This window comes from Diadema antillarum, unplaced genomic scaffold (assembly GCF_040938485.1).
Source record: "Diadema antillarum isolate AM-2024a unplaced genomic scaffold, OU_Dant_1.0 seq00000498_RagTag, whole genome shotgun sequence".
Lineage (NCBI taxonomy): Eukaryota > Metazoa > Echinodermata > Echinoidea > Diadematoida > Diadematidae > Diadema > Diadema antillarum.
Genome location: NW_027271457.1, coordinates 61,524 through 129,766, shown reverse-complemented (window position 1 = coordinate 129,766; position 68,243 = coordinate 61,524). Strand labels below are relative to the sequence as shown.

The 68,243-nt window shown below is 37.9% G+C and overlaps 2 protein-coding genes across 2 annotated transcripts in view; both read right to left on the bottom strand.

Moving 5' to 3' along the window:
* Positions 1-9,571: 9,571 nt before the first annotated feature.
* LOC139733835 (b(0,+)-type amino acid transporter 1-like) lies at positions 9,572-23,851 on the bottom strand. Its single transcript, XM_071644641.1, has 11 exons — positions 23,632-23,851; positions 22,801-23,046; positions 19,577-19,702; positions 17,367-17,472; positions 16,884-16,928; positions 15,975-16,098; positions 15,300-15,403; positions 13,303-13,399; positions 12,271-12,420; positions 10,589-10,757; positions 9,572-9,867 (listed from the first exon to the last, which is right to left on the bottom strand). The coding sequence occupies exons 1-11, from the start codon at positions 23,849-23,851 to the stop codon at positions 9,779-9,781; spliced, it is 1,476 nt and encodes a 491-aa protein (XP_071500742.1). The 3' UTR covers positions 9,572-9,778.
* Positions 23,852-63,132: 39,281 nt separating this feature from the next.
* The window catches only part of LOC139733830 (lipoxygenase homology domain-containing protein 1-like), a 61,576-nt gene continuing 56,465 nt past the window's right edge, over positions 63,133-68,243 (bottom strand). The window contains exons 44-48 of the mRNA XM_071644636.1: positions 67,970-68,108; positions 66,813-66,980; positions 66,081-66,187; positions 65,284-65,436; positions 63,133-63,356 (exon numbers count right to left, since the gene is read on the bottom strand). Coding sequence (XP_071500737.1) covers positions 63,133-63,356; positions 65,284-65,436; positions 66,081-66,187; positions 66,813-66,980; positions 67,970-68,108 — 791 coding nt within the window. The remainder of the gene's footprint in view (positions 63,357-65,283; positions 65,437-66,080; positions 66,188-66,812; positions 66,981-67,969; positions 68,109-68,243) is intronic.

The window sequence follows — 68,243 nt, the reverse complement described above, 5'->3', positions numbered from 1 at the left end:
TTTCTGTGAAAACTCAATTTTCTATGATTCATCTCAATTTCTGATTAACTGGCCCACTGTCTTTTAGTTTCTTCATTCACTTGTTCTCTGTAACCACTGGTAAAGACTTTATTGTTTCTTGGATATCAAAATGATAAACCAAATGAATATTAGTGTCCTTATGGCAACCAACGTCATCATTGTTCTGGGTCATTTTCCCTGAATTTGTCTTTGGAGTTCCTGTTTGACCCACTCCACTAAACAATAAATGCTAAAATAGAGGGATAAATTCTGGCAGGAGGGCCACCTTCTAGCTCAGAGGGTCATTTATGTTTGGGGATCAGAGGGCAAAAACACGTCATCACGTCATTCCACGTAATTTGGCGCGGGACTTTGGGGGTGGAGAGTGCTGACCACTAGCGGGGAAAGTAGCCAACATCAAACTCATAAATTCGTATGACCATAGACTTTTCTTGGAAGAGGTGGTTTTGACCAAAAAAGAAAAAGAAGAAAGGAAATAGCTGCAAGGAAGATAAACGGTTTCATAAACACCAAGAAGGGGAAAAGACTGAGCATATATTGACCTCACAGGGTGTCTAGGAAAACGACTGCTGTGTTCTGTTTCTTTTACTCTCTATCCTATTCTATTCTATTCTATTTTGTTCTTTATTATAAACATGTGCTAGTAGCCATCTGGGCTACAATTGTGTTTGTTTTGTACATCCTCTAAGGGTCACCAAAGGTCAAAGGTAGAGCCCTATCTGTGCTCTTTGGAATATGAAGACAATTTCTTGTAAAACAGGTATGCTTGTTTTGTACATTTTAACCATGTTTATCATTAACTAATGACACTACAGATCAATATCATATTTTGAGGTCATTGACCTCTAAAAGGTCACCAGAGGTCAGAGTTAGAAACCTGTCTTTGCTCTTTGGAATATGAAGACAGTTTCATTGCAAAACAGATATGCTTGTTTTGCACATCTTAACCATGTTTATCAATAACTAATAACATCACAGATCAATATTATGGTATTTTGAGGTAATTGACCTCTAAAGGTCATCATAGGTCAAAGGTAAAAACCTGTCAATGTCCTGTGGAATCAGAAGATTTGTGGTACAAATGCATATTTAGTGCAGCGTAACCAAGATCTAAGCCTATCATTTACAAATGCCTCCAAACATCAATATTCTGATATTCAAAGTGCATTGACCTCTGGAGGTCATCAGAGGTCAAATCAGACTTACCTCCCGATCTTAAAATGAATCTTATGGTATGTACTAACACTGGTGAAAGTTTCATACTTAAGTCAAATTTTGCACAATTTTCATGATTTTGAGGGCTTAACCGCTCTACTAAAAATCAATTAACTTGTTTTGCGATAAAACTCTTCATATTATATGCACACATACATATATATATATATATATATATATATGCATTTTTACATACAATGGGATATGTAATCACAGAAAAAGGGATATATACATATATATAAAGATATATATATATATATATAGAAAAAGAGAGAGAGAGCGATAAGGGGTCCCGACCATTTACAGCACCAGTGTGGCTCATTCGTTATTTATATTCAGTGCGAGAAGAAGAGCATTTGTGGACTTAGCTATATAGCTACGTCCACAAATGCTTTTCTTCTCGCACTGTAGACATATCTATAGATATAGATATAGATATGATGAAATATATGTACATATATTGTATATACTATCATTTTGAGGGCTTAACCGCTCTACTAAAAATCAATTAACTTGTTTTGCGATAAAACTCTTCATATTATATGCACATATATATATATATATATATGCATTTTTACATACAATGGGATATGTAATCACAGAAAAAGGGATATATACATATATATAAACATATATATATATATATATATATATATATATATATAGAAAAAGAGAGAGAGAGCGATAAGGGGTCCCGACCATTTACAGCACCAGTGTGGCTCATTCGTTATTTATATTCAGTGCGAGAAGAAGAGCATTTGTGGACTTAGCTATATAGCTACGTCCACAAATGCTTTTCTTCTCGCACTGTAGACATATTTATAGATATAGATATAGATATGATGAAATATACATGTACATATATTGTATATACTATCATATCATATCTCCCTGTCTGTGATAACGCATCCCTTCTTTAACTCCTTTCTGCTATTTTTTTATGTTTTGGGGAATTTCCCTCTTGACTTATGCACAAACAACCATTCAAAAAGTAAGCTTTGTGAAATCACAAAAAGACACTTCAGCACAATTCAAGCAAAGAAATTACCTTCGACATACACAAATCCACAGGTTCTCAATGAATAAAACTTACCTTGGCGTAAATGTGAGGTAAGTTGTGTACAACAATGGGTCCTTGGTGTAGCAGTGCTTTTTACTTGACGCAGGACATTCAATGAACAACGCAATATACGACGAGCGAACCACTCCTTTGGACGAGCAGAGTGCTAATAACGTCCTAGATCAGGATCGGGCGAGGTGCAGTCATACCTCTTTAGGACCAATTAACCGTGGATTTCTGGTGAATTGCGCCAAGACTCAATTGTAGTCTATTTTTCTTTCGAATTGAAGCTTCTTTTTAAGTCACTTTAGACATTGTAAATTAGTGCATAATTACAACCATGCGTAAAAACTGTGAACCCAGTTTGTGCATCCATGCCTGTCTTTATCTCTTGATATGTTTGTTTGTGTGTAAGTGTGTGTGTGTGTATGTGTGTGTATGACGAGACTGTCTTGTACAATACCCATGATACCCATGAGATCGTTTCACTCCAGGCTATCTATTGGTTTCCCCCTGTGGAACCTTTCCTAACACCAATGCACGATAACCACCTCACGGAGTAAACTTACAAAAAGAAAATCCACTGTAAATCTACTGAAGTGTAAGGAAGTTAAAGAAAATGACAGAGAGAGAGAGAGAGAGAGAGAGAGTGTGTGTGTGTGTGTGTGTGTGTGTGTGTTTCTGTGTGTGTGTGAAAGAGAGAGAGAGAGATACAAAGAGAGGGGAATGAATAAAGTAAGGAATAATACTAAAAAAGAGTGTTTCCGTAATACCTTCCTAAAGAGGGTACAGGGCTAAATCAGTATGAGGAGAGAATTGTATATACTCGTCTAGCGTACACTCTTTTATCAGGCATTCTTAAGGGCGTGGTGAAAAGTAAAGCTGTATCAATGGAATGCGCAACCACCTTATACTAGTAGGTTTAACCTCGGAAGACCGTGGAAACTTTCATGGTTGATGCATGAATTTAAAATAAACAGGAGGGAGAATGAAGAACAGTTCATGGCATTTTTCAGTTATTTATTTATTTATTTATTTATTTATTTGTTTGTTTGTTTATTTATTCATTTATGTATTTATCTATTTATGTATTTATGTATTTATTTATTTATTCTTATTCTTATTCTTATTTTCAATTTTTGATTTTCAATTTTTTATCTTTATTCATTTCTTCCCTTTTTTTTGGGGGGGGGGGGTTCTGGATTTTACAGGCAATCTCTCTCTCAAGAGCATTTCCCACTGAGCTAGAAGGGTACACCACATTAAACGGAGATCTCAATATTCAGCTAGAGTAAGGGAGAAAGAAAGAAAGAAAGAAAATAACGAGAAATATCGCTATGGTGATTGGTATTCCTGCAATTAGTTGCATTGTATGGCTCTCCAGGTAGGTATATAGTACGTCTTGACATGACAGCTCCACATGATTGCTATAAATTTATTCAGATGACATGTTTGAAAGTTTTGAACAACAATAAATGCGTTGACAACCAAAACAGAATGTGTTGACAGTTTACATTCGTCTGGATGGATAAATTGTTTCAGAGAGCGAATTTGGCAATCAGGCAATACATGCATACCGGTACTAAGGTTCATGAAGATATACCTTAAGTCATTTCCGAGACATTTAAAGAAGAAAGTGGAATTTTCGCTTGACCTTTAACCTTTAACCTTTGACCCCACACTTACACTTGATAATCTCTATCTGGTGACATGTACACCTAAGTTTCACTTTAAGTAGATACATTCAGACATTGCATACGGGGAAAATAGTGATAATTAAAGAATAATTCTAAACTTTCAGTCTATAATGATTTCACCGTGACCTTTGACATTGACATGTTCACGAACAAAGAAAAAGTTGATAGGCACCACTTTGTCCATCCATACGGTCAAACACATGTCACATTCATTGGATATTTTCGACGATTTCACCTTAAAGGGATCGTATACTTTTGATTGAGACCTAATTTCATGTTTCTAACATCTTTTGGGGAGGTAATGAGAACCCTCTTATGAAATGTGAAAGAGCATGTAATTCCATGAGGAATTCAACGTTTATTTAAGTGGTTTTGAAATGGATGAGATATCCAAAACAGAGCGATTCAAGTGTGGACCCACCTTTTATTACGATCGCTTTGTTTTACTTTGTTTTTGGATGTTTCAGTCATTCCAAACCCGATTTTCATCAAATAAACTTTGAATTCCTCTTAAAATGGTATGCTCTGTACTATTTCATAAGTGATTTCTTGGTATCTCGCAAAAAGTTGAAAAAGCCCAACTCTCATCTCCACCAGTACTGTACCATTCCTTTAAGTTGTCCGCAAACATGGCAAAGTCGATTACGTGCGGAGGACGGAGGGAAGGACAACCCCAAAACATAATGCCTTCGGCGACACTTCGTGGTGGAAGCATAAAACATTATTAATGGCAAAATACACGCACACACATACACACATCCATTAACATAACACATTATCAAAAAATGCAAGCAACATCATATTTTCGCTCTCTCCTCTATCTCTCTGAGCATACAATTTCATTCATTTCTACTATACATAATTATATGGACACACACTGATAAATTTTCTTGCTATGTATATACTTTAAGCATGTATTAAGTGTGTGTGTGCGTGTGTGTGTGTGTGTGTGTGTGTGTGTGTGTGTGTGTGATTTTAGGACTACTGTATTAACGATATGATTATATCACGACGTCGAGTAGACAAAAAATGCGTTCATATTTGAAACTTCCACTTTCAATTCATAACTCTTCCAACATTTTGCAATTCTACTTTACCAACTCATACTACCACATGCCAATAAACGCAATCAACAGACTGAACTGTTGCAAAGGCAAAGAATATCTCTTTAATGCCCTTCGTAACATATTTCACCACAATTATAATACATCTCAGAAAATATATAAGGTGATAATCCATCTGTATTTAACACATTCACACAGAATAAAACGAAGATGTTATTGCTCTTCATGATATAATTCATCATTCGATTAATACACCAATTTCACGAGTTAATAGAAAGTGCACACTACTATCTACATTAGACATAATTATGCTGTGAACCATCCTCGATGGAAACATTAAGAGGTAAGGTTAAAGACCAGACGCACAAAGTGTGCGTTTCGTTTGTACATACTTTGGATCTGCTCTACCACTGTAAAGTGATCTCATCAAGATCTCTGTTTTTATTCCTTGTCTTTTTAAAAAAACACATTTTACCTCGTATAGTTACCGACGTCTTTACAATGTGGTTTTCAGCAAGTAGTCGTTTTTTAACATATAGACATGAACACATGCAACAGGAAAAAAAGAAAACATTATAAGTATATTGCAAATATTGCAAATTTGAAGCAAGAAAAAAAAAACATTAGTAATGCATAGTACACAAAATGCACACTGACACACACACACTCACTACTTTTTTCCCCCTCAAAACTAGCCCATAGCCCGAGTGACTTGAATAATAAATGCTTTGGTAACGGCGTGATACACTGTGTATTCACGTAAATATACTCTCAACATTTTTTTTTTTTTTTGCAAATGGTGTCACCTCTAGCATGATATCATAGACACCGATAGATATTTCCCAGGAACGATATTATCTGCTCTCTTTTTTTTTTCACAGAACCGTTCAAAATTTCAGTAAATTGTGATGGAATACGAATCATAATTATCGTACGCGGCGACTTTCAAGGAAAACACAAATTCAATTTCAGAAGTTAACAAGGCATATCATACTCACGATGACAAACAGGGTGAAATTGCAAATGGTGACAGGATATTTCTCTATGTATATATATTTTCAGTTTAGGACATTGCCGAAACGGGTTTTGGTAAGACTCGAAATTAGAGTAATATCGACATTTCAGACTGTCTCTTACAACTACTAACCGTCACAACACGGCAAAAAATCCATTCATGACAAATTGACAGATTGAGGCCATGACTGAAATACATTCTTATTTACATTGTTTTCAGAATAGATGAAATAACAACCAATGAGGAAATTCATAAGGAATGTTATCAGCAGTATCGCCGAGAAAAAGCTAAGAAGCAGAGACCACTGATCAGTGAAAAAATCCCCAGTGGTTATTGTCCACTTATATCGGAAGAAGCGTCCTACACAATTATGCAGAGACAAAACTAGAGCATGGGACTCATTTTGTATAGTTCCTATCTCAAATCAGTTAATAGGTAAACCATCAACACTCCTCTAACACTAAATGCTGTTGCCCAGAACAAGGGTATAGCTATTTTATACTGCTCAGACAGTCCCTGATCGGGATTTAAAAGAAAAAAAAATAGTCCAGGTGGGATCAATAACACTCAAACACTTGGCCGTGATTCAAAAATGAAAGACTGCATCCGGTTTCACTGGTACTATAATATCTTATGCATAACCATGTAGATCCGGATGACATTAAAGGGGATGGCTATTACCTGATCAGTGGGAATCAGTGGGAATGCTGGGGGATGATTGTTCCAATCCTTGTGGTATTCATTTAAGAGTACATTATATATCTATTATTGTTGTGTGAAAATTATTTGCCTGTACAGTGTCGAGGCGATCGTTAACGGGCCGTTAACGATCACCCCGTCACTGTACAGGCATGCTAACCTGGAGACATTAAACTGCACATTACGTGAATATGAGACCATTCTGAAGCAAATAATTTTCACACAACCTTAGATATATAATGTACTCTTAAAGGATTGGAACAATCATTCCCCGCATTCCAAATGATTCCCACTGATCAGTTTCTCGCCATCCCCTTTAAACAGGTGTGTGCAATACACATTGAACATTTCGGTTACTGTAAGAACCTTTTTTTTTTCTATCAGACATGTAACTCTGTAAGTGGTGAGTTTGAATATTTGCTGGGAGGCAAACTGGATTGATGGATCGACGCAGTTGATTAATTTTACGAAGTGGATAGGAACGACATCTTTGCCAATATTTGATAGGAGATACAAATGCACCGACATGATTATAACTCAAGGTACTTCCACATATCTTATTCAGCTTGTACATTTCTGAACATGAATATGATAATGTTGCAATAATACCCCGCACAACAACAACAACATCAGAGACATCTTTACAAACATTTCATAGACATCATTTCTTTGTGCCCAGGTTTACATAAGTTCTTTAGAATCTTGCATAAATTTACATATAAATCTTGATTAGCTTTATTCTCCATAAAACGCAATTCACTTCTGCGATAAGCCCCTAATTTCTCAGCAGCATGTAGGAACCTATAAACAGATAAGGGAATAATGATAATAAAAACACTACACGCACAACACGCATGCCTATCGGGAATCAGGTAGGAACAAAACATAGATAAAATCATATCTAATGCTAAAAGAAGGCAAGTAAAGAGTTCAGACGTGCAAAGAAGAGAATGGATAAGAACAAGAATAACAACCTCGACTAGTTTCCCCATAACAAATATTTCAAATACGTCAAATACCCTGTTTACATCTGAATGATATTGTCATTGAGCAAACGCACGTTCGTCCATCACATTGCGCTCGAGGCTTAGCAGTTCCGAACTCCATCTCCAAGACACATCAAAAACAGCAGCAGCAGCAACAGCAACAACAACAACAACAACACATACTATGCAGACATAGGTACCAACAAACACGCGGAATCAGGCAATAACAGAACGCTTTAGGTTGGCCCCGGGGGATTTGAGGATGAGATAACATGAAACAAAATGGCGTCGACCCTGTACAATGACTACGCAGTAGATGCCATACCATTTCAACAAACTGACTGAACTGGACGGTATGTTCATTGGTCAGTCGTCGTGCCTTATCAGTATTGCCACAATGTCACATGCATAGAAAGTTCTCCCATGTGTAAACTGAACCCCACAGAGGCCATAATTGTGTGGTAGCGTTATTCCATTTCACACATCAGCTGTGAGGATGCTCGACTTTACATTCCACTTCGCACAGCTACTGGCGAACTATGATGAAGATTTCTCCTGCCGACACGTGCACCTCTGACGTACTGCAGTCACGCCCATGCAGTATAATGCACCATCTTGAGTTCCAACACCTGACATGCTTTAGAGTCATCTGGGACGGACATCACCTGCAAAGACGTCATTATTTTGTTGTTCTGTGTCTTAGCATAATTGTATTATGAACGGTAAAAGCTCTTTCCAACGGGAAACCATCGTCCACAAGACATGCTCATTCTCGAAATTTAAGTTCCAATGATATCATGATGCGCTGCCGATGAGTTTTATGGTTGTGCGCAGTTGACTTCGTTGTTTACGAGGATCACTAGGAGATGTACTTTCTTCTGATTGTTTCGAGTTATTGTCATTTTCTTTTGAGTCTCCTTATCACCCCTGCGAGAATAAAAGCCCTGTGTGACTGTAGGCCTATATCTCAGAGGCAAGAGGCAGTATCTTTGTCCGAACGATTCTCTATAAGAAAGACAACATACATCGAAAGGAGCGTGTTCTATTCTATAAACTGAAACAAGATCCCTTCCGACTTGTCCGACCTATAATGTACGCTTGTTCCATTTCGTTACGTATTATTCTTTCCTCATGTCTCACTGTTCATTTTTCTTACAGGCTAACTCTTCAGGCACACTCTCGCGGGAATGATTACATTCGGTATGTTGACCTTTGCGTCTTGGGAAGGTCAAAACGGCCATCAGTCTCGCAGACGGACGGAGATCAATGCAAGACAAATACAGAAATGAAGTAATAATGTACAAATTGAACTCTCGATTAGAGAGATACAGAATTCCTCTACAGCAACTCTTAAGATCAATGACGACATTAACATTATGGAAGCGCTTGGGAGAATGGAATGCACAAACACAAGCAAAATAATAAATGGCACCGTCACGTGACCTATCAGCTCATGAGTCACTTTCCAATCTCTTTATGGTATTTCGTCTTCTATCATATCTCGGAGAGATTTGTGAATCCGAGGGTTTTTAATAAATGACGACCACAGACGTGGAGGGAAGATCAAAATATTTTTGTTCACCATCAAATCCACAGGGGGGAGGAGACTGCAGCTTGAGTCAGACCTCTTCCTTGTATCACCAGCCGCAGTAATGGATGTGGCAAACAAAACCAAAGATAAACTCTTCAACCGTAAGTTTCCATCACCACACGCTGGTAGGCGAAGAATTTACAAGTCTTCTCAGCAGGCATCTTTCCACCATCAGCGCCACATGCATACGTCAGCAGCTGCATCCGAAGCTGACGGGATGATGCGCTCCTGGACCCCTGTTCCTTCTCAGAGGTGATACCACTGCTCTTCATGAGGGACGTGGTCTTGATTGCGATGGTTATCCGGATTGGGAGGAGCACGAAGATATCGAAGAAGATTATCATGGTAAAGATGATGATGGCGACGATGATGTTAATGATGATGATGATGATGATGATTTTCACACATGAAGTGATCCCTGTCGGTGACCCTATAACTGGATCTTCTCCTCCTCGTCCTTTTTGTTGTAGGAGGTGGGGACTACGAAAAGGAGCACCTGGAAGAACCGTGTGATGGGATCTGGGAGAGTAGTGGAAGAAGAAGACAACCAAACTATCAATCATCAAAGACGAACTTTGAGAGATATGTGTTGAGTTCGCTCCTATCAATTTGCCTACTTTACGAGGCCACCTGTACCTCCCCTTTCAAAAAACAGAGGGAGTGAGAAAAATATGAGTCTTGTTTTAGGGCATTCAAGGAAAAACGAGTCTTATTTAAGAGTATTCAAGAAAAATTAGTCTTGTACGGGCAGTTCGGCTGCTGTGAGCAAAATCTGGCGTTTGGGTCCGTAGCGAGGTTGAGGACGAGCCGATTTTGTTGTAACACGCCTTTCTCATAGGCACCTCCAAAAGCATATTGATCAGGAATGATCTTCAACAGACAATTAAGATTGGTAGTATCTGGCTTCATCCGTCGATCCACGGTACAACACCCCTCATGATTCGTTTAAGATGAATGGATACTACTACAACAGATATCTGGCACGTGACTATATTGAGGCAAACACAACAACAGTTTGTGCTCGGCGATAAAATCTTGTTTTAATTATTTCAGTGATGAAATAACAACAAAACAAAACAAAAATCTTTCAGCATAACGTCCACTTCCTCGTTATAAGCTCCAGTTGTTCGGAAGCTATGATTTCTCTTAATTCACTATATTCATCGCGAGGACATCGCGAGGAAAACGTAGGGATAAATCAAATGAGGGAAATGAAAAAAAAAAGTGGGTATATACTTACTCATGCACCTCAAGGAGACCTTGTGCCGGACTAATACGAAGTAGACGACGACGCCGGAGAGAATAAAGAGGAAGGCGTAGAGGAACTCGAACACCGGGTCGCTGACGATGGGAGCGAGGATGAGATACAGCGATGCGATGAAGACGAGAATGGGGACGAAGATAGGAACCTGAATGATGGAAGAACGCGGGCACGTTATGACACTGGTATCACTAAGGCTTATACAGTGGAATTCCCGTTATAATGAAGTCCTCGGAACCGGCAGTTTTCTTTCGTTATAACCGAACAAATAAACAATAGAATAATTCGAATGGATGATGTTGTGGCCTGAGTTTTTACTTCGTTGCAACTGGAATTTCGTTATAACCATGTTCGTTATAATGGGAGTGCACTGTACCCTCGTTCAACAGAGATTTCTTCCCATCGGTCACTAATCGGAAGCAAAGTTTGTTGCTTCAGGCCACCACCCGAAGTGTACCGGATCACAGTCTGATGAATCCGACTTGTGGTGGTCGACTATCAGGTCAGTGTCAAGGTCCTCACCGGACCTTGCCTCATCGGATCTTGCCCGGCGTGTTTGACACTGACCCGAGTGGTCGACCAACACGAGTCGGATTTATCAGACTGCCATCCGATACATTTCGGTGGGTGGCCTGAAGCAACAAACTTTGCTTCAGACTAGTGCGACTACTCCGACTATGATTGCGGGTGCGGACGAAACTCAACATTCACGGGAATTTCAACTGCTCAATCAAGTACAATATTGTTTGCTCTGGCGTAGAGCAGGGATTTCGAAAGAGTGTGAACCTTGCTATAGTCGTTCGACGTATGTTAATCTACCCCAAATCATTATTATCATTTTCCTTTTTACGTTCTGTTGTAGCGTATAATCCCATGATCATAAGGGTGGGGAAGTTGGTGTTTGTTTGGGGCTTTTTTGTATCAAATTGGTGCGCAGGCATTACGACGATGTAAGAACATGTAGGCCTATGTGTTGTTTATATGTTCATAATGCGTGTTTGTCTATATCATGTATTTTGGTATATAATCGTGTAATATTTGTATATTTGGGGTTTTTTTTTAATGATTGTTTTATGTGTATATGTGTATGTAGACAAATCTGGAATCTTATACCTATTGACGTCAAATTTAATGATACAGTAAATGTTTTTTTTTTTTTAAAGAGGCTATATATCACTTGCGAAGTGTTCCCAAACTGCCATTCAAAACTGAATTCATATGAGATTATCACAACGGGGGCGTGCTTATTGATGTAAGCATCTTGCGTTGTAAAATGCATATGTCCGTGTGCGCTTGGGTGTGTACCAATATGTATAATATGTAGGTTATAGAAAGAAAAGACGAACCAGTGCATTTACTATCGCGGGGTAAGTTTCAATAACGCCACATTGCCTTCTCGTTAACCCTTTTTTGTCACGTGTATAACTTTGCATTATCTGCCCCATTGTTATGTCAAATCATTTAGTTTTATTTCTGTTCCATTTCTTTGTTTCATTTTCCATCTGAGAAGATGGCTGGATAGCCCATATCCAGCTGCGCGTGTATCTGTTAATATATTATCCTCACATTTCTATTGTAGGCATGTTATACTGAGTGAAAGTGATAAATCAATAAATGAATTATTGCATAGTGTGTGTGTCTTTATTTTAGTCCATACAAACCTTAATGGGTCGTTCCCAATCCTTGTGTGTATATCGCATGAGAAGTAGGGAGAATACGGTGAGACCGTAGAAGAGCCACACAGCGAAGCTGAAGTAGTTGAGGAGCGAGTCGAAGTTTCCAATGGCTATTAGGGCAGCTGCGATTATAGACTGTAATTAGAACGGAAGGAAACAATATAATTCAACTTTTCCTCTTTTCCATGTATTTGAATATCTATTATGTCTATCATATTAGTGTGATACGCATAAATCTATCCATGTTGATTATGTATCACAGGTGTATATATTTGTGTATACACGTGTTATACAAAAGCATATTCATGAAAATAAGATACAAACATAATTTAGGTTTATGGATAAGTATGATGCGCTTACAATTGGACATGAATAATAAACATGGTATTGTTATATTCATTTGTACAATGCGCAATCATGCATATATTACAACAGTATAATAATGTCCTAAAAGTATTATCTGCGAATGTTATGTACTTAAAATAAGACATTAATGTAGGCCTATCTCTGTTATTCATGCACATGTTCAGCAGACCTCCATCTGTGAACAAGTCAAAAAGAAAATAAAGACCAATCATACACCAAGCAATGAATTTTTCAAAGTTTTGTCATCATTTTGAGGCTGACTTAAATATCTTCCAATCAAGCCAATGGAAGTATGATTTATGTTGCATTTAAGTTTGATGAAGGCTAAGCTTGCAGTAGATATTCATGGCACTAAGCACAATATCTGATTTTGGTCAAAGAATATTGTAAATCTTGAATGTTTCATGAATTTTAAAACTCCTTACCAAGGACATTATAATATATAAGTTCGTTTTGATTCTTGCTCAATTTGATAAAGGTCATCTTTAACCTCAAGCCTCTTGTAAAGTTAACACACTTTGTGATTCTTTTTTTTTGTCTACTTGACTACTACAATGGAAGGAAATGAAAAACAAGCAAGCAGTGTGTCGTATAATACTGCATGGTTATAGTCCCAAAGAAAACTGTATCATTCACACCTCCAATACTTACTACAGACATGATGGCGGGCTGTGGAGTGCATCGCTTGGCATGGACCATGCCCAATATTTGAAGCATATGACCTTCTCTTGCTGCGACAAAGGGCAGTCTGTAGGGGAAGATAAACAGACAGAAGAGATATGTTAATAAAGGGAGTGTACAGTACTGGTTGAGGTGAGGATTCATGTTTTGAAAATTCCAAAGTGAGATAATGAGAAACCTCTTATGAAATATGAAAGGGCATGTAATTTTAAGAAGGATTCAACGTTTATTTCATGAAAATCGGTTTTCAAATGGCTGAGATATCCAAAAAAGTGATAGTAATAAAAGGCGACAGGCCACAACTTTATTAGGACCTCTTTGTTCCACCTTGTTTTTGGATATCTCAGCCATTTAAAAACTGATCTTCATCAAATAAACTTTTGATACCCCTTAGAATTGCATGCTCTGTGACATCTCAGAGAGTGGTTTCTGACTATCTCGCAAAGTGTTAAAAGCTAAATTCTCACCTCGACCAGAACTGTACACACCCTTTAAGATCAGACATGAGTGAGAGATTAGTGTAGAGAAAGATTTTGTGAGAGGGAGAGGGATTTAAAGGTCAATAGAGAGGAAGGAATAAAATCGCATTGAATGGCTGGCTGCTTCTTAAAGAGTCATCGTAAAGAGTTTAAGTACCGTCGAGTATAGGGCTCCCCTTAAAACTTCAAGACATAAAGCCGTTGGGAATTCTTCTTGGCTGTAAAACCACTCTCTTTCTCAATGGCTATTGCACCCTTCCAATTTTGGAGATTTTATGCTGCTTTATGCTCGGTACTTAATGCAAAAAGGTCGAGTACAATGTACCAAATTATAACACTTAGTGGTTTATTATAGACTTCAGGATAACACTTTATTATACAGGGCATTGCATACATAGTGTATCGCCATACCTGTTCTTTCAACTCTACACGTTTCGAAAATAATACTCAAGAGTCATGCATACTTATGGTATGATGGATTGTTGTTTGTTTGTCTGTGTTCTTCGTATGGCATATGCTGAGTTGATACTATTTGCTGAGTTGATACTATTTGCTGATAATTAATGCCAGTGACCTACGGGGGGGGGGGGGGGGGCGGAGGGGGCGGGGGGGTCGACATCATTCACCCTTTTTCTGGTGTGGGAATGTTTGGACCACTTCAGCAGGGGTGCAAAAGGGCCTTATCCATAAACTTTAAAACACATATGAGCGACAGGGGACAAAATTATGTGACTTCTCGTAATCGTACTAAAAGTAACACGTCTGGACCAGTGTGACCGTGCATCACAAAACGAACAAAAAGTCGCACCCTTTGATTTTACGTGAATACTCAAAAAAAGGTGAAACGGGTCAACCAAGTCAATATTGGATTTTTCATCCTTTCTCAAAGAACTACCCTTCTTCTATATTATTCGTAAGTTTTGGATCATAAAATGAATAGGAAAGTGCATTTTCAGCACTTTTTTACCTTTTTTTGTAGAGTAGTGAGATCTGGAGGCCCCTGTTCATTTCTTGATAATTCTTAGAACACTCTTCACTTTTATCTCTCGTAACTTTTGAAGAAAAAAAGCTACTGCCTTGAAATTTGACATTAACCATGGACATATTGTGTTGATAGAGGGTGTACAATTTCAGCGTAATCCGTTTATCTCTCCATTGTCGTTGCTCCGGTGGTTTACACCCTGTTTTTTGTCCCATTCATCACACAGCCAGCACGGTTTGGTAAAGATTGAGCGCTTGAATAGACACTGTACTTCAGAGCCTCTTTTCTCGGTTCACACTTTTCCAGAGTGTGTGTTTTCTTTCAATATTTAGATAGGTTAGGAGAGTCCATTTGATTCGAGTTATACATCATTTTAAAGCTTAGAGTCTGCTCTTTCAGAATCTGCCCTTAACTAGAAATCTGCGTCTGGCGACTTTTTGTTTGTTTTGTGATTCAGAGTCACAGTATATAGTGTGAGCTTGAGTGTGCCGCAATATTCATTTTACCTGCCCGCTGTAAATAGACTGGCGTTTGCTGCTCCGAAAGTGGACATGCATACACCCAACGGCACAATCCAGGCGAAAACACCCATAGTCCTTTGGGCAAATGTCTAAAGGAAAAAACAAAAACAAACTCCTCGCATTAACTAGCAGGTCAAACATTCCTTAGCACCACAAGGTTAAGAACAGAATAGGCAAATGAATCATCTGTGAATAATATACCCATTATGACACAAAATAAATATAATACCTTTAAGTAATGAAAGTGGTCACAAAGTACTAAATCAAGAATTCCCTGACATATCGTAACATTGCATTTTTGTTACCTGTTTTCCATCTAATTTTCATATTTTCCAGCGTCAAATTCTTTATGATCAAGTTGCTTTTGTGTAGCATCATGTACTGTCTATGGCTGCTCTACTGGGAAAACACAAATGCAACTTCACATTGATTCTAGCAACTATTATTTTGTTCTGATGATCAAAGACTCTAACTTGCAGCTGCACCTAGCATCAATATCAATATTTCATTGAATGAAGGAGAGGAGGCCATTATACCAGTGCTATCTAACAATGATGCAATATGTTAAAGTTATCAGTGTTTAAATTATAAAAAAAAAAAAAAAACAGCCTCGGCCACTACCGCTACTACGCCCTCTTGCGACAAGATTTGGGATCTTACCACGGCCACCGCTTTCGATGCCAGCATTTCCGCCGGTGTGATGACAGTGAAGTACGATATATTAACCATCAGGTAGATCATGGTGACAAACGGGATACCGACGATCAGTGAAAGTGGAAGATTCCTGGAATAAAGGGTGACATATTGGTTCGATCTGGCGTTACTTGAGTTAGTTCTTTGTGAGGTCACCAGCAACTGTGCAGATACATGTACTACAAACCGCAAAATATGGTAATGGTTATTGATACATAATGTCATAACGAATTGTCATAAAATTTGAGCACCCCCCCCCCCCCCGTATCATAATTGAGCAAAATAAACAAGCAAACAAATACATGGAAAAAAAAGAAAGTGGATGGGGTAGATACACGTTGCCATAAATGAAGCATCTCAGCCTCTCTCCCTCTCTCTATAATGTACTACAGATAATAATACTCACATTAATCTCAATATCTACCATTCCTGCCTCTGCACTAGCCTTTGCAATATGACAGAGGAATTACATAAGTATAAAAGAAACAAAAGCTGTGCAAATACATAGTTATATATAGTTCTAGGGCAAGTACCCCTGAACCCTTTCCCAAATCCTAACCCTAACCCAAACTCTTACCCTAAATCTAACCCTAACCCTAATCTTTACTCTAACCTTATCACTTACCAGTATTTAGGGGCAATTGTCCTCAGGGCTAATTGCACTGATAATCGTTAGGCCATACATTATATGCATATTCGTATATACTATGATTATCATAATTTATCATAATCATAATCATAATTATGATACAACTACAAACGTGCATGACCGAAATTACAAAGAAAAGCTATAGACAGCGGCAGGAAAGCAGACGACGACACACACATGTAACAGACAATACTTCGAATTATTTATCAAATTTTCACATTTCTCACCTTCGAGGATTTTCTAATTCTTCTGTCAGGGCATTGAGAAAACTCCTGTGTACAAAGAGAAATAATAAAAGAGGTAGCACTGAATGACGATCAGTCACGAACACATATCATATAGAATGCAAACTGTACATAACTTAAACAGTGCATATAATGTAAATGCCCTCTAGACAAATGACGAATTAAAAGTACACCTCTCAATCAAACAAACCCATGCCTTGCCACAATGTCGACATTAATGTTTGATAATGACTAAGTGGGACTATCGTGTCGATTAGAATAAAGAGAATTGACTACTCTGTCTCTAACGAATTTATTCTCATTTCTTTCAATAAATCATTCAGACTTTCTTTTTCATAAAAAAAACAACAACAAAGTGTCTATTCGTCAAAACTTTGATACAATGTGTCTAGTTGCTTCCTATCAATAAACATTCAAAAATCTATTGAAGATCAAAATTTATTTGTCCCAAAAATGTTGGCATACCATCCTTCATAGGCCCACAGTCCCTGGTAGAATGCAAGGGCGTACGAAAAGACCTCCGGCGTGCTGTCCTTGAAAGATTCCTCCGGGTTCAAGAATTCAGTTTTACCTGAAAGAATAATATAGTAATCATAAGGTAAATAATGATAATCATACAGTGAATAAAAATGGCCCCAAATCACATCCTCTCTCTCAAAGGATATAAACAACATTCCAAACTCTGCCAGTGGCAATAATAAATCTCATAAAAGTGAAAAAGAAGAGACCTCCGGATGATTTTCTGATTTTTACGTTTGAACAACTATACATTAATTTTACCGAGGACAGAGTTTCAGAATTTATTATAAATGGGATGAAAAATAAGAATATTTTCAAAATGTAGTACAAATTTCAGTGAACAAGGATGATGACGTGGCAGAGTCACCATAAGAATGCATGAGTTGGGGCTCAAGGAAGCAGAACAAAAGAAGAAGGCATGCATAGATTATACACAGGTGAACTCGCAAGCAAGCGGTATTGTAATGGAATTACACTGCTACATTTCTGAAATATGTGAGGCTCCTATGTCATCATTCTTGTTCAATGTAATTTGTTTAAGGTTTTTCAAAGCATTGTTTCTCTGCTTATGAACCACAATCAATTCCACAAATCTATACATGGAGTTGTCGATTTGTGTACAACATGATGTGAAATTATGAAAATCGTCTGGAATGCCCCTTTAAAGAAAGTTATACCAGAAATAATGACAGTAGTAATGACAATGATATTAACATCAAACTGCTATTGCAAAATAATTATAATTATGGAAAAAGATGAAAATGACAAAATACTAATATGAATAACAGTGATAACAATAATAACAGAAAGGAAACATTAATTGCATTAAAACTTGAACCTTCTCCAGACGTTAATGTAGCAAAAGTGATTGCTTCTCGCACGCTTCTTTAGAAAGATATTTTTTTTTTTGTATTTTAATGAATACTAATATGCGGACATAGTACAAATGCATGGTCACACCCATTCGAGGAGTGGGGTGGAGCAGTAAGGTGGCAGGGGGAGAAGGTGGGGAGCCTGGAGCTCATATCAGGGGCATGTCAAGTCCACTAGTATTTTTCGCGTTTGCCAAAAAGCGACATCTCTATTATAATTTTGTTATGCTTGAAATGGGCTTTATTTTTTGGATGAATTTAACAAGTTAGTGTTCTGATATTTACACTTCATATCAGTGTAATGCCATAGACTCGGCTTGTAATTGAGAAAAAAAAATCGTACCGTCTCGTTGTAGTCCTGTTTAGCTTTGATAATGGAAAAATGTGTGTGTGTGTGTGTGTGTGTGTGTGTGTTTTCTGCCATTTTGAGCCATTGCCATCGTTGCATTTATTTCGAGTGCTGTTAGAAATGGAGCCCGGTTACGGTCTATTAGATGATTAATAGTGCGTGTAGCCTGAAGTTGGCAGATCTCGCAAGCGTTCATACTTGAGAAAATACAGGTGTGTAAATCGTGTGTGGGTGTGTATGGAAATCTACAAGTGTGTACATTTGTAACCATAGATATACGAGGATACTGGTGTGACCATGGTGCTACTATAGAGTAACTCCATGATGGTGTGACGGCGATGGTTATCATATGAAGGTGTGTGTTGGTAGGTGTTCGATTGAGGGAGCTTTTGTGGTCTGAGTGGTAAAGACTCCATACATAGAGGAGGATGAGGAGTAGAGGGAGCATTCGGGTAGGACTTTGCAGCCGGATGTAGCGCATGGCAGTCGTAACTGAAAATAACTCAGACCACTTTGAATCCAAAAACACTGCAGAATCGTGGAGCTACAATACACAAAACTTATGTTGTAGCTCGTGGTAGAAATGGGTTCTAGGTAACTTGGAAAAGCACCAGTGACAACATTGAAATTTAATACCAACTATACACCAATCATAGGAACATAATCTACACTGACACAAGCACTGTTACACCGAGTCACAGGCGCCAGACCATTATTAGTAGGTTGCTTTAGATTTTCGCGAAGGGGACGTTCAGAGGGGAAAAAAAAATGAGCCGAGAACGTCCAACGCACTCGTCGTCTCAAACGTCCGCGCCGCAAATCTACAGCTCCCTAATATAGTCTAGATGACGCCAACGCCAACACCTATCTCACGACAACATTAAACACTTACTGGTACAGAGAACATAGGAACAGGATGAGGCTCGTTCACTCACCTCGACCGATGTTGACGAACCCGATGGCGATGATGACGACACAAAGTAGTGTCTTGGCCACCGTGAATACGATCTGAAGCTGATTGGCCGCCTTGACACTGTAACAGTTGATGAAAGTCAGCGTCACTGTATCAGGGAAGAAGAGAAAAACAAACAAACACACAGATATTTCATCAATTACAATATTTAACTCGTTTAGAAGCGAATGTTTGAGAATCTTTCTCTGAGTTTCGTCCCTCTTTTCTTTAAGGAATCTTCCCACTATTGCCATTAATGCTGATATAAAACATATTATTCTCACATCTTACTGAACATGGTCACAAAGGCAGCAATATGATTCCTTCAGCCTTAGGGCACAACTGCTGTTGATACTGGGGCTTGAAGCCGGGACCTTGCGACCGAGTAACCGCGGTTTTATCCAATGAGAAAAAGCTCTTCATAGTATCTTCACCTTCTTGACCCACATCGCAAGTCCAATCAATATTGGTTTTCAGTGTAACCTCTGTTTTGACAGTGGATCCTACAACCCTGACGACGATCATTCCTACCCTAGTATTGCGTGGTTTTGTGAAGCACCCATTTACACACCGCGTTTACGCATGTGTACAAAATAGAATGTGTTAATTGTTAAAACTTGATTTCTTTCTGCACGCATCTGTGGAGAGTCGACCCGTAGAAATACATTGTTCATAATAAGTCTAAAACACATCTGCTGTACACTATGACTATACTGAGCTTATGATGCGGTATGGTTCCCCCTTCCTGTCCCCTTTTCATTTAGGCCTATTCTCCCTTCAATCATCAACTGTCCTTCTCCCTATATCACTACATGACATACTTCTGCAATTAAAACTACTACTACCACTACTACTACTACTACTACTACTACTACTACTACTACTACTATCACAGGACTAGTTACTAATGCTACCACTAATTATGACTATTACTACGTCATTCATATTGCGGCTGCTTCTATACTACTACTCCTACTTATATTCCTACTTGTTTTATTACTTCTACTACTACTCTTCTACTATTTTCATTCTCATTATATACTTACTTCTTTTTCTATGTTTTCATTCTCCTACTACTCCTGATTTTGTCAAACTTTTTGAATATGAATCAATGCTAATGCTATTTTTCTTCCCTCCTTCTCTTTCATCATGTTGATCTTTTTCTTGTTTGACGGAAGGTGGGTTTTATCAGTTCCATCGTAATGTCTTTGTCCTACCAAGGTCTTTACTGCATTTAAGTCGGCGAGGAATATGTATACACAGTCACGCTTTTATGCTTTCTGATATTGATTTTTGCATGATAGAGTTTGGTTCAATTGTGATCCTGCGCGAAAAACAGGAAGACGTTCTGATGACTATAAAGATAAATTGCAAAGGTATACAGGCTTTGATTGCAGTTCGTAATGGGACAGGAATAGATAGATTTCATCATTTTTTTTCTATTCAATCGTTCATATATTATTCAATAAAAACGTCCAGCAAGCATGTATGATAGTGTTAAAATAAAGTCACAGTTCAATTTTTATATCTGTGGGGATACTCTTGTAAATATTGTGAGTATGAATACTCTCATGTACAGAAAATGGTAATGATTAAAGCTCTACCATGTTACTGTTTTCATGCAATATTTTACAGAGCTGAGACATAATTTGCATTTTTTTACTTGATGATTAATGTCTTGTTAGCACTGTGAATATGTTTTCCTTCCACGGACTGGAATTTATTGCCCAGACTTACGATATTCACATTTCGGTTTTTGATAGAAGCAAATGACTCCATAAAAGCATATCATCATTGTGCTGACATAAACTGAAGGTCGTCTTGACAATAAATGAATACACATCCCCTCAAGGTCATTATTGAGAGATAAAGACCCCAGTATTAAGCCAGGGCATTATAAACGTGGCACTCCCTCCTCTGTTATTTGACATTCATGCATGTTGCACTCCGTCATAGCTAAATAGTTGCACTCCACCGTGTGCTATATAGCTAAAATATATAATCACGTATGTAGTGTATGTTGCACTCCGCAGTGTGCTTAATAGTAAATAATCACATAATTATGATGCTCTTCCTAGTATGCGATTGTTTAAGAATGTGGCGCTTTTCAAGCTACTGTTTAACAAAATGGTGGCTCAAATAACAAGACTGTCAATAATTACATAATGATATTCAAAAAGAAGGAGGAAAAACTCGGGCACGAGAAATCTTTTTGCGCCTATGCTGCTATTGTCAAACTTTTTTGTTAGAAGAGGACATCGGGCAGCTCATTCTCAGATTTTGGTCACTAAGTGGCTTCTTTCTACAATGGTTTGTAATCACTTAGGTATGGTTAAATCCTGTCACTCATAACTTTGCATTTCTTTATTAATGAATAATTGCATTCATGTTTATCAATTTATTATTCTTTTCTTTATGACATTCAGCGAGTGTGGTCTATCCAAGTGCACAAATCTACTTTCCAAGGGCAAATATATAGTTGTTATAAACACTAAGATAAATTCTTCGATGTTTATGATATGCAGGAAACGGCTTGATTCTCCTAATATCACCTATACAGTGACGTCTGAGAAGCTTTAGTACTGATCTCATGTCATACTAGAGTCGCGTATAACGTTGATTGCTTCACTTTCTTTACATTTCCTTTAAATAAACTTTTGTATAATTTATATCATCAAAATATTGTATCCAAAATTTTCAACCACAATCTAGGCGAGACTCGTGATTTGCACACACCAGAGAAACTAGGCACAGCACTGAAGACCTATAGGCTTTTGTTCTCTTAAAGGCATAATTTACCATTTGCAGATGAAACAAAATTCCAGGCAGCTTTAGTGCTTCAAGTATAGTTCTAAGATGTGAGTTTAATAGGCATAGAGACAACCATTGTAAAAATTTTAACCAGGATAATCAATGATAAGTATTGTTAGATATACAAAATGTGAACAATAGGAATAATAAAATTGTTTCTGGACTAGAACGTCTATACAGTTATGTTTTAATAAGAAACACAGTGATATCTCCCTATATTTTAGGTTTTACTGCAAAGTTTTTATATGATAGGATGTTTTGTTATAGAAATGACCTACACATAAGCATCTTATTGTGAGAACTCGAAAATTTTTAAAATCACTGCTCCCAAAGGTAAACAGAACATTTAACCGGAACCTCTCTGATAGGTCAAAGGTCATCTACTCTGCGACTCACTCAGAGCTAGCATGCCGAAGATCTTGGCGACCCCGTCGTTCTCCGTGCAGTCGCCCTGCGTGATGTACTCGGCCGTGTACGTGCCCATGATGAGACAGACGATGGCCACCGTGGCGGGCCGGATGATGAGGATGAAGGTCCAGCCAAACAAGAAGGCGGGAAGCTCGCCCAGGCTTTCCAAGAGGTAGGCGTACTCACCCCCCGACTTGGGGATCATCGTGCCCAGCTCGGCGTAGCAGAGCGATCCTGTTCGAGAAGGGGAAAGATCGAATGATATATAGGAAATAAACCAAAACAGTTTATAATACACGGTGAAGTTGATATCAACAAGGCTGACTATTCTAAAGAAAACTTCAAGGATACCCATACTACAAACACCACCTAAAATCTTACAATACCCTATCAGATTTATCCATAACAAGTTAAGCCAAACTGAAATAACTGATACATCATAATAGCAACACATCAATAGCTTGATTTTAAGATCAATTGCAACAGAGATTTCATCAATTACATTCAACTCGTTAAGAAGCAAACGTTTGAGAATCTTTCTCTGAGTTTCTTCCTTCATTTCTTTAAGGAATCCTCTCACTAATGCTATTAATGCTGATATATAAAACATACATTCTCACATCTTACTGAACATGTATGCTTGTTTATTATTTGGGGGGTTTTGACCTGAATAAACATCTGATGTCAGAATCATCATACAAATCTATGACACGAATCACGAGAAAATAAGAGAGAGAGAGAGAGAGAGAGGGGGGGGGGGGGATACAGAAGGAAAGATGGGGAGTCAGAGCATATCAGTATATGCGATAAATTCCGTACCTCCAAGCCCAAGAAAGCCGCAGAGCAGCCAAATGATGAGACTCATCCCCACGCTCTCCGTCTCCCTAAGGATACCGACCGGCGACACAAAGATGCCCGAACCGATCATCCCGCCGACCACGAAGGCGATCCCGCCCACGATGCCGACTTCGCGTTTGAGCTTGACATCACCGCTGGAGTCGTGGAAGTCAGTGCTGGAAGGCTTCGACTTCAGCGACATGGTTGCCGAACGCTACCGTTTACGTTTTCACACTTGTACGAACGTTTTTTTCGATTCTATTAGCGCCTTTGACGCTTAGGTTTATTGTGGATTTTGTCTGACAAATGCCAACGCTGGCTGTTGCAAGCATGCAGTATTGTTAATTTGCTTAAAGTTCTGCAATGTTATTATAGTTCTCTTCAGCAGCGATATTGATTTTGTCCAAGTGAATACATATAACGTGAATACACACGGTTCTGTAACTTGGTTAAAGAGTTAAACTTTCATTTTTTGTCGAAGAAAGAAATATAAGTAAGTCAAGATCCCTCCAATGCCAAAACTTTCAAAAACCTTTTTTTTTTTCACTATGAAATGATAAAAGATTGCCCAAATCTATCACGGAATTATTGTATCGGTATCTCGATCCAGCGTCGTTTCGGAATTGTGTACCGGGCAAAACAGGAAATTTAACCAATCCGAAATTTTATTTCTCAGCGGACAAACATTTCTCGTTGTCTAACTTTGCACGAAATTGAGAACGCGGTTAATTACTGTCTAGTGACGTGAAGCGACGCGTGTTTGTGTGGAGGCTTTGCTAGCCCTCCGACAATTTGGGCTTTATCAGCTACAAACAAACCACAACCCCGAGAGAATCCGTTTTGCCTTCAGTGCAATTTCTCAGGTTTGCGCATCTTCACCGATACCCGTTTGTCGTCTTGTCTGTGACCTGTTCGGTAACATGAAAAAAAAAAGAGAATGAGAGAAAAGATTTAGGAAAATACGAAAATGTACTCTTGACCTTTTTCATCGTACCCAGACTACTAATCAAGGTTCATTATAGAATAATTCCCGGCTAGACACGCTTGCTAATACCTCATTTTTTTCATATGCGAAAACGGTCGCTTACCTCCTGAACTTGACATTTTGGACTACACAATAAACAGATAAGGCCGTGGTACAAATTGGTTGCCGCATGCAATGGAAATGAAGAACGACCAAGATAATTATCTGTGGATGACTTTCTCCTTGTTTTTCTCTTTCACTAAGGGTGCATGACTAGCAGTGTGACGTCAGTAGTTTTGAAATTACGATGCATACAAAACAAAGGCTACGATTATGATGATGTTTCAGTCAATGGCAAACGGCGTTGTTGTTTCCTATATGTGACGTGGTGTGTAAGAAACATGCAAATAGTGGTTCTCAACGATTATCTATACTGTGCCGGTAATAACTACAGTATGAATATCCAGTGTGGAAACACTTCAAGGTTTGGAAGTGAGCTCGTGTGTTTCGACGTGGATTGCAAACGTAGTTGGCAAACAACGCTCTTCAAATACGCAAAAGTAGTGAGTGGGGTGGGGTGGGGGGGGGAGGTTTAACAAAAGAGAGAAGAAAGCGCGGGAAAAGGAAGAGGTCTCGCTGCACTGTCATACGACAATGCGAACTTTGAAGGATTTGCAGCGCTTTCCGGACGATCTTATAGGCTGCCTATGAATACTGTGATGGCATTCATTCGTATTGCTAGAACAGGGAATCCTTCTAAGGATTATTTCTACTGGCAGAAAATCTAATAAATGAAAAAGAAACGGAGGGCGCGCCTGGGCAGACTTATAGTGCTTGCAACTTTCGTTCAAGTCTCACATCTGAAAACAGCTATACAACAAATGAATACTAGTATAAAAATCCAAATGCTGATGAAAGAAAGTTTGACCGGAGGAGGATTTAGGGGTCATCCCTACAAATGGGACGAGTCCTGGAATGCCGAAGAGATAAAAGCAGACGGATTACATCTGAGTGTGAGAAAGAAAGAAAGAAAGAAAGGTAGAGAGGGAGAGACAAACACACATCGATACACACAAACAAATACACATAAACATAATATTATATAACATGAAAGAAAAGAAAATGGGAGAAGAGGCGGTATTCATAATACCATTGTGAAGCGGAAGTCATTGACTCGGTAGCGTCCAATTTACCTGAGGAGGTCACTCAACAATAGTGCTATCGATGCGGGGTGTAGCATCATTTCGTTTTACTCTGAGCATAGGTCCATGATCTGAGGGACTGTCGTGACCATCGTCCTTCAGTCGGTGTTGCCGATCGTGCCCTGGAGAAATCTCAAACTAAGGGCGTTTGATCCGCGCCGCCACCCCTTCTCTCTACCCCTCCCCCTTTCTCTACCCCCTTTCCCCACCCCACCCCCTTCTCTCTCTCTCTCTCTCTCTCTCTCTTCTTCTTCTTCTTCTTCTTCTTCTTCTTCTTCTTCTTCTTCTTCTTCCATGATTCAGCGTTTGTCCTTGGTAGGAAGTTGTATTCTTCCTCGACAAAGTATGCTTTGGAATTTATGACATAATATATTATGTTTAGCTTTCCCTCTTCCTATGTGTATGAATATACTTAGTTCTTTTCACGCATAAGTACATGGTGTATACAGAAAATAAAGAGTACCAGTTGTGTGTCATGATGATACGTATGTATAAAGGGCTATTACATTACTATAGAAAAATGATCACACAACTAAATGTATTGTTTCATATTGTGTGAGTGCGTGTGAGAGTGTGTTGTGAATGTGTTACACGTAGAAAAGGGGGAAAAACAATTAGTCTCCTCTTCTGCTATTTACTTTTTACTATTACGACTATTTCATGCTACCAGGGTCCGTTTCAAGAAGACATCATTATACAAATCTTTACGTAAATCTCAGAATGGCCAAAGTCGCTTAATGCAGGTATGATGGACTTTCAAAGAGCATAAGCAAACTTATAAGTGTGTCTTATGAATGAAAAGTATTCACAACACTTGCATGAAACAGACCCTATCGGTAATAACTATTTCCACTTTCTGTTTCCATTTTGGCTTATCATCTCCACTCAAACCTGCGTTATCAACAAAGAAACTTTGATATCCCATTTGTATGTCTTTAATGATATCATAAGAGTTTCGAATTACGTCGCCAAATAAAAAAGGAGAGTGAAGACTAAATTCCCCATCCCAAGTGATACTATACGTGTATATCATTCCTTTAACTTGGACTTGTACCAAGAACCTTCAAGATCGAGTTAAAAAGAATCTCGATCGAGTCCGCCCTTCGTCCCATGCAAACATAGAAATAGGCATTTGCGGTGGGCACGCCTATACGGGCACACAATAGTAATCATGCAAATAACGTGACTCCATGCAGATCTAACGAATTGTAGGCCCTAAACTTGTGGATATTTTTCCCCACCTATTCCTCACATTCATTCTATCTAATAATCAAATAAATTAGTCGTGAACATTCAAAGATCTTCATCGTCATGGTGACAGTAACTAACCAGCGATGATTTATGTCATTGTTTTTCGTTGTATCATCGTTTTATAATACTCGTACATATTTGCTACCTACCATATCTTTTTTGTTCTTTTTTTTTTTTGCCGTACTCGGTTTTTATAAGTAATAATGTTTATAACTGCAAGTGTGTGTGAATATTTGTGTGTGTGTGTGTGTGTGTATTGTGATATAATGGATAATCGAATAGAACATAAATACAAAAAAGCCAAAACTTCACGTGCCTGCAGTATGGGTCATGCATAGACCTCAAATTGTTCGGGACGGGGCCTTATACATTGCTATAAATTGACTAATCTGCAAGCATGCAGCATGACTTGCAAAACATATAGTTTTCTATGTTTGATGTCTGTTAACACTGCGATGCGCTTTCCCTAACTGTTACCATGCCCTATATTGGGCAGAAGTATCCACATAATAATTGCGAGTATATTACGTAACTCCGTCATTCTTTACAAACGATAATAGCCTCTCTATACCTGGCAGAACATACAGGATGTATTGATTCGGCCAGCAACACGGATTTTAGCAGCGGGAGGAGAAAACCTCTCCCCCTATTGTGTCTTATCCTCCCCCTGGACAAAAGCCCTTGGTAAGCTGACCTCGAGTGGAGAGGTGTCCGAAGAACATGAATGCATTGGTCAGACTGTTTGACCATCAGTGGCGTCTCGGAACGGTCCACTATCGGTGTGAAATAATGAAATGCAATGGCGAGGAGAGGGGATAGTTTGACCCGCCCATAACCATCACTGCATCAATATTTGTCAGTACGTGTTCGATCATGTTTCGATATCATTTTTTAATCAGTCAGTGTCCTCACCAACCACGCGGCATTTCGAGATGTATCGTGAATCGCGGCTGAAGCCGAAATCTGTAGTGTTTCCTCAATGTACACCATTTATCTGGTCATCAGTTTAATGTTTAAGGTTTGATGTTCCCCGCCCGATGAAAAGGCCCTCCCCAATAAATGTCTACGTTAGCTTCAGCATGACTGTGTTTGAACTCTACTCCCAAGTCCACTAAACATTAAACCCAGACACTGTTTAGTCACGCAGGCTTCGGTGTTTCCCGAGCAGTCGGGAAAGGGCAAACAGCGAGCAGGGAGATGGGACGGAAGAGTGCCAAAAAGAACAGATGGCAAAGCATCTATGCTAATTACGAACTCGAAGGTGACAATCCAATTATCACTGAGCCGAGCAAACGTTTAAAAGCTTGCGAAGGAAATGTTATATCTCGTGTCTGATTCATGCTGGAGAGGATGCTGGAATTACTGATCATCCCTCCCCCAAAAAAATTCCCTTCCTCCACTGTCTACTAGTTCATCCACACACCTGTCTCCCTCCACAACCACTTCACACCCTTCCAGCCCATCCTCCCGCATTATAGATGCAGCGATGATCTTCAGGAAAATGGTGTGCGTGGAGCATGACGATCAAGTCTTAACTATTATATTGTATGGGTCCGTTTAAACACTTCCTGTTTTCTCTCGATAAGAATGTTTCACTTGTATAATTCTTTACATATTGTTATTTGGAATACTTGTTCTCCCTACCTCTATTCCCGCACCAAGAAACATGCACCTACATAAACATGATAAACGCACTCACAGAATTATTATGAATAAAAACGACCCCCAAATACTCAATGCATGTAAAAATGAAATTGGTTTATGCTGTTCGTTCATTCGTTAAGGCCTGTTACAGTAAATCTGTGTTATTTTGAAACCCTATACCTGTGGTTTAGAGAGACTATATTTCTTGCCCAGTCTGGCAACACTCAAGTAATAATAATATGCCTACAAATTATTCTAATCACTGCAGACAAACTTATATCGCAGTCACCAATGCGATAAGATAGAGGTTGAACGTTGGCATATAGCACGAACAAAACAGCGCATGATTAAATCTTTTATAGGGGGCTATGTATGCATAATAGCCCGGGGGCAGAGCCACTCTCGGATGTGGAATGGAGCCCAGGATCACCTGATCATTGAGCGAAACAGTCCATGCTATCGGCAGATGCTGGACCACTGTATGGTGTACATTGTCACTTTTGACGAGACTCGTAAATTTGACTTCCAACAGAATTCTGAGAAAACTTAGAAAGGGCAAGGAGGTACTAGGCAAGCTTGCCTAGTACCTCCTTGGAAAGGGCAGGCACTTTGTAGGAGCTACTCATAAAAGATAGGTCTACAATAGGTTTTCGTTCTGGTTAAAGGTTGTTTGGTTGGTTTCAACACGCGTCACTAGTTTTATCATAATACTTAGTATTTTGAATAACCTGAACAAAAATATAATATGAAGACTGATGTATACCGTTTCTTTGTGCATTTTTTTATGTAGTTGTTTGTTTATAGTGCATATATGCCCAAATGATACGTGTTGAAAATCTAGTCTTTCTGACCCATTGTTGGTAGCGTACAATATTTTCTTTCAATTACATGGTGATATGTAGCATTGCACGAACAACGAGGGGGGTCGGTGCAATATAGTGCTAACCCACACTTTTGTCAAAATTGAGTTACATGCATTTTCATAATCCTTATCCTTCATTCAAACCTCCGTGAAAATATCATATTTAAATTCAACCAATAAGATGGTAAAAAAATGCATGCATTCATGTTCTATTAATGTACAATGTATGGACTTTCCAAACATTCAGCAGCGATTATCTCAAAATGACTATTGTGTATGTTAGTACTATATCGCACCAAACCCCCTCAATTTTTATTGTATGGGTATACAGGATACGACTTGAGATTTTGTACCCTTTACCATGACCATATACGCTGACGTATATGAGATTTCGCTTTAAGCACAGCCTGATCAGTGGAGATGCTTGCAGTAAAATATAGGACCAATAAACCAGTGCATTAACATAAAAATCATTCGAATTTATGCATGTTTCTACTATCCTGACTGATATTGATGAGCTATTCTAATTTTCTACACTTTATTAGTCCAAGGAGGTTCGAGAAATGGCGTCACAACAGTTATTCGCTTTGATCCCACAAGCATGCCCGGAAGCCGCCACTCAAAAATATTTGAAGTATGTGTCAAACTGGATCTGTCGCTCAGATACGAAGACAATTGACTCGTGTCTCATTGCATAATCACCAGCCACTTTCCAAGGTATTATGTCTTTGTGATGGTAATTACTTTTCGCTATCCCTACTTACAAACGATGGGCGGTAGACAATGGTAAAGGCACGGGGTGAGCGAATAGAAATTGCTCAAATAATGCTGAAATAGATATCAAAAGTACTCGACTGTACGTGTCTGTACGCTAATCTGACATATTAATTTATAAAGAACTATACTTGAAGATGATACCATATTAGTTTCATTTGGCGGAAATAAGGAGAAAAGTGATAAAACCGGCTTTCCATGAGGGTAAAATTTCAAACACTTTCAAAAAATACAGCTCAGATTTACACTTTTGCACATAATATTCGAACGGAATTGACTTTTGTTTTATATGCTTTATCATTAGGTGAAATTTCATTGCATTTGATATATTATAAACGAGCAGCGTATACCCGATATTAATATGTTAGCGTTAAAAATGAATCTTCAGATTGCTCAGAGAGATGGCGGCTTCAATTAGCATCATACATCAAAGCCACAAATGCACCTGTGGAATTCTTTTGTCCATCCATAGAAAACTGACAGCTGATTGAATAATCATAGTCAGTTGTAACTCCATCTCTCGAACCTCCTTGATTAGTCGTTGCTACGTCGGGAAAACACTTAGGCGTTTTCACATCAGCCCGATGTTTCGAAATAGCGCGCTATTTTCTGACTTGGGAAATAAGAAAATATCTCGAGCTTGGATTTTTATCGGGCTGATGTGAAAACGCCTAATGGGGGCAAAACTTCTCAGGCCTACCAAGAACCATTGTCAGAAATGCATTCATAAAATCTGAATTATGGTAGTAAACCGGTCTATTCACTGCACAGATAATAGTGTCTGTTGTACAAAAGTCGCATTCCTTCGCTCTTTCCCGTAGCCGACAAAGTTTGGAACGTTCATTATTTTACAAAATTTTCAACTATGCATGGAATGTATGGGGCGTCAAGCTTTCGTGTTGCTAGAGAAATTTCTGAATTTCTTTTGTGCAGCAGTGGGAAAGATCAATGCTTTAGACATAGGGGTCCAACAAGGAACCCCCCCCCCCCACACACACACACACACACACATACACACACACACAGACATCTTTTACGTGCAGTTATCATAAAGGCATTTCTCGTAAAGGCATTTCTCATAAAGGCATTTCTGGTAACCTTTCTGCATTTAATGCAGGGCCGGTCCCATGGACCGATACAAGCAATGTGCTCTTTATAATGTATTCCTACAAGGTCTCGATTTTGTTCGCATGATATAATACCATCTTTACGTTCTCGTATTACTAAATACGTGCTGTACAAGGTACGCGTAAACACTAATAATCGTCACATGCACAAAAACGCTTGCACTTTTGATATTGTACTTGCTTGTGTGTGTGTGTTGTTGTTGTTGTTGTATACGCATGTATGAATGTATGCATGCAGTATACATATTTTTTAGCAAAGAAAAAGTCAATAGGCGTTTTCACATCAGCCCGATAAAAATTCAAGCTCGAGATATTTTCCAATTTCCCAAGTCAGAAAATAGCGCGCTATTTCGAAACATCGGGCTGAGATATCATGTGAAAACGCCTGTTGTTGCCAAATCAGTTGACAAGTGTTCATTCCATCCAAGGATCAATGCTCAATAGAATTTTGGCAAACTGACAGTCGGATATGAATTCTAAATACACGAGTATAGTCCAGATAGTAGGCCCTAACCACTGGAAAAAAAAAATGAAACAAACCGTCCACTCCATGATATTCAGTAATAAAGATCCAAGAAATAGGGAAGGAATTCGTACTATAATTCCCCTGGATGTGATGGGCGCAGGATGCTGAATGTGTATTTTCAAATAGGTAAAAGAGGTCTGCGAATGAAGACTACCCATGAACTTCGCTTTGAACACATCGCGGCGCCGTTCTGAATATCCAATGTCGATGCATATTTTTTTTCCTCAGTGGATGCAGCTCTGCATTTTGTAATGACATTGTGTGGTTCAACGCATTTTCGTTCCATGTTCTATGGACTGCAGTAAAGGCAAGGTAGATCTGGACAGTTGCCAACATCTCTCATGTTCCCTTTCTCTCTCTCTCCACCCGCCTCATTTTTAAGCTATAACGCTAAATTGTACGCAAACACTTGCTATCATAAGAATATTGTTATCACATTTTCGTGCACACAGAGAACATGTGCCACTGCAGACGCGAATGATGTGCGCCTTTCTGCGAATCCGCAAATGTTTGCTAAACAGCAGGCGCGGCGCGGCTAACACACGTCAGCATGATATCGAATAACATGAGGCTGGGGGCACTCGGGGGAGGGGGAAATCATAGCTCAGCGAATCACGAGGAATGACATAAAAGTATCATACTTGTAAGTACTTTGCTGTAACTGCACAATCTCCAACTCACCCATCTACCACCTCCTCCTCAACCGACCCCAAGCTCTTCCCTTATAACTTTTTTTCAGTCTACATACTATGACGTTATCACGTCATCTATTTTTCTCTCTTTTCAACATTCAGTGTCATTCACAATCTGTTCATATCATTTCTAATATCATGCTACTGTAATTATGTTTCCTTGTATTTTACGTTATATATCTGTTTAGGTGTTCGCTCAGCTGCCATCATTTATCTGTTTATGATAGTATCTTTAGTGGGTGGTGACGAGAGGAGGTTTAAAGAGAACAAAATCTGGAAGGCCTTGATGAGTAATTTCTTAGTTCAATTAACATGTTTGTTTTGTTTTGTTTTGTTTTATAGTGCATCATTCTTTATTATTATTATTATTTTTAATTTATGTTTATTTTTTTGCTTTCGTTTCGAGCTGCTGACTCAAACAAAAAATCTAGTGCGGGTTGGGCGTCGGGGTTTATGTACTGTATCAATTATACGCCGATGACTGAGTGTTAGCGAGTGGAATACCTCAGCAAAACTATCGATGGATTATCAAAATAACGACAACAATAACAACAACAGATCTTGAAGGTCGATAATGCAATAATTGAAGGGTGTCTCCATACCAACGCTGGTAATGTACAATCCGTGACTCAACTTGACGGAATAACTGAATCAGGTGAATGTGTCAATTTTCATTCAGACAGTTGGAGACGGGACAACATACCTAAGTCTCATCCCCTCGCCAACTGTTGCCCGCGCGAATTATGGTGATATCCTGTCATTACAACGTTGTGTGACTCACTACGCAGACTCGCACAAAATTTTGTGTCCGCCGCAACAGCCCTTACCAGGGCAGGTGTACATCTCACACATCATTTCAACGATCCAAACCATACTGGGCTCAGGAATAATGTGTTAATCTGTTTGCATTTCTCATGGTAGAACACTGAAAGGAAAAAAAAAAAACATCTATGGAACTATTTTATACCAAAATAATCAAAAACGCACAGGAACAACGCCACGATATGCTGGCATCTTGATCTTATCGAAGTATTATTGAAAGAGGAGTAGATTGGAATTGATTCGACAAACAGAAGATGTCATATTTCTGCGTCATCATCCTCGTTCATCGTGATTTTCTTATGAACCTGACTTTTATTGATCTGTCTGTTTTTTCAACCGTTTGCAAACTAGAACAAATCAGTTTTTTTTTTTTCTTCTTGTCACCTACCGAGCATAACGTGGCTGTCATTCAACACATCAGGAGAGGACATAATTTACATGTAGTTCCCTCTCTATTTTTCAGGTGATTGCCGCAAAATGTGTCTTAAAGCCACATTTTATTTACAAACTATAATGATAGAGTTTTTATCTTGTTCCAGTTTGATTGTTTATAACAGCAGCAATGAAAATAATGATGATAATGATAATAATAATGATAACAATGAAAATAATAATAATAATAATAATAATAATAATAATACCAAATGATTTTGCATTTTAAAATTATGACAACGGCAAGTTTCGAAAATGATGGTAAAGACTAATAGGCTTTATCAATCAATCTACTGAGATGCACAAATTTACCAAACAATATAAATGTATTTTCTCTTCTCACACACGAACACAGGGACATATATTTCAACGGTGTTCAGAAACGAGTAGATCTATGTCTTCTTAAAAAAAGAAAAAATGCCTTTTGACCGCACCCGCATTTCAAGGTTATTCGTCAACGTAGTTACTATTCCAGCACCACCACACCACATTCTAACATCTACATATCCCCCCCCCCCCCCCGATTTTATTTTTATTATTTAAAAAAAAAATGAATAAAGTGAGGCCGGCCGGCGAAGCGAACTAACTAGCTAAATGACTTTGCTCATTCGAACAGTCAAATAGAAATCAACTGAATAGTCTAAACAATTTCACATACCTTAATGACTTCTCGCCAATGAAGTTCAGAGTGTTGTAAAATGTCTGTAAGACGGCCAACTTGCTGCAATAAATATGGTACGGATCAAGGGCGAAATTTTTCTCACGACCAGTTACTCAGCCTGCTTGCTACTATCCCTGCGTCCTCGTGTATGTTTGTAAACACGAGGTGTGCGTAGTACAACCGCACCGGTTCGATCGCGTGTGAGAAAAACATAAAAACTCGTCAACCTGCGCAGACGACAGAAAATGGTTGCGCCTACCAAATATGGAATCTACGTCTGTCTTCCCGGCAAACGGGACTGGATGAAACCGGTTCCATTGACGGGCGGCGCGCGCAAGTATTTTCATTTTCGTTCCTTCTACTACTATTTTTTCCCCTCTCTTCCATCGTCTCTCTCCGCGAGTCCGCTTGTATTTCCCTGCGCCAGTCTTGTTAACGAGTCCCTATGTCGCTTTTTAAAAAGAATTGAGGCTTAAAGGCTCTTGATTTAAGGAAACTCTTGACCTATGATCAGTTTCAAAGACGTGCCTTATTACCATCCCTTCATTTCAATACTTTCAGTTTAATCATTTCAGCGTAGCTACTTGAGTAGTAGTGCCTTTTGATGATATTTTAAAAAACAGTGTCTGAAAAAAAGACTAAAAATTCCGTGCCCGTCGCGTGACCCGAAATGACCGACGAAGGCGTGGTTCGCGGCAGCTATAGGATGTTTTGCCGACTCGTTGGTATTTTGGCTGCTCTCTCCCTCTCTCTCCTCCATGTCGACTGGTCCTTGAACAAAAAGCAATGTTGTCAAGGACAAGTTTGAAGTCTTCAGCGTTTCTCAAGGGCAGCTGGGGGAGTGCTGTGTAGTTGTTTTTTTATGCTCGTATGCACTTTCGACTGAAGTGTATACACGGACCATTCAGTCATGCATTTTACGTCTACCCAAGTCAAAGGAGAAAAGTATATACCTTATAAAATATCTTTTTTTAATTCTCTTAGTTCTAATACAGTTCATTGGGAAAATCGAAATGCACAAAGTCTTATCTTCTAAGTTTTCTAATGTTAATGTTTTCTTTCAATCAACTGAGAAGTAATAGCCACATTCTTTCATGTGTCGTGTAGATGATATATGCGCTAGAGATAACCTTCTCGGTTGAAGTTCGTTATTCCGAAACACACATATTCCCTAGACCTATACCTGCAGCTTCGTTATTTCTGAAAATATGAGAAAGTGTTCATTAATCAGAACATTGTATTTCCCCCCATTTTTGGCATTATTCCAAAACGATCTGAACTAAAGCTGAATAAAGCATTAAACACTGTAGTCTCCCATAGTCAAAAGCTGAACGATTGATTTGACCTATACATTGTTTGTCTGTGGGGGAGCAATTCAATCAATATGTATCAATGTTTATCATTCATTATCAGTTCGGTATACACTTTGCGATCTTTTTTATCATTGTTACAGTTATCGTTGTCATCATTTTCAATCGATCAGAATGTTTTCTAAGAAGCACACGCAAAAAAAGAAGAAGAAATAAATAAAATGAAATGAAATGAAATGAAATACACAGATGTATTGTTTGGTGTCTTTGGTGCTCGGCGGCCCAGATGCCGCCATCTCTCTACGTAATCAGAAATATTCATTTTATCTGATTACAAACTAAATTATATGTGGTTTTTTTTCTTTTTGTTCTTTTCTTTTTGTACTGATTGTAGAGTAGAACATACGCCAAAAAGAGAGAGAGAGAAAAAAAAAACAGAAGAAGACAGGAAACAACACAAGGAGATGGTGGCCACAGCGACACAATGTTGAGGAAACACATTCCGGGGGTTTCCCCTCTAGAGTACATTGTAACTTGCTTTTTGTTTTGTTTTTATTCTCTCGAATCCATCTGTACTGGCATTAGGAAACGAAGAATGGTTGGCATGAGAGCGACGTAGTGTATCAAGACGTAGACCCTAATTGAAAAAAAAAAATATCTAAACGACCAAACGAAACATAGTGTTAATTCTTTCAGGCACAATTTTGATGGTATATTTCGATACGTGTACATAATATACCTATGTTGAAGCCTATTGAATACTGCATGGGTACATTGTAATTAAACTGCCCAAAATTAATTTGTATATGTTTGTATTAGAGAATGGAATAATTTGCCATTGAGAATTAGGTCAGCCTCATCACTATCCAACTTTAAACGTACATGTCGCATTTATCTTGAGGGAAATTTGTCAAACAAGAATGATCAGGGAAGCTGAATTTAAAAGTATAGTAAAATAGAAAGTATCTTTCTGCAATTTCATGTAAATTATATGTATGTGCATGAGAGTTTTTGTGACACGTGTTTGTGTGATTGAATGTGTGTGTGTGCGCGCGTGTGTGTGTGTGTGCTTGTGTTGCATCTGTCCTATGTAAATATGTTACTATTATACTTCTTGTTAATATGTTTAAAACTTTAGTATGTTTTGCTTTGTTTTATATGTTTATCCGGGACCCCTTTTTTACAAGCTCTGCTTCTTTTGGGGTCCCAAACCATTCATTATTCTTAATGCTGTATCCTTTTCTAAAATGTCAAATGTTTAATGAATTGGTTAAATAAACTTGAAACTTGAAACTTATGTCTGGTTAAGGTTTGTCGTTGTTTTGTGAAATGTGTGCGCTCTCTTGACCACTACGATGAACATGGATGCGACAGAGATAATCCATTATGAATGTTCATTGCAACTAGCAATGATTTAAAGGAAACCAAAACCCAAAGAGAAATGTGGATATACAGTGGACTGAGTGAAAGAAGCAACAATAGAAAAGCACATCCTAAAAAGTTTGAGGTAAAGCGGACAATCGATGCAGAAGTTAATATGAACATAACGTTTTGCCGGGCGTTTGAACCACTGGATAAGGAGATTACTTGAGTTTATGACATCACGTGTGGACAATAATATATAAAAAATAGATATAAAGAGAATTCAATATGTTTTCACTTTTCTAACCTAATGAAAGAACACTTGACTAACGGCTTTCAAAAAACAGGGGGATTATAATGCAACCCTTAACATAAGAATGATGTCAGTGAAGAGCTTGCTTCCAAAAGGCGCTAAATACAATGAAAATGATGGGTAAGGGTCTTTTGGAAGCTAGCTCTTCATACATCAAGTTGATGGCTGCTGGTTGATGGTATGTGTAATTTTCATGAAAAATTACTTTTTGTGTGTGTGGAATTCGCTTTTTATTTTCTTTATATTGTTGTTCACACATGACGTCAGGAACTCTTGAAGTTCTCCTTATCTAGCGGCTCCAACACCAAAATTTTAAAAATTGATAATTTTTGCATCGATTGTCCAATTTTCTTCAAACTTTCACTGATGTGTTCTGTTCATGTCGGTATATACTTTCACTCAATCCACATTGCTCTTTGGGTTTTGGGTTTCCTTTAAGTCTTAAATACTTCATGGACATTGTCGAGTATATCAAACTTGATCGAGCACCCATCACGCTTGCAAGCACGTGCAGGAAATAATAATAACTCTGCAATAGCAATGAAATGACTGTAGCAAAGGAGGGTGATTATATCATTATTTTGCACGTTATCGTTATGTTAGTCTGCGCACTGTCAGAGTTTTCGGAAGAGGGCGAGATATGGAATTTACCAAGAGTATACCTTGAAAAGAATACCCCGTTGTCTTGAGGACGTTCACTGAGCCACCCAAGGGAATTGACAAAAGTGGCCACTACAGACAGGTGGCTGTTATAGGCAGGTCGGTGGCCATTTTGAATTTCAACACTTGTACTTTATAATGGCATAAAAGAGTGCGTGTTATTCTTAAAAAGCAAATGCGTTTGTATGAACAGCTATAATATGGGGATTTTTTGTATAATTTACTTAATCTTTTATTTCTTTTAGGCGACTTCTGTTCGTTTGATTTTTTTTAAACAAGCATTTTGAGCCTGAAGAACTGGTTTGTAATGGTTTTGCATGAATGGAGTTCACAAGCGTGTTTGAGGGATTGTGTGACGCACACAACAACAACAAAAAAATATACCCAGACAAGTATCCTTTGTAATTATTCAAAGGGGTTTTAATCACTATTAGTAGGCATTTGAATAAAATTCTAAGATGTAATTTAGGAGCAGTCGTTGCCTTTGTAGCATCACGACATTACTAAAGCATCAATCTAGTCAAGTGAAGTGGTAAGATGGCTTTTCACGGCAAAGCTGCTGCGTTTGTTAATGTCAGTGTGATTGTGAGCTAGGGCTCGGCAGAATCCACATAGTGAATGTAAAAGCCAACGTATCAATCATGGCTGATTTAACGGGACAGTTACTTTTTTTATATTATCTTATTATTTCTTCTTTTTTTTTTGTTGTTGCAGGTGACAGCTAGTTAAGGGGTCTTTTTATAGCAATTTTTGTGCGGGGGATCTTTTACCAGTGGCAGCTATAAGCAGTTGACCTATGTAGACAGGTGGAAGGTTTGACTGTATTATACTTATAAAACACTTCAGGACATATTTTATTTCCCCTTTTGTTAAATGCACCAACCATGCTTGCGAGCTTCAACTTCATTTCATTCACGCAAGGAAAAACTTTCGCTTAGTCTTTGAAGGTCCTGTTTCCCTTTGGGAGCAGTGACTTTCCTCTCTCAAAAAAAAAATCGAGTGAAAATATTCACTCTTGAAGGAGTGAATACCAAAAAAAAAGTGAATTTAGAGTGAAACTGGAGTGAATTTTGAGTGAAAATGTTCATTTTCACTCGTTTTAGAGTGACCTCAGGGATCACTCCAAAATCTCGGGAGTGATTCCTGAGGTCACAACAAAATGAGTGAAAATGAACATTTTCACTCAGAATTCACTCCAATTTCACTCTAAATTCACTCTTTTTTGTAGTCACTCCTTCAAGAGTGAATATTTCCACTCGATTTTTTTTTAGAGAGTAAGATATGTTCAAGATATCACTTTTGATGTTTATGTGTCGATCAGTATATACAATTTTGGCAAAGAAGCGTAAATTATACGGAGATATCACTATTTTTCTCATTAAACCATAACAGTAGATGGTTTAGTCTGGAAACATTTTTGTTATAACTGTAGTTCACATTTCGTATATCTAAAAATACTTGATATTGATTATACTGGTTCAAATTTTCACGTTGGTTTTTTCTATCCCTAACTCATACTTTAGAACTATTTCAACGCATTAATGTTGGGTTTTTGTTTCATCTGCAAATAGGAAATTATGCCTTTATTGTTTTATACGTTTACCTACTATATATTTATAGCATCGCCACTCATCCAAGAGAGAGGGAGAGAGAGAGAGAGAGAGAGAGAGAGAGAGAGAGGGAGAGAGAGAGAGAGAAAAGATATCATATTATACTGTTACTTCCTGAAAATATCAAGTACATATAGGATCATGGTCTCCGGCTCGATTGCACTTTGATCCAAGCGCAATGAGTAAAAATGAAACCGCTAATGTTTTTATGGTTGACGGTTAAGTTTCTGAGATCAGCATCCTGTATAGATCAGCTATTGATATCATGCTTTATTACATGTTTTATTTAACAATGAAGCGAGTCACAAAAGAGAATGTGATGAATTTATGAGACGGGTCATAAATAATTCTATGATAAGACACCTTGCTATTTCCCATCCACATCTCAGGGTAGGTATACAAATAGTATTTGTCACATCATGTTAATTCCAATAACCCGAACGAAATTAAGAAAGGATGTCCAATCTAGTAACGAATTTTGAGAGAAAAAAAAATGTCGTGTGTGTGTATGTCCTTGTGTTTGTGAGTGTGTGTTTGTTAGATTTTTGGAGTGTCAACTTTCTGAAATAGCTGAAAATACCTATAATCACGTGAAGCTCTTTCAACCAATCACCAGAGGATAAATTTTTGATCCAAAATATAATACGCGCCAGTGCCCCAGTTTGATTACTATTACGGAAATCACGTGATACAGTAGTAGAAATACATGCATTATGTATTCATTTTGATCAATGGACAAACAGACCGGTTTACGAAGATAATTCTAATGTATAGATGTTTCTTAAAACACACACACACACACAATACTTCTTAATACGGTATCCGCTTTGTATACATAGTTGTCGCTATGCCGGGCAAAAACCTCAGGCAAGCTTTCAGGTTGTTAAAGCAGAATTACTGTTGTCAGAAAAGCATACATACAATTTGAATAATTATGATAGTAAACCGGTCTATTGTCCGAGTATGAACACGGAGCTACTACTACTAACATAGTATGTACATGGAGTGTAGCTCCATGCAAGGTATAAAATTCACCATGCAGCGTGGGTGAAATGCTCATTCATCTTACAGCCGAGTTTCGGAAAATAATGTTGATAATTCGAATGCTAGGGTATAAAGTTGAGAAACTCGGAACAAGTTTTCAAAGGCCCGCTTGCTGATGGAATTTGCTTAATTGGCTCCGTCTTGCATAACGACCTTGACCTCCACTCGCTTCGCTTTATAGTATCACCGATAAAAGCGAGACGGCGTTTGACAAAGGCTAGTAAAGAAAGACCTCTTTTTAACAATTTACCTTTTTTCACCATCCTCCGCGCTCAGTACAATAATCAAACACGTTTAAACTTACATAATTGAGACAACTCATATGGTTGAATAGTAGTGAGTTCCCCAATAGTCATGGTGTATTTGTTTGTTGTGTATGAACAGCTATTTTCTTAGATATCTTTGAGGCCGATGCTTTGGTGAACTGCACATGTCCATAGAATAATGATGTTGCCATTTCTTTGTCTTCGTGATGAGGAAAACATTACTGAATCATGTGCAATTGTAAATGCATCCTATAGAATAATAATTGGCCGCATTATAGACCTTCACGGATTGACTTTGCTTTCCAAACTTTAATTTTTGACGCATGTTTTCACAACATCAATATTGTACTTTATACAACTTCCAGAAGATAACCACAGAACATACAAAAAATGCATACATTGGCTAAATTGAAAATAACGAAAGACTTACGCGTATCGACCGCTCCTCCGATCTCTTTCTCTTCTCTTTTCTCTGTATGTATGTATTTGTGTGTGTGTGTGTGTGTGTGTGTGTGTGTGTGTAAATATATCTATATATATGTGTGTGTGTGCGCGCGAGCGCATTTAAGACCCAGATACTTGGTAGAATGATGGATATGCAGAACAGATCGAATATATATATATATATATATATATATATATATATATATATATTGGATGCGTCACTATGGACACCGCGCGCTACCTCCATCTTTGAGCGCGGTGACTTCTTTGAAAGGTGAGTTTCAAAATCCGTCTGCCCATGATCAGACGTGTTTTCATGTCTGTTTCAGAAACGGGTTAGATTAAGATCTTTTGTCACACCATGGGCACTGATGAAGAGTATGACCTTGCCTTTCAGTATTTGAGAGCTATGCTCCGTTTTTAAGATCTTCAAGATCTATGATTTATTTGTTTTACGGCGTTCTTCTTCTACTAATTCTTTTACTTATATTATATATATATATATATATATATATATATATATATATAAATATATATATATATATATATATATATATATATATATATTATAATTATATATGTAACGGGTCGATATAGCCCTTTAGATAGCTAATTTCAAAAAGAAGATGACCAGCAAAAATATACTGCCCTACTTTGGCAAAAGGAAGCAAGTGACATCGAGTACAAATGCTACAAATGAAGAAAATATGTTTGGGGTAGGCCCTTCAACGTGGAAATTTGTGAAGAGAAATAATGTCGGTATTCGTGCAAGTCATATGGTGATGCATTTACGACAATTCGAAGAATTTTGATATTCCCATAGAAACTCATTATTATGTAACTTGCTTCCTTTTGCCAAGTGGGGCAGTATAGCAGACCTGCTATGGTGATCAGAGAATATCATCACATGATCCATCTGGAGAAAGGTGAGCGAATTCTTGCTTTCTCATCCAATTTCGTTTAGGCCTGTACATCCCGTTGCCCCTTCCTAGATGAGAGGCCACCTCCCTGGTCGAAACATTGGTCAAACTGACTCGATCTAGATGAGTATAGTCAGATAATCAATTGCTTCCTAACTAATCCGCGCGTGCACGCAACCCACCTGGAAATGACTAAGGAAAAGTGCAAACCGAGCTATATAGTTTCTTTACAAAATGCTAAAAAAATGCAAGTAATGAACCTGTCGGACTTCGTTGAGGAGAAGTATTTTGTTGCAGTGAACATAACACGCGGTCACTACATGCGCGATCACCGAAGTAGGCTGTACGGAGTTACGGTACGAGCAAGGAGAGATGCTAAACAGATCATAGCTGCCGCAGCCGCACGGCAGACGATTCGTACTCATACGCTGACTGCACGCGCCAACACATTACCGGAAATCGACAATCTGGATTTCGCCGGTATGGCTGCTGGTCTCTTGCATTCAGACCGAATGAGATGTACTTCAACCATGGTGCGTGCCGGGCTTATGTACCATCTCGCTAACACTTTGATACGCCTATCCATGTAAACCCACAACAAGAATAACTTCCAGAGAACCCCGGCACTAAGAACGTTTTAAAATAAGAAAGCTGTCGGAGGCCTTTTTTATTTCAGGAAGTATAGTTTATAAAGAAAGTAAAATAAAGACGTTGACGTAATCTACGGAGACTCGGGAGAACGGTAATTGCCTATCAAAATGATGCATTATAGGCCATACATGATTTTTTGCTCTCCATTATAGGCAACGTATGGTAAGCCACAGAACGTGAATACACTCTTTGCAATACAATGATATTGCATTAGGCCCTATTGCTAATACCTAATTGAATTGAACACGAGCTCGGTCAAGCCTAAGATAAATAATAGCTTGCTTTCTAATTAACTTAGTATGCAATCTCTTTTTGCCGCACCTTCCTTGGACACCACAAAATATACATCGTCGTTTCACTTGGCGAAGATGAATTTAATTTGGTTAAGTCACGAATTGAAGACTAGCGCACATAATTCCATGTCTAGGCGAGGCAAGCAAGATCATGCATTTCTTGGACGGTGTGTGCGGAAGCTGGGGAAACAATTAAATTCTAGGGGTACAAGGCGAAGGGTCCGGGTCAATGTTACGTTCACAACTGATAGCGACTCAGTAATGTTTTATGGTGACGGCACTACTCGAAGCTTCATGCTGTAATGAATAAACTTGATTATCCCAGTTATATAGCATCAGGGAAGTTTACATCCCTGATAGTACCGTAGTAAATGGCTGAGGCTCACAGAACCATTTGCAACAATGCAAAGCGTTATCTTTGCCGCTGTTTTCCTCATTTTTACACGAATGATGAAATAATTATACTGATGGGGAGAGTTCTCCGGGATCAAAGTGTGTGTTAAGGATATTTACAATGGCCATGAATAACAGAGCGGTATGCATCTTTCCATTCTCCTTGTACTCTTATTACCCGCTCTATATTTCATGGCATTCTGTGTTGTAGCCTAATCATAATGGTACTATCAACAACAACATGACAATTATGCGGAACATACACTGTAAAAACATCGGTGTTAGCTTTAACACCATGGGTGTTAAATCTAACACCGATCAAACTTCAATGGAGGACCACACCCACAGGTGTTGAAAATGTATTGTGACGGTGTTAAAAAGTGTTCGCCTGGCACTTCGTGATGTTAATTTGACACTGTGGCTGGTGATATTTTTGACACTGCGCTAGAGTTAATTCAATAATGACACCGCATGGTGTTGCTTTGATATTGGTGGTGTTAATTGCAATGGTATAACACTCGTCCAGCTTCAGAATAGGGGACCACACCAACTGGTGTTACTGCGGTGCAAATTTGTTTACACATTTTTTTCAAAAATCAAGTAGTTTATCGGAAAATTCTTTATCGTCTTGTTGGAGTTCAAAATTAACAAGAAGTGCAGTAACTAAGAAACTATTCAAAAAACAATTTTAAATTTTGAAATGACACCCGGAGGTGTTAATCTAACACTATGAATGAGCACGGAAATTTAACACCAGCTCGGTGTTTCATATCTAACACCGGACTTTTTTGCAGTGTAAGAGAACCTTATTGATATTGTTGATTATGATTTATATAATTACCATCACTTTTATGATTGTTACGATAAATGTTATCATTAATGATGTAATCATTGTTAACTAATTATTAACATTACTAATGTATCCAGTGACAACATCATTAATGTTATAATCACCATACACCATCATCAGCAAAATATACTATCATCGCTACTAAATCTATTGCGGGGAACACTTCCCTATTGTATACTAAGAGTATAATTTCGAAAACACAATGTCTTCTAAATTCAAATTTGATCATTAGTTTGTGTGTGTGTGTTTGTGTGTGCGTTTCGTGTCTGTATACTCTACATATAATGTTAATCACTACGTGGATGGTTCCGAGCGATACTTGATAATTACGGCTGAACCAGTGGTTGGCGTTGTTAAGTGCGTGTTGAGAGGTGCTTGACTGAAGATAAAAATAGAGATTGAGAATCAAAGCTGGTATAATAGCTACCGGTCTGATGGCGTGGGGGAAAGGGGATAAATCGATGCTATACCACGATTCACACTCTTTGTCAGCTCAGGAAAGGGGGAGTCTTAATTTGGGCAGAGTGTAGTTCTACAGATTTGAAATATACATGAAGAGTTTGTTCGCAAAAACCGATAAGTCCATACTTGCCATAATAAATGGAGATATTTGAGATTAAAGGTCAAGAAAAATAAAGAGAATAATAAGAAAATTTTTGCTTCTTTTGACCATAACTTCAAAAATGTACCTTTATCTGTAGTGACCAATGTATCATTTAAAATGTATTATTTTGTACTTTATGACAGAGACCGTACTTCAAAATCTTCAAAAATGGACTTATCGGTTTTTGCGAACAAACTCTTCACATATAGATATAATATATATATATATATATATATATATATATATATATATATATATATATATATTGATGTTGTTTTACTTCTGTAAGATCGTAAGGTCGATCTGATTTATAATGCATATACCCATCAAGTAAAACCGAAGGAGCTAACCTGGGATTTGAATCCGCGTCACCCACAGCGACACTACCACTGAGCTAACTATAAGTATGCGGTGCTTGAACAATGTATACCCAATGTTTCTCTTTCATTCTTTCTTGGTTTTTAGTATTTGTAATTCACTAGCATACAATACAGTATTTTAATCTAATGAGGAAAACACACACACAGTGACACACACACACACAGACATACACATACACATACACATACACATACACATACACATACACATACACATACAAAAAATCTCGGCTCTTTGGTTTATAGATGCCTTAGAAAAAATGCATCGATGATATTAGTTAATGTTTTTTATGCAAGTCAGATCATGCAAGTTATAAGATGGGTATAATATGCGGCACGATGTGAAAGAACAGGAATCGAAATAGGACCCCATACATGGAGACATACAGGGTTACAGTTATGAATTAATCGATCAGTAGTGCCCAGTCTTGAATATAATTATGTCAGATAAAGGTTTGAGAAAGAAGACATTCTAATGCAAGACGACAAAATGAAATTACCACTGGATAACTATTACGTTTTTGCTTTGGTACTTCATTTCTAGTTTTAAACGTTTTGTTTCGAATTAATGTTTTATACCTGTCTTGGGTAATAAAGACGATCGTGACATGATTGTGCCAGCTAAAATCCAAGCAATAAAGTTGACTTGGAATATTTAACCTCAGACTGAATAATTGCAGCAAAAGTTCGTCTACCTATTCGCCCGCCATATATACTCACCCCCACCTCGCGTATACTCACGCTCCACTGCGAGACTCACCATCGACGTGCTATCTTAGGCAGTGATGACGTCACCACGGCGACATTGGCGTCACGGGTGAGCGTCACATGACTAGCTAGTCTTGCGCATTCAGCAATGTTTTGAGTTTATGACATAATGCTACTCATTTGTAACGTAGTGTCAAGTGGCAATTTCCATGCTCCATTAAACGATTATGGCAGGTGTCAAATTAGCTCTACTGCGATTTGTCAAAATTATGTCATTAGATTGTGTCAACGACAGCTGTTTGCTTTTCTTTTTGGTGAACAAAGTATTTATTTTATGGAGAAGAAATGGAGCGTCTTGTCTATCCTTTGCAGTATGTCATGTTCACTGTTTACTGTTTACAGTGTGTGTTAATGAGGAAATGTTGGATTTGTCTCTTGTTACATTGACAGGTTTGTATCAGACTCACCTGCGTTGTTTCCATCTCCATTGCACAGGAACTGATTGTCTAAGCTTTTTTTAGCATTATTTTCTTGTTAATTCCTTTTTGTTTTTCCCATTGCAGTTTCGTTCCGGTGCACTGATATTCGAAGCATATCGAAGGCCCCCCGAAGGAGGACGAATTTGTATCGTCGAACGTAATATGTCGCATTTTGGCAATGGGATTCATGGATTAGTGAATAATTCATGACTCGCTATAATAACTTCCCTTCGCACGTCACGTTCTCCCGTCATGCCTTTCAACAACCTGCCGGTTTTGCGCGAACGTCGCTTATACACGAAACGTCATTAAACACGCTTCTTTCACCCCCATCAAAACATAATGACGCAGGTTTGATAGTTTGGAAATTATGTGACACTCGGAATGTTAATAGCAGAATCAGAAGAAGTGATGCAACTGAGCCTTATCAAAATTATAGTAATAGACTTAAAATGATAACCGTAATTGGATGTAATATTTCTATCGTATAATCTCCAGTGATAATTATTGCAAAGTTCCTTGATTCAATAGCGCTATCATCATTAGGCCCTATGTATGGCTTATAACCAACGTTATTCATATGATCGTTATCATGATAAAACTCGTTGGTATTTGAAATTAAGCCTGAAACACTGTAACAGATCGATGAACAGACAGCTACACGTTATCTTTATGAATATCTATACAGGAAATGCGCATAGCCTAGAGGTATATATTGGCCTATATTCAGGTATATATTATACAAAAGCATGAAAACCGTACTGATAACTTGCTGAACGAGTGAAAGAACAGATTATCAACCAATCATTTGCCAATAGGCGTATAGTTTGTAAATGATAAAAGACAAAATTCTAATAGATATCTTTCTCCTCACTTTAGAAGATGTGTTGTTTCAAAACTGATGCAGTAATAGTCTCGCCTTTCTCTCAATGTCCCTCGATCTGACTCGGGTAACTGCTGACATCACAAGTAGAATGTGCGGAATGCCCCCACCAGGCCAGAATGTCAGTCTAACACTGATAATGAACATTTGATTTGACCAACGTCACTAATTCATAGAGTAGGAGAAGCCCCATGCCAAAAGAATCCTATGGATATGCGTGTGTTAAGGCACATTAGTAGCAGTTGATACTGATCATTTGCGATTTGCAAGATGGTTAGTCTGTAACATTATGGTCTGTAATATAGCAGAATTCGAACTTGTGTAGGGGTATTATACATTTTAAACTTGATGTTCTCAATGCCAACTTGCACACGGTAAGAAGTCATCGGGAATGCATGAAAGGATTGCAGAGAATGGAATGAATAATGCCAGAGATGAAATCCGCAATCAAGTGCATGGTTTTCGTTGCGCCTAGATTGAGAATATATCACAACAGTCCATTATACTAATGACTACATTAAATTTGTCTATATCATTTTCAGATGAATATACAAACTTTCATTGCGAAAAAAAAACTTTTGTCGTGACAGAGAGAAAACTTTTCTTACTTTTGTTTCGTTGAATAAAACAAAAATTGATGCAGAGTGATTTCCAAGAATTGTAAGGAATGTATTTTTATGTAAATGTATTATGTAGAAATGTACAGATGGATGGAATATCTTTTCACCGAGTCATTAATCTTACGTAAACAAACAAATAAATAAAAGTAAACAAATAAACGAACAAACATCGCAAGATATTATGTCTCATCACATTTCGCGGGTGTCGCTCGACTTAGTATAGGCCTACAAAGTTAATGGAGCGGAAGAATGACATGATCACGCAAAATTGCATGCACTGATGAAATGAACGGCACTGTTGTCATTGGTTGTGGTGACATAAGACAAAATTAAATCCCCCCCCCCCCCCCAAACACGCAAGTCTTGAATCTTGACACATTAATTTTGTTACATGGCTATAATAGTTTAGGCCTAGACTTGTGTACAATTATAGATTGGCGTAGCCATGCATTAAAACGTTTAGGTTACACGGATTATGGTTGCAATTGACTAAAACTCAAAAGCATTCTTTCACAGATTCAAAACTTCATAGATCGACCACTATATGTTTTATATATTTGCAATATTTCATGTATGTCTCCAGCTTGATATCATGTACTTCATTTAATTTTGTTATAGTTGATGTATTTTTTCATCGAGAAATATGAAAATAAATCGAAATTGAAATTGAAATTGAAAACGGTTCGATAGCTGAAAAACAAAAACAAAAACAACACAAAAAATACTAGTATATCAGGTATGCTGCGTGGACATACGCACAAAGGCGTAACTTGTTATATGGTGACCAAACTGTACGGTACAGTGACGACATATAATTTGCTTTTATTATCCAATCTATCAAAACGCAAACTCGTGTATAATGCATGTACTGCGCATGAGGACCAGGGCAGCTTGGTATAGGTCACTACAGAAAAATAGAGTGTTTTCGCGATGCGACGAATTCCATTGTACAGTAACTGTCAAGGTAATACGCAAACGAGACTGAACGCAGACAGTGCACGCATAAGTGCGGCGCATTTCGGAACCGTAAAAATTAGATTCCCAGTTTGGAATCTGTCAGATGTGGGGTGTCAAGTCTTCAAAATCTTATGCAAACCCTGAAAATGTACGATTTTGAGGAAGAACCTGCAAATTTGTCCTGCCACCTACTTTAATTCCTTTAGCAAAAAAAAAAAAAAATAAATAAATAAAAAAAAAATATATATATATATAATGCATGCAAGTAGGATTTGGAGTTCAAAAGATAATTATAAAATTTCAATAACGAGATGTATAAAAAATATCGGTATAGCCATTATGACCTGGTTAAAAAAAATAAAGGGCTTACATAGAAATAAACAAATAATAAATACATGAATACATAGATAAGTAAATGAATATGTCAACTAATTAATGAATAAATGAAGTGATTAATTAGCACGACTAATAATATTCCCATATCCAAGTTTGCCGTGTATAGGCCTAGATACTGGCAATATGAAAAGTGCGAAATCTAACTTTCTGTATATCAAGGCACGATAGTGTGGCTGGTGTCAAACCCGATGGATGTGTAACGGGGAGCGTTCATTTCAGGTAGACGGCGTCAGGAGCTCAACAAGGACAAACGCGTCATGCGTGCTCGAGTATCGAGAAGGTAACGGTATTTATTATTACTTTTATTATACCATTTCATAGTGCATTAAACATGGCGGTGTTTATAACTATAAGAGCCCATTCGATAAAATGCATCATTTGCGATTTAACTTTAGGGTCATCGGATATTCTGGAATGACGTAATTAGCTGGCGGTACGATTGATTATGAAACATTAACAGGTGCCACTGGTTAATAAAAGTTTATGATGCATAGCTTCACGATCAAACCGATAAAACCTTTCGGTGACTACAATTTATACGGATTTATTTACCTACAGACTCTGCCCCCCCCCCCCCTTTGTTTTAAAGGAATGTTAAGAAGATCTTAGGTTAGGGAATTAAGGGGAAAAAGTTACAGAAGAAGAGAGTTGCACATATTTCTACGAACCAATCATAACACCGGCTTTACAGGCAAATTCATGGATGAGATGATAGTTGTATGACAACATTATGTCAACTTTGGATTGAAACCTCCCCCCCAAAAAAAAAAAAAATAATTAAATTTACTCATTGCATCATTCAATAGGAAAAAATACGAATAAATAAGTACAAAATACAGAAAAAGTACATCATGAAACAGTTCCACACATTTCCGTTACACTTGTTATTCATGCATGCATGTTTGGTCGTCACAAATCGAGAATGTTACTGCAGAATTCTAGCGAAAAAAAAAAACCTAAACAAACAGATAAATGCCATTAACATTACATTTTTGTGTTGAATAAGAAATGAATATATTGATATATATTGATACTGAACTCGTTAAAAATAGAAAAACAAAAGCTATTGTGAAAGTTATTGCATATTGCAATTACTTTCTTCGTGTTCCAGCAGCATCAATCTCTACTATCTCAAATCTATAAAACTGGTTGAACAGAAATAAACCTCTCAGTTCATTCCCATTCAAATGATGTAAGGAAAAAAGACATATTATATACTGACAAATTTGGACAAAGTATGATTAAGAGACTTGCTGGTGTATCTTCTTCTTCTCGAGTCACTACGCAGAATGGAACGTTAGATTCTTCCAATTCAATATTGGATGCATTGCCTGGCACAGGGCGTTAGAGCTGCCGGATCTTCTTTTGTGCAAGCCTCTGGTAGAAGTGGACAGACAAGGAGATGTTGCATAATCTCCTCCTCTCCGCACAGACAGGTGGTGTCATCATCATTCTCACTATACCCCCACTTTGCTCGGTTGTATTTGTAGCAGCCGACAGCACTTCTTGCAGCAAGACCAGAAAGGCCGTGATGGTGTAGTTTCCTTAGCCGATAGTGGACACTGTATGCGGTGTAATGCTGGTGCATTAAACAAAATCTTAACGTCACATGAATTTGAGCCATAGCCTACCAACTTAAGAATTAACTGCCTAGTTTTACGAGGCAAATAAAACGTTATGACAAGTCTATAAATGAATCAATCTCCCGCCACTGTTTCAGACTAGTACGTGTATGATTATAAGATAATTATATAATCCCACCTATATTAGGCCCTATACATGGACTTTGGTTCTTCAGCCAAACTGTATTCCTACCAGCATTTCATTCTCTGCCAATACCAGACCTACATAATATAATAGTTGCGTAGTGTTGAGTATCTTCTACGCCGAAATATGCCGCTCAGTCAGGAAATGAAGCCATGTTAACGGAAGCAATAAATATTGAGCACGCTAAGCAAAAAATAGATAAATAAATAAATACATACATACATACATACATACATACATACATACATACAAACATAAAATCCCCGCACTTTTTTTCCACCACCTCTTCCGGGTAAATGATGATGATGATCCATGATGATGATAATGATGATGATGATAATAATAATAATAATAATAATGATAATAATGATAATGATAATAATAATATAGGTTTTCCCGGCCAATTTCGCACTTTTGTCAGTCCAATTCCTAATTGCTGCATTCAATTTAGCAAAATTTTGCGTAGATGACATGTTCGGTAGTTCAATTTTATGATCTCTTCATTCAAATTCATTTTGGAGCATTCAAACTACCTTTCTCCTCATTCTAATTAACACTTTATCAACTGAAATTCGTAAAACAAGCACCATTTCGTTATTCGTTCATTCAATTTAGACTGATATAGTCACGTGATCACGGACATGCTGCACTCGTTCATTCAAATTCACTTTTGGGCATCCAATTTAACATCTTTTGCAGTCAATTTAGCACGCATGTTTATGCGTTGGTTCTTTCTTTAATTTTTTTTTTCAACAAAGTTATTGTTTTGAGAGCGTCATTACATTTCATATTTTCGTACTCATTTTAGAGACTTTGGCAACAGTCTTTTTTTTCTTCGATGTGCTTAGTGAGTCTTCCAGTCCGAAGATCATCATGTGGCCACAACTAATCTGGCCGTTGAGCGCTTTATTCCGAGTGTGCCGGCCAGTTCTAGGAAGTCAATGTTATGATCATCAAATGTTCCTATAATTCTTTTTTGTCTTCTTGAGAAATACGTCTGTATCTAACTTGTGCTGTCATGACTGTAAGAAGATGACGTTAATCTGTAGTATTGGTACATGTGTAGGCCTAAAATGACATGTATGAAAGAAAGGGGTCGTCACAGAACAACAAACTCGAGTTATGATATAAGGTCAAAAATATGATACTTTTACTGCTTAACAGTGCGTGGATGAAACAAAAAAGTCACATAGAAATAAGCGTTTAAATGTTATCACCTTTTCAAAAAAGAAATAACATGACGTTAATTTGAATGAACATGTTTGGAATTTGACTGCCCATACGCGAAATTGAATGACTGAAATACCCCTTTCGGCCAGTGCTGGCGAATTTGAATGACTGAAGAGCACGTGCCAATTTGAATGCCCGTTTTACGAATTCGAAAGGCACATGTGCAAATTTCATTGAACGAAATGCTAAATTGAACGACCAACTTGCAATTTTGAATGACAAAATGTGCAGTGACGAGGATTTTCGCTAAATTGAATGAACCTTTTATCAAATGGACTGACAAAAGTGCGAAATTGGCCGGGAAAACCTATAATAATAATAATAATAATAATAATAATAATAATAATAATGATAATAATAATAATAATAATAATAATAATAATAATAATAATAATAATAATAATAAAAATAATAGTAATGACAATAATAACAAGTTCGACACTAAGCATAAGGCCCATGAGTCCGACACATTAAGCCCCGTGTCGTGGTGTCGAATTCGTGGACTCGTGGGCTGTGTGACTTGCGGCTAAGGGTTGTTATCCCTATGACTCATGGACCAGCATCAAACTCGTGGGCTTTATGACTCGTGGGTGCCAGAACTGCATGGTCTTTGCAAATGGCACGGTAGTAAATTCAACGACAAATACAAACTTATGTGCATTATTTGTTGCAATAACCCCATGAGTTTTACCTCTCGTTTGAAGGGTTGTGACTTAAAGGGATGATGTATAGCTTTGGTTGAGATGGGGATTCAGATTTTAACTTTTTTTGGGGCGAGATGATTGAAAACCACTTTTATGAAATATCAAACTTAATTTGAAATGGTCGAGAAATCCAAAACAATGGCAAACGAGTGCTCCTACAATGGTCCTGCGAAAGGGTGGGTCCTACCTTCTATACCGGTATAGAACTGCTTGTTTTTGCATGATAAATCTCAGCCAAACGAACTCCGAATTTCTTTTAGAATCGCGGGTGCTCTTTAAGCCTTTGTTTGTTTGTTTGTTTGTTTGTTTGTTTGTTTGTTTTTTAATCTCGCAAAGAGTTCGAATCGGATTCCCCCATCCCAACCAAAATGATCCCCAGATAGTCATGTAGGCCCTGGCGAAAATCTCATCTGGCTGAAAATGTCGCCATGTCTGATAGCGATGTTCACGCTATGAGAATCAACACGGAGCAGTGTGGACATATAATTCAGTAATAACATGTGTATTGGCTGACTCGTTGCAGCTGTAAGGATGCATGTATTTTTCTTTCCATCCTTTCAATGTTAGACGTCGAGGTATAAACGTGTGTATAACGTCTATTAGTTTTGGAATATATATATATATATATATATATATATATATATATATATATATATATACCAATCACTCTTATGCTACTGCTTCTGTTGATAGTGACAACAGAATTATGACAAAGAATACACAAAATTCTGGGTATATTCTTCCTAACATTCAGCTGCTGGTAGTGCTGCTTCAAGTTCCTACTACTGCTATTACTACTACAATCGCTACCATTGTGACATCTATTGACACTGACTGGTATAAATACCGATTACGGTACACCATAATCATTACTAGTGCACATGCATTTTTCACGCTTTACTTTCATGTCAAATTTGTAATCTTTTCTGTGCTTTCACACATCAATACACTGCGCAAAATGTCTTTGAATTTCCCGATTTTATTTACAAAGCCTGCGAAGTTCCGACCATCAAACGCTACTCAACAGACACCGTCAACGTCATTATTAATACACAACCAAGCTGCTGATGCAGCCTATCTATATAGGCCTACTGCGTGAGGACAAGCGCACTGAATAAATAAAACAAAAATGTGAAGAAAACAACAACAAAAAACACGAACACCAAATAAAACAACAAAAGACCCGGAGTTAAACAGAAAAATAAGCAGCCCTACAAATTGAAACGATACATATCATCAAAACCAAACAAACATACACAGGACTATACCTGTATACACACAAACACAAAACGTGTGTGTTGCGGACTCCTATGATGAATAGTAAGTATTACGATTCTTCTTTCCTTGCATGACCGTTCAAACCTTATATCGGGCAACTGGGTATATTGGTGTATTGACAAAATAGCATAGAATCCAAATCTCGTTGAATATCAAAGCCAAACACATTGCACGTTGTGACGTTGTTCATTTTTATACATGCTTTCTCGTTGCCCTTGTACACGAATCAAATATATGATATGCATTACTGACACAGCTTTCATTAAACAACAACAAACAAACAAACAAAGAATCAATATCCTGGATAAAACGGGCAGCTGTCTAAAATTCTTTTCCAATTTCTTTACATAGAGGAATGGTCAAGTTGTAAACAACTCTTAGCTGTGAATGCATGAAAACAAAACAAAAAAATACACACAAGCATTTCTGAAAGAAAAAAAAATGTCATAAATGTGCAGATCCCATGACTTTACTATAAACGTATCACAACTGATGCATTATTCATGAAAAACACATAAATCAATATTTCGGCTAAAACGGGCACCTGTCTAAAATTATTTCACCGTTCTACTTTTCATAAAGAGGAATGGATGTAAACAAGTCTCAGCTGAGAAGAACAAACGAAAACAAAATTTACACGCAGGCATCTCCGGAGTGGAAACGGGATAAAATTATCATACCGATGAAAATAAGCTGCAGATCGCATAATAATAGCAGACCAACAATGATAATTACAGTCTCCAAACCGCATTTACTGCTTACTGTCATTCATTGACATTGCGTCCAATATATCGGCCCAGGCTGTAAAATGACAACAATGAAGTAAACTGAACACTGCGTAATTTTTTATGATCGCAAGTTCGACACACCGGTTACAACTCGTTAACGTCCCGGTCTTTATGTTATACACTGTAAAACATCCACTTCTGTCCTCACAGTAAAATAATATTTGCAAAGGAGAAATACTAGTACTTGGCTATTGGGCTACGCGAGACCCACATCAGCTACATGCATAATCGGGATCGCCCGAATAGAACTAAAGTGACGCACTTGCAGCTTCACTGTTGGAGATACATGTACTTCGCTACATGTTTTTCATTTAAATATTAAATGTCACCAGAGTTGCGTAAATTGTCTGTCACAAACTCACTAGAACGTTTCGAGTAGCTGCAGCTCTATGAAGTAACAAATATTGACTAAAAACCTACATGTGACGAAATCAGCAGGCTAAGCAGCAGACATAATATACTCTTGGAGTGGCAATAAAAGAAAAGAAGGAAGAAGAATGATAGAGACTGAATAAAATAGAAAGAAAACAAGAAAAAGAAAAAGAAAAGACAGAAGGGAGGGACGACCGCGATCATCGAAGTAGATCACCAAACATGAACAAAGAGGGCGTCATCTCCATACGAACTCCGAATACAATCATGTATGATATCAAGGCTTCGAGGATCATTAACCGAGTCTTTGAAAGACTTGCCGGCAGCTTTTGATATTTTACACAGGGCCGAGGAAAATCTGCTTCTCACAGAATTTTAATGGAATAAACTCTTGAAAATCGTCCTCCCTCCCCATGCACACACACACACACACACACACACACACACACACACACACACACACACACACACACACACACACGACACATACACGTTGTACACCATGGCTTGGGTAGGCCCAATATTGTTCAGCGTGTCTGGCGTCTCGCAATGACAACAAAAGTCCTTTGAATAAAGACAGAGCCATAGAATTTGCAGTGGCTTTTTGAAGGTTTGTTAAAGCACAAACTTTTGACCTTGGGCACACTTTATGGGGGTTTGGGTAGAATGGGAAAGGAGAATTATCATGATGACAGGTTTGGCAACAGAGGCAAACAAAACCCACAAGAACCGAAAGGCCATCTTGAATAACATTTATGTGGAAAGGAAAATATTGATGGTGTGCTTGTATAAACCTATTAGATAAAGAAGAACAAGAAGAAGAAGTAATATAAGTAGCAGTAGTAGTAGTAGAAGAAAGAGAAGAAGAAGAAGAAGATGAAGAAGAAAGAAGAAAAAGAAGAAGTAGAAGTTGTAGTAATAGAAGTAGAGAAAGGAGAAGACAAAAGGCTAGATGATGTTCCTTGCATTAGTGTGCTCTTAAAAAAAAAAGAACATATCATGGAAAGATGAGAATTTAACACAATTACACTTCGCATGATATCATTCAGCTTCAACCTGTGATATGTTTGTGTCATGATAATGAAGATTCAGCATTATTGTCATTTCCTTGCCTTGCCTTTCAACATAATTGACATAAAAGCACAAAAAAGTCGTAATTCCTGAGTTGTCGTTGTGCAATGTACTACACAGCACATACTCTCTGTTTCAGTTTATATTACATTCTTTGTGACTATCACATAAAACATAGGGTTGAATACACGTAAAAACTTTTCAAAACAGTTAGACACAATCTTCGTAATTTACACGGAATACTCGCAACAGTTCTGCCAGAACAATTTAAAGATGCCTAGCCACATTTTCACAAACTTTACCCTCTAAAACGATGAAGATATACACCCAGTCATCTAAGTGATTGACAGTACAATATTACATCATTTACAACAAATTACATCAAATATTACTAAATTTCATTGAAGTTCAGTCTATGTCACCACACAATGTCTTGTTACAACAAAACAAACAAACAAAAAACAAATAAAGAAACAACTTTAGAAGCTCTCAGAGATTGTTCATGATTGAATTATATTCATATTTCTACATACTAATAAAGCAAGACATTTAAATTTCAACATGTCTATGACAATCTACATATATTATATACATATATGTGCATTATATTAAAAGAGCAGGGCATGATTACACCGACCATTATCTCATTTTTTTTTTTGGCACTTCTGTTGGGCACTTGCAATTTGAATATAAAGTGTGGAATGTGTGTAGTGTCTGTGTAAGATAATGTGTTTGCCTTGTGTAAAGTGTCAAGTGTCAAGTGTTACTAGAAGTCTTGCATCCCGGCAGTGTCCAAAGGATACACACAAAACCTGTTAGCATCGTTTGAATTCTATCAGTTTGTGACAGAAAGAAACCAGAAAACACACTATTTTGACATATGAATGAACAGTGGTTGGATTTCTTTCAGCATAAAGGATTAATAAAAATTATTCTCTTTCCTTTCTTTGTCCCTTTTCAACTGAAATAATGCATCAGCTGCAAAAACAAAAACAAAACAAAACGAAACAAACATACAACAACTGCTGAAAACGAGGCATATATATCATATCAGTGCGAAATAGCTGCTGGTCTATAACTCGCACAGCTTCAAAGACAGACAAAATCATATTACGTAGTATATGCTTGGATGCTATTATAGTGTACATATCTTTCGAAGCTTCAGTTATGCGTAACTGTTTCGCTATGAAAACAAGGGCTAACAATTTTGCATTGTGAATTTGCATAATTTGCCTCTGCATAATAGTTTCTTGTAGTGTAATTCCCACTACGCTTTAACTAGTGTGACCTCAAGAGTACTGTAAAATGAGGAATGTTCGCATGTATTTTAATGTCGTGAAATTCGCAAGAGCCAAGATTCGTGAAATTACGTAAAATGAACGTGAAAATTCTTGTCTACACTATACACATTGAATGTTAGAGGCAACTCGCAAAAATTTCATGCTGCGAATAAGACCGTCGGCTCAAATTCGTGAAAATTTCATGCCACCGAAATATCATGTTTTACAGTTCTTTGCATCAGTCTGAATCAATACACTTGTCATGCAGAAATAAATTTCAACAAGATTTAAATTTTCTATGTAACATTAACATCACAGTACAGTCTATTTCAGTACAAAGTATATACAAAATATATCCTAGTTTTTTACAAATAAATTAAAAACATGTATGTTTAGGAATTGCACTTTCTCTGTTTATAAAAGAAAGATTGTTTACACTTGATAAGTAGATTGACAGATTATGGCTGACACACTTTTTGGTGTAAAAAAATTAATGTAAAATACCTACAGTTGTATCAAGATTGTCAGAATGCCGGTAAATCCTTCATGGATGCACCCAAGGCAGTAAAGTGTATTCCAACCACTGACGGTCCAACTGTATGTCCTTAAGTTATAGTCGGTCAGTGGCAAACAATGAGGTACTCTCGGTCTGCGTAATTATTTGGTTGTTTGTTTATTTTATGTGGAAATGCTGCTTTTCTAACAAGACAACCCACCATTCATGAACTAGAAGCATACAATATCTCAAGGGAATGAAATATTCAGCCTGGCCCCACACACTATCATTCTACTACCTGAAAATCATATGAGCTATTACCATAGCACAAACATCAGCTTGCTTACAACCAACAAGTTTAAGAGTATAGCAATTTTATCATCATTGAAAAGTAATATCTATACTCAATTACTGTATGATTAATATGAAAGTATTATACTGCGTCATACGTTGGAATAAATATTATTATAAACATTATTCACAATGTGTTTGATCAGTCATCATCACAATACTATGATACATAGAATGTATTGTACGTAATAGTATTGTACGTACTGTTACAAGAGTAAGCTAAGTACACGTAAATCCTCATGCGAAACACAGGTAAAAATCTCATTGACGCTATACATGCTACCTAGTAGAGTACTTTCAGCATTTCTACAACAGACACGAACTTCATACTACACACATTTATAACAATCTCTGTCATAACTGACTAACCAAAATCCACTCCATGGAAACTCACAGTACTGCTGCAGTGATCCCAAATTTTGTGTTTGCAGTACAGAGACCACAATAACCTTCAATCACCTAATTCTTTTTCCTTTGTACTAAGCAAGGCTTTGATCTGTCCACATGAATCATTAGCATTATGAGGGAATGAATAGAAAAGAAAGGCATTGTATTAACCGTCGCCAAATATACACTGGAATACATCTTATTATATACACATTCGAATACATCATACTTATACTGTATATACACACACAAAATTTGGAACAGAAATGCCCTGAGAAAAATCATACAAAAATATGTCTGTCCTTGAAGGTACAGTTTACCTTTGGGAGCAGTGGTTTGAAAAAATGTTCGGGATATCACATTTGATGCATATGTGTAGGTCAGTTGTAGCACAAAACATCCTACCATGCAAAAATTTTGCAGTAAAGCGTAAGATATAAGGAGATATCGCTATTTTTTCTCAATAAACCATAACTGTAGATGGTTTATTTGAGAAAATGTTTATTGTAACTATTGCCCACATTTTATATATCAACCAATACTTAATATTAATTACACTGATTCAAATTTTTACATTGGTTGTTTCCATCCCTAACTCACATTTCAGAACACGTATTTTGAAGCACTAAAGCTGGGTTTTTGTTTCATCTGCAAATTACACCTTTAACATTAGTTGGCTTCTCACTTGTTGGGTGTCTGAAAAAAAAAAGAAAAAAAAAGAAAAAAAGACAGCCCAAATAATGATATAAGAGTCAGTAGACTTGGTCGGACTGGCAAAAGGTCAAGAAGTTTAAGATCACAAAGTCTTTGTGATCTATTGTCATCCGGTCAAACTGGCAGCCAATTTTCTTGATCTTTGGATCGAGAAGTTTGGGTCATTCGTGTGCGTGCACAAGGAAAAAGAAAGAGAGCGCTGTCGGATGGTTAATAGTGATTGTGACGTAACAATGGGCAATATTGTACAACACAATAGCCGTGCGGTTTGGAGGCACCGTCCCCAAACAGGTGGTAGACTGGTCACTTGACAAAGATTGCAAAGTTTCAGTTTCTAACTGCGGTCACACCGGCAAAAGATCGAGAAGTAGGCGGGGACGAGGAAATATCCGGAGTTGGAGTGGGAATTTACGCAAGAAGGTAGCGGGAAGTTTGTGGTCACAGTGGCAAAACTTTGAGATCTTATAGACTGCGATCATACACTTGTTGACTTTTTGCCAGTCTGACGGTGCCTACTGAATCCGATACCCTACATTAGAAAAAAGAGGATCAGAGTATGTACTTTAATAAGGATTGTTTTGCTTTTTTCTTTTTCTTCTGATGGTAATTCAGAAAATGACATACATGTAGATTCAAAAGCTTGTTCTCAATACTCATAATCACCAATAAGTATTTTGACTGTTGAACATCGCCATCCAAGACCTATTCTTTTCTGCTATCACTAGATCTACAATAATTATATTACATATATATTTCTCTCCATTCTTGCACAACAGATTCTTCTCGGTGCCTGCATCTTTCTTTTCAATATAATTATGCATATTTTCCTCAACACACAACAAACTTCCATCAGGGTCTATGCACTTACAATGTATCTCTTCATAATATGTACACTATATACTTTTTTTGTTCATATATTACTTTACATTTCTCTTCCTATAACAATATCTTTCTTTATATGTCATCAGACACATACATGAACAGTCTATTACACTGAATATTTTCATACTTACAAGAAATACATTTTATCAAATGTATACAAAATCCTTAAAAACCTATTAAATGAACCAACCCGGAATATCATGCACCCAATGTGAGGGAAGAATGGAATGGTGCCATTTGCTTGACGTCTTAAACATGAGATATGTATCGCTAATAAGCCTCTTATTTATTTTATCTCTCCTCTTCTCATTACACGAATGAGCAAACTTCATGTGTACAATGTGATGTACATTAGTCCCACATATGCATAATGGAGTAGGCCCTTTTCATGAATCTTTTTTCTTCTCTCTCTTCAACTCTAGATTAAATTGTCCAAAAAAAGTTTGCAGAATCCTTGCACACATATACTGCACAAAGTCTGACTAGCACAGTGAAGATGACAAGACTCCTAGATCTGTGTCTTGGCTCCAAATGTCAGAGTGATGGCAACATTCCCGCATGAAACACGATCCACCAAACAAAACAAACTTTGGCATTCACGAGAAAGAGTAGAGTAACCCTGAAACTACTTGATTCTCATAGGTCACATTACAAAAGTATTTGCATAAATGCATCCCAGCGGGGCTCTGCATGAACATCATAAATGTGGAAGAAGCTTTCTTTTATACAAAATCAGCCTCCTGAGTCTCTCCCTTCTACTTTATATTGGCCCAGGGAGTTCTACTAGGTCTATGACTTGTGTCTGCAGACCAGGGCCCCATTTCATGAAAAGTTGATATGATTGCAACTCTTGCTGGAATGGCAATTGTCATAGTAACGACAGGAATCCAGCTTCCTGATTGGCTGTTGCTATTGGAAGTTGCCATTCCAGCAAGAGTTGCCATCGTAACATCTTTTATGAAATGGGGCCCAGAAGGACCACAACTTTGGTAGATTTCCCTATGACATCTAACCTCCTCTCTCTCTCTCTCTAAAAAAAAAGAAAAAGAAAAAAAAAAGACTATTAACCCATTGAGGACGGGTTGATTTTGCTACAACTCGCATTTCCCATAGGCACCTGCCCGAGTGTACTCGGGACTCGTCTTCAACGGGTTAAAAGACAAACACATAAAACGAAATATAGACAGAGACAGCACACTCGTTTCAGCCAGATAGCAACATACAGAGCCTGGATGTGAACCTGATGATCAAATAAAGTTGTGCATATCAGCCCTATCAGCCTTAAAAATACAAATAAACAATTACTAGACAACACAAATACTACTAAAAACATATCGATGAAATTGAAAAAAATATATATATATTACTGTCCTTGATCTAAATGAGATGAAAAATTCCCCCATTTCCTAAAAGTACATGGACATCTTGATCTCTTTCCAGCACAGGAGGGAGATCTCTCCCACTCAGAAATCATGGCGATGACTCTGTGGAACCATGAATTTAAACTTCTGTGAGAGAAAGAAAGGGAACACTCCTGCTCCATTGACATAGAGAAGATGGCCATTTCTTCCTCCATGTATCAGGAAAATCCCATACCCCTCTCCCCAACTCTTCCTCCTCCCCTTTACTAGGGAGCTTTAGATTTCCCATACCCCTCTCCCCAACTCTTCCTCCTCCCCTTTACTAGGGAGCTTTAGATTTCCCATACCCCTCTCCCCAACTCTTCCTCCTCCCCTTTACTAGGGAGCTTTAGATTTTCGCGACGGTGACGTTCAGAGGAAAAAAAAATGTTCTGAGCATGCGCAGAAGCTCGCGTCAAGTCGATCTATTTTTAGCTTGCGTCGTCTGAGTTTTTCACTACGCGTTCTGGGCGATTTTAACGTCCGCACAATTTGCGACGTAGAGAACTACTTCATGCACCGATCATATGATGGCGTCATTTAATTTTTTTACACATTGCGTCCCAGCGTAATCTACAGCTACTTTTCAGCACGACGCAGGGGAGAGGAGAACGTCCAGCGAAAGCGTCGTCTCGAGCGTCCGCGCTGCAAATCTAAAGCTCGCTATTCCTTGGCGGGAAAGAGTTCCTTGAAGAGCTCTCCATCCCCCTTCTTCTTGTCCAGCCACTTGCGGCAAGGGAACAGTGTGCGCTTCCCCGTGGCCAGGTTGACAATTTCCACGTGGTCGCACAGCCAGCCGGCATTGAAGCCAGCGTTGTCGTGCTCGATGCGTAACTTCTCCAGCTCGCCGAGATCGAGGACCTCCAGCTTGAACTTGTCCGTTTGACCTGGATGTTGCAGACATGAAAGAGAGCGAATTGCCAAACGTGAAAATCATAATTACTTGCAAGACCAATGACAAATTCCTCCTTCATGTAATCTTACCCAAGTTTGTTCATAAAGCCCTGAGGATGTCTATTTGTGACCGTGCACCTCAAAACGAACATAAAGTCGCACACGCTGATTTTGCGTGAGGACTGAAAATAAGTGAAATGGGTCAACTTAGCCGAACTTGACTTTTTCATATTTTCTGAAAGAGCGGGTCTTCTCTTACATTATGCTAAAATTTGGTATAATAAAACGGGCAGGAAAGTGTGTCTTTTTTAGCAGTTTATCTTTTTTTTTTTTTTTTTTTGGTAGAATAGTGTGATTAGGTGTGTCTTTAGAATCCCTTTTTCATTTCTGAAAAACCTTGTCCACACTCTTCACTTTCAACTCTAATAACTTTTGAAAGGATAGTGGTACTGCTTTGAAAGTTGGCATTAATAATGGACAGAATGTGTTAATGAGGCATGCTTAATTTCAGTTCAATCTGATAATCCCTTCATTGTTGTTTCTCTGGTGGTTTACTTCCTGTTTTTTGTCCCATTCATCGCACAGCCAGCATGGTTTGCTAAAGATTAAGCGCTTGAATAGACACTGTACTTCAGAGCCTCTTTTCTCAGTTCACACTTTTCCTGAGTTTGTGCTTTCTTTTCAATATTTAGATAGGTTAGGAGAGTCCATTTGATTTGAGTTATACATCATTTTAAAGCTTAAAGTCTGCTCTTTTAGAATGTGGTCTTAACTAAAAATTCATGTCTGGCGACTTTTTGTTTGTTTTGAGGCGCAGGGTCACATTTAATCAAAATCTGTGCAAGGGTGTCAAGTCAGCACATTCTTCCCTCTTTCTGAAGTTATTTCCTTCATTCATTCTTGGAAATATATTGACTTGAATGCATATCCAATGCATGAATGGATGAATGAATGAATGAATAAATGAATGAATGAAAGAATGAATGAATGAAAGAATGAATGGATGAATAAGGGAATGAATGAATGAATAAATGATCACTAAATGTGACTACATCGAGAATCAAACAGCTGTGTTATCTCCAAGTTTTAAATATCATAAGCTCCACTGGTTACATGTTGTAAGTGGTACACTGCAAATATTCTTTATTTGTGACCGTGCACTACAAAACAAACAAAAAGTCGCACACAGTGATTTTGCGTGAGGATTGAAAATGGGTAAAATATGTTAACCTAGCCAATCCTTAGTTTTTCCTATTTTCTGAAAGAACAAGTCTTTTTCTACATTATATTGAAGTTTTGGATCATAAAACAAACAGGAACTTGTGTTTTCAGCAGTTTTTCTCGAACACTTTTTGGCGGAATAGTGTGATTAGTTGTTTCTTAGAGAACAATCTTCCCATTTCTCATAAACCCTGTCCACACACTTCATTTCTAACTCCAATAACTTTGGAGAGAATGATGCTACTGCATTGAAAGTTGGTATTTATCATATACAGAATGTGCTAATAAAGCATGGTCAATTTCAGCTTAATCTGATAATCCCTCCATTGTTGTTGCTCCTGTGGTCAACATCCTGTTTTTTGCTCAATTCATCCCACAGCTAGCATAGATCGGTAAAGACTAAGCGCTTTATACACCCTGTACATCAGAGCCTGTTTTTTTCAGTTCAAACTTTCCAGAGTGTGTCCTTTCTTTCCAATATTTAGATAGGCTAGGAGTGTCCATTTGAATTGAGATATACATCATTTTAAAGCTTAGAGTCTGCTCTTTCAGAATCTACTCTTGACTAAAAATTAATGTCTGGCGACTTTTTGCTTGTTTTGTGATGTAGGGTCAGATTTGTTGAAAAGGACGTAGTCCTACCAGTCTGACTTTTAAACCTCTGTATTAAGATTTTTTTACAAAGAACATTTTGCTCACCTTTCTCGAACAGATCCCTGAAGCGCTGCTTGAGCGGCTGCTTGCCCGAGTCGCCGTTCTTGCCATAAATCGTTATCATCACGTTGGCGTCCGTGCCCGATCCTTTCTCGTCTGATGTCACGACAATGACCTCGTACTGGACCGGTGCCAAGTCTGCGGATAAAGAAAGCGACAATGAAAACTGTTTATCTGTTTTCAGAGCTGTGAGTACTTGTAGATAACACAATTGTAGTCCAGACTTCTATGTTTTATTTTTTAATTTACTTCTTGTGTTCTTTTTTCCTTCTAATTTCGTGCTATATTAGACCAATGACTGTATTTTTTTTCTTTTAAAGTCTTTTCCTTTCAAATTTCAGATTTCTGATATGTCAATGTCAACGTCAAAGTATAACTGAATGTATGATATTCAGTGTATGATACTCCCTGAGAAAAACACAACAACAAAACAAAACAAAAACAAAATCAAAACAAAACAAAGCAATAAAAAAAACCAAATAGATGCTAACATACTAGCCATAATTTTTGTCTAACATAGCACCCTTTAATGTGAAGCACAATGCCATTTCAAATGTCTGCCACGATGCGTTCCTTGAAATTCCCCTTTTCATTACTGACATTTCCTCAGTGGCGAGACTTCCAAAAAGTTTATAATTTAGTTGTATAAGAATCGGCAGGTCCTGAGTAATCCTTTTGAGTATAAGATGATCATGCAAGCCAAAAAAACCAAACAAACAACAAAAACAAAAACAAATAAATACTGGTTGCCAATTTGAGGAGTGTTCAAAGCCGTTACTCACTTCTGATGGCGGCCACCTTGCCTTCCTCCATCTTCTTGCAAACGAGTCGTCTCGCCTCCTCTCTCCGGCTGCTGAGGGTCACCCAGTTCTTGCATGGAAACACATACCTGAGGGACAACAAATGCATTATAGGCAAGTGAAGGGAGTGCTAAAAATATGCAATGAATAAATTGCACAAGGGCCATATGGAGGAGGTGGGTTCTGGGGTACAGGATGCCCAAGCCTTACCATACAAGATCCACTCTTAAGGTATTTAACTGATGTGCAAACAATTAAAGTCAAAGAATGATTTTTTTTTTTTAGTCATGGTCATGTTCAGGATTCATTCTCAAGCTCTTAGTGTAATTAATGCATTCTGTGTTCCCTCCTGCCACTAGTTCTAATGCAAGACCACATGTGATACCATATTAAAAGACAAACAGTACTCTTGAACTTTTCTCAGTCCCACATACTTCATTCAGGGTATCCTCTCAATGTTAACAATGCATATGAATTACAAGCCAAGTACCAGGGCTGCCAACTCTCACGCATTGAGCATGAGACTCACGCATTTTGGTCCTTTCTCACTCTAAAACTTTATTTCATTTGCATGCATTTCTATTGATCTCACTCATTTTGACTCCTAAATTATAGCATGGGCCTATGGGAGTCTCACTCTCAACTAGTTTCCAGTGTTGGCAGCCCTGAAGTACTTGTTCACAAAAAGTAAAAATTAATGTGAGGACTACTTACTTGGAGCCGTCACTCGTGTCAGTGATGACGACCTCATGGCAGTGCCAGTCCACGTCGCGACCTTGACCCTGGGGTCGCGACCCATCACCCCTCTCCTTGTGACCTAGGAGGATGCTGTCAATCTTACCCACAGTCCTCGTGGTGAACTTGAAGCTGTCTGTCTCACCCCTGGAAGAAATTTGGGAGAGGAACGAAAGGAGACGTAGAAGGTATGTTCTGTTTATCAGCATCTCAGAGTGTGTTTATGTGGAATGTGATTTGATCCTCACAGCACCATTGTTTAAAAGTGCCATTGATAAACATGTGAAAACAGGGGATGTCTCATAAAGCTGTTCTTAAAGTTTCGAACGACTTAAGAACTGGAACACGTTCTGATGTGCTATACTTATCAGAATTTCAATAATTCAGCCAAAAAATTGATCACCAGTCATAATCATTTGTAACTTAAAGAACAGCTTTAAGAAACACTCCCCAGGTTGCCATTGGTGAAAGGCCAGTTAGAAACTTACTGTACATTTACCTGTAGTGCAATATCATCTTGCTTTGGTCATCTTGTTTGGGTCTGATATGTTTTGCATCAAAAATAGAAAAATTATTAACATCTAATGAACGAAATAGTAAGAAGGGGTATACACTGACCGGTACAATTTATCATACTTTATCATTGTTCAAGGGTTTCCTCTAAATTTGGATTACACTCAACATTTTTCCCACTGGGAGTGATGACTGTACAAGTGCATCATGTTAGAGGTGTGATGAATTTAACCTGTACTTCGGCAATTCTCTGAGTGCCTTCAACGCCTGCAAACGAGATTCTTTTCGCCCACTGACAGACAATGGACAGGTTGGTAGGCCTAATCCACCTGTGCGAAAGCAGCCAAGCGCTACATATACCCACTATCCATGGTCAACGACATGTGCCATCAAACAAAGAAAAATAAACAGTAATTAATGGAGCGTGAGGTACACGTGTATGAATACAGTGTGCCCTGACAGGCTCACAAACTCTGTTGTTCTACACAAAGGGGGCACCTGAATGGGGTCAGTGAAAGCAAAAATCTACTGAGCTTAGCCCTGAACCCTATATACATGTACACCTTCCTATGAGCTTTATAACAAAACACTAATGTCTTGTGTCTGATGGTGAAATCACTCACCTGCGAAGAATTTTCCTCTTGGGCGAGTTCTCCATGAGGAACTCCCTCGACGTCCGTCTGTCGCCCTCTAGGATTATGTACGCATTCTGTGTGGTGCTGGCATCGCGCTTGTCTGTCGTTATGATGGAGATATCATAGGCTGTGGAGGAATGGGGAACATGGAGTTGGAGAATTGAAACTGGACACATATAGAAATACCCTTCATTCTCGCTAGCTACCCGGTACCATGTATCTATCATAAACAATTACTTCATTTTAATAGTCCCATCACAAC

Coding starts and splice junctions, on each gene's coding strand:
- LOC139733835 (XM_071644641.1), bottom strand. CDS start 23,851: ATGTCGCTGAAGTCGAAGCCTTCCAGCACTGACTTCCACGACTCCAGC. Junction 17,473..19,576: donor GTTCGTCAACATCGGTCGAG/GTGAGTGAACGA, acceptor TTATTCTTTCAG/GTAAAACTGAATTCTTGAAC. Junction 13,400..15,299: donor AGTCTATTTACAGCGGGCAG/GTAAAATGAATA, acceptor CTTCCCCTACAG/ACTGCCCTTTGTCGCAGCAA.